This window comes from Lathamus discolor, chromosome 3, assembly GCF_037157495.1.
Source record: "Lathamus discolor isolate bLatDis1 chromosome 3, bLatDis1.hap1, whole genome shotgun sequence".
In the NCBI taxonomy this organism is placed as follows: Eukaryota; Metazoa; Chordata; class Aves; order Psittaciformes; family Psittacidae; genus Lathamus; species Lathamus discolor.
In genome coordinates, this window is record NC_088886.1 from 141,517,997 (window position 1) to 141,590,085 (window position 72,089).

A 72,089-nucleotide genomic window follows, 5' to 3' on the forward strand; every position below is an offset into this window, starting at 1 on the left:
GTTCAGAAGAAAAGGATTTTTAAAATGGATAGTTTTGCTTATTTATTTATACAATATTTCATAAACAGGAAGTGAAAGGAGGAGAGGCAACATTGTTCTCTTACTCCACTTGTTAGTCATTCATGATGAGCAAGAGCATGTTCCTTCAGCATTTCATGGGGAGAGGTCAGCCTCACTAGTGAAAGGAGTGGATGAAAACCTATATGACGCCCGCACTGTTTTTCAGCTGTTCTGAGTCAAACAAACTCCTGGAAATATGGAGGGGTTCTCAAAAATAACTGCGGCGACAGTAAAATATGTCTTATACCCAAACATTTAATTTAAAATGATCCTCATTTTGATATCTGAGAAAAAATACATACCTCTTCCTCTCTTTCCCCAGTTGTTTCTCCTCTTTCTGTCATACAATTTTTCATGGGAGAAAAAACAAAAACCCAACCCAATTCATGTGCCAAAATTAAAGCAAGATTGGACCTTGATTCTTCAATCACAGATGGTGATAATCCAAAATGAGTCACTTGAGACTGCAGAGTTTCTGTCACCTATGAGCAGCTGATAACACTTCCATAGGTAATTAGCACTTATCAGGGATAGATCAAAGTAGGAAGTTAGACTAGGGTTATGTAAAATGCCTAGATACGATGAGTGGTAAGAAGAGCTAGTATTTGGAGAGAAAAGTGTGAAAGGAAGCTGGGAGGCTGGTAAGCAGGGATGCAGCCAAGGGAGCACCCAGACTTCCACCACCAGGTCTCTGGGAATGAAATGGTGTGAATGACTTAATAAGTATAGCAATATAACACCATTTCCTAAATATGATTATAGGTACTGGCAGCAGCTTTGAAAGAGGTGTATTCTGCATGCAAGCATGATGAAAATTCACACTACTGATTGGAAAGTTGGGGCTTTCTACAAATATTTTCCCCATCTTACCTGTAACAAACATCTACTTTTCTGAGTGAAAAATTAAAATGAAAAAATATAGATTGATATACTTTCTAATGCTACTGTGCTAACAGATTCTGGCATGGATTTATGGTAGAAGATATGCTGTGATCATCCAGTTTAGTCCTATATAGCATAGTGTAAGATGTCTGAATTAATTTCTGTTTGAACTGGAACACCTTTATCAGTACATTTCAATCTTATCCATAGTTTACTTACAACACACCTCCCCTTTTTTCATACATGGGAATGTTCTAATATCATAGCAATTACTAAACTGCTAACAGATTAATAAACCTGTAAAGGGAATTGATATCATTCTCACACCTTTAAAACAACTAATTAAAAAAAAATATAATACAATACAGCACCTTCAATTTCTTTGTCAAGCTCCTATTGTGTGATTTGGGAAGGAAATTAGAAAGCAAAGCCAGAACTTACTCAATTACTCCTGCAACTATTAATTTACCTTCAGCAAGGAAAACCTGATCTTCCCAAGGGATTTGATGATAAAAAATTTGTGCATTAGAGCCAGATGGTGTAGGAGATTTATAATAACCGAAAGGTATGTTTAAATAACCTTTCTTGGATTCCCCCTCCCCCCCTTCATTTTCAAAGAGCATAGTCGTGCATTTATAATACTGAACAATTGCTTTCCTATTTCTGGAACAGCCTGACTGCCCTGACAGAATACTGTTTGACCTCTTTCCTGGCTTTCTTTCTGTAAGTAAATATTCCATAATATTTGACACTGATTCCAAAAACATTACTGCAGTACATTAGAAGAAATTATTCCTAGATGCAGGCTTTTACAGATCCTTTTATAGAAAGCCAAAGTTTACTTCATGTAAGTAGGTATGTGCCAATGACTTTGAGTAAGGGAGAAAAAAACCCTATTAATTGTACAGAAGTTCACTCCTGAAAATCAGCTGAAGAACTACTGCCTTTGAGTTGTCTATTGAGTTCTAAGTGATGGCTAAAGAAGAGCTAGTAATTAATTAAAATGCCAAGTTGATAGATAACATTTTCCAATTTGACTACAGTAGCATAAATGTCCAACTGTCTCTGGAGCCCTTCCTGGTTCTATGGAAAGAAGGATGAAAGCATTTCACCAGTATCCTCTTCTGTGAGATATTCTTTATTAGCATAATCTATTTCCTAAGACTGCAGTGATTTATATCAAAGGCCTATCTACCACAGAGCTCTTTATAAATCATCCTAATAATAAGAAGTCAAGTGACCTTATGGTTTCACTATCTGAAAAGAGGTTTAAACAGATTTGCTTTGTTAAGCAGTGAGCAGGAAAGATAATTCCCCCTGTCCATCCAATTGTTCATTTTCATTTCCCTATATGAGCTTACATTTCCCCGAAACTTGTCCTTCCATGTAATCAAGGAATTCAGGATGGCTTGATCTTCAATTATTGCCTAAGTGTTAAATTATTCTTAAAAAAGCACCTTATCAAATAATCCCTGCAGGGTTTGCACTCTGCAGATGAAGGGTGCTGTCAGAATACAATCCTGTCTTAGGTACTCTCATGGCACTTCATCTTGTTGCACGTCAGATTCTTAAGAGGCAAGGAACATGCTAGGCTGTTCATTTCAAGGAGAAATTATTTGGACAGAGGCAGGCAGAAAAGGACAAAAAGAACAAAGAGGAAAAAATAAAAACAGGGAAGCTTTCAGAATTGAGTGATAAAAAGAAAGGAATAAGTATAGCTTTTGCTTAAAAGCAAGCCCAGCTGTTGTGGTTTATAACTCTATGTGCAATGATGAATGAATACAGCAGATGCTGTCTATGTTAATGTAGTGTATACATTTACATTTTTCCCTACCTTTTTAGCACAAGCACAGCACATCTGTGCATTCTGAACTGGGTCAGAGCCCCCTTGAACCGTATACATGAAATTATGAAAACTCACAGGTGACAGGTAGCAAAGCTCTAGCAACGATTATTTCTCCCAAGGATGACTTGATTGAAAGTGATATAAATCATCTTTTGAAGTTTCTCTTTCATAGATACCTGACTTTAAATATCATAGAAATTTTCATTAAAAAAATAAATAAAATCTCTGCATGATGGCAAGTGTTTTCTGCTTTTTAAAATTTCAAATGTTACCTTGGTTCATTCTTGGTTTTTATGAATATTTAAGAAAAAAGACTAAGAAATATGACCACTAGAAAAAATGACCGCAGAAACCATGCCTATGGAATATTTTCAAAGAGAAAAAAATATTTCTCAACCAGTTTCACAAATGATCAGATAATCCAAAATCAAACCACATAAATCAACATCTTGTAATACCAAACTTCCCACTACATCTAGGAGTCTAGCTAAAAGGCTGCAGTTTCCTCCGTACTCCTCTAACACAAACACAATATCTCTTCAACAAACAAATATGTCTATATCCATGTTTATGTGCATAGTGCCTTTATAGCAAGATCAAAACATGGTGGTTTTGAATCATGAATTATGAAACCACCACAGCATAGCACTTGGCTCATTAAAAGATCTTGATTTCCAGACTAATGATAATTTATGGCTTTTGTTTTCTCATGTACTTAGAACAGTTAGGGATCCAGTTTTCTGGTGACTCCAAGAAGCCATTGCATAGGATCTCAGTCCAAAATTTGTGAACTATGTACAGGTTTTTTACCTAGTTGGAAGATTTCTTCAGAAAAATGTGTTGCTGGTCAGTGGAAAACATTTTTCTACCTTCCCACAGACATTTGTGCACAGCTTATTCCTACACATCACTTCCCCCACACTCATCTTGTGTTACAGTTATTCTTAGCTTTACTACCTCTTTTCCTTGGTATTCGCTTCAATTTCTAATGCACTTACTGGCAATAATCACCTAACTCTCCTCAGTCTCCACTTTGCTCAGCTGAACAAGCCAAACTTTTATAGTCCCCTAAGAAAAATTCCCTGTTTTCCTGATCTTTCTAGAAACAGCTCTATGTGCCTGTTTTACCCTGAATACACCCTTCTGAACCCAGATGTCTCGGTTGCAAGCTGCCTTGCATTTGGAGTTTTAATGTCAGCTCAATAAAGCAGAAGTAACAGAGAAGTCTCACCACACTGGTAGTTTACAAGCTATCTGACCATGCTAGTCTGTATTTAGCCTCTATAGGGAAGTTTCTGCCACAGAAAACACAACTGACATAATCTCTGGTTTTCTTAGCAAACAAGACCATTTATATAAAGGTCATTTATATAAAAACCCCAAAACTCAACGTCACTGTAAACTTGTCTTTTAATTCCTATCAAGTTTTTTCTTTTGCCATAGCTCAGTAGTACAGGAAAGTAGAGAATGTAGCTGATGTTATGTTACGTATGTATTTATGATCTAATGACAGTATTTCTTAAGGACACTGAATTATTACACTCCATGATCATTAAGGTACATTTCTGAAGTACATGTAGAGCTTTAGGTATGTACTTGCAATGCAGTGGCTTCCACTGGCTGCCCCTCCTGTTTAATTCAAAAACGATGACAATTCCACAATGAACAAGCAAAAACCACTGACCTGACTGCACTTGAAATGTGGTTGTTTTATTTAACCTACTTGGAAGGCTGGCACAGAGTCTGAGTATTGCAGCAGGCTGAATATCAATCATTCACTATTGTATTGTTCTGTACCTCTGGGGATGGATGTGAAGATTTTTATTGAAGTTCTAGGCTGCCACGAAGAATTGTACTCTGACATCTAGTTCAGGCATTTACCTGATTTCCCACCCATCAGGAAAAACAAATCTGCTGTCTGCTATCCACTGGTACATTTAAGCAAGGCATGCTCTAGTGAAGAGCATACAATGATGGGCAGTGCTTATTCAACTCTCAATCTTCTGAAACTCTGCTTTTTCCACTGGCTTTCCTTAAAAAAAGAAACTGCCCAGAGGGTAACCATGGTGAAGACAAGCCTTTCAGTGTGAGCTGAAGATAAAAGTTTTAATGTTTTTTGCCTGTCTACAGAGAGCTAGACAATAACTCTTGAGTGAACTGCCCAATTTGTTTCAGTGAGGTGTTAACTTGGATGCCCAGGGATAATAACACAATGTCACCACTGTGAACTATTTCATTCTCCATGAAAACACAGATTTAGAGAGTTTATTGTGACAATCTCGTTTTTCTCATAGATCAACATCTGTTTCATGCAGATTGTCTCATCTGTTCCTTCAGCTCTCTAATATCCAAGTGTCTTCCCACCTAGCAAGCAATGACTCCTTGCACAGTCCAGTCTCTCTCTGTTCCCGTCTTGTGGGATAGAGAGCATTTCCATACTGCCATGCCAGCAGTTAAGGCACTCCAGCTATGGCTGACTGAGTTAGACTACGTTCTTACATGACCCCTACCATCACATCAAATCTACATTCCCATTTGAGAAATGAGTGTATGCTTTTGAGCCAGATACAGCATTGCAGCAGAGAAGCAACGGCTTCTTAACCCATCTCCCACCTGCAATCAACCATGTGAATGCTCCTAACCTCTCTACCACAAAGTCAAATGAGTTGAAACCCTTTTCTAAAAGCAATGCTTTGTTGAACTCTGAGCACTGTGATGGGTGCACAGTCATTCTTCTGGTCTCACATAGAAGTCTGTCCTGAACACCTTGCAGACAGGTTAGGACAAAGTCCTAACCAGTTTCTCAGCTGTGTCTGTTGCCACAAGTGTTTTCACTGCAAACTCAGTGTAATTTAGGTTAATGTTAAAGATGATTTGTGCTGGGCTGGGTATCCAAGTACAAAGCAAAAGAGATCTGAGACAGAACTAACTGCTTGCTCTGACCAGCTGAGATGCAAATGGCCGTTTGTTGAGCACTGGACATTACAGAAAGATAGTGTGAAGCTCTATCAATGCTACATACAGAGATTTGTAACTGATATGAAACAAGCTCAGGTGTGGCCAGAAGTCGGATAATGACACTTGTACTGGGATAGTACCAGCATCATTCTGTAAATGTATTTTGTCTCCTTTACAGACATGCTGCATCCATGCAGTGTACTTAGGTAAGGAGCTGTCCCTTATCAGAGAAATTGAAGAGACTGTTTAAACAAACACACACCATGGAGTAACTTTAAAATATAGAGAAAGTCCTAGAAATGACAACCAAGCCTAAGGGAATTAATATGAACATGATCCTCCTCACTGAAGGGGAACCAAATGGAAGTCAAGAAGCCAGGAAAATTCTCCCTTGTAACTCTCCACGATATACACTGGGGAGTTTGGGGAAGTAATCGCTGTCAACAACTGGATCTTGGTGGGTTAAGGTCAGATGAGTTCCCTTAGTCTCTCCCACAGATTGTTGCCTAATAGCCTGTGCAGAGTACTACCTCTTTCTTTTCCTCATGACACTGTTTTATTTCTTTTCAGTGGTAAAAATTGGAATATGTATTTTCAATATACATTTTTTTCCTTCTTGGCAGCTACAGATTGAGAAAGAGAGGTCCATGCAGAAAAGAGAATAAGGTCTTACCCCTTAAAGACCTTTGAAGAAAGGGCTTTTAGAAAGGTCACTCCACTCACTGATTGTCAAATATTTTCTCAAGGTTTAGCACAGGGCTTGAATCAATAATAAGTTGCATACAAAAGCTAGACAGGTTAAGTAGACTTAGAACTCTTGTCAAAATACATGACATTAATATTATGAAAGTGAGTTATAATAATACCCATAAAAACTGCAGTAGAAGGGAAGTAGAATAATCCATGTTAATTTACTGTATAGAGGAAAACAACAGGTTTTTTGGTTGTGTTTTGTTTTTTTTTGTGGTTTTTTTTTTTTTTTGGTGAGAATTAGGAAGGAAATTCTGTAGCTCAGAGGCTATAAAGAGATCTCAATATCTTAGGCCAGAGGACTCGGGTGGTCCCACATATGCAAACTGGTGGACTCAAGTGAAGTTCTACTGAGAAACGGGGAGATAGAATCATAGCATAGAATCATAGAATAGTTAGGGTTGGAAAGGACCTTAAGATCATCCAGGTTCCAACCCCCCTGCCACGGGCAGGGACACCTCACACTAAACCATGTTACCCAAGACTCCATCTGACCTGGCCTTGAACAGGGCAAGGGATGGAGCATCCACTACTTCCTTGGGCAACCCATTCCAGAGTCTCACCACCTTCACAGTAAAGAACTTCTTCCTTACACCTCGCCTAAACTTCCCCTGTTTAAGTTTAAACAATGTTACATGGATCATAGGCTCAGTTGGGCTAAATCTGGTTGCAACGATTGGATTTTGATTCCTGCTTTGTTTTGGAAAAAGAAAGGGAGAGAGAGAACTAAGGAAAAGAAAGACAGGAAGAACAAAATAAATAAGGTAAAGAAGAAACAAAACAAGTGGAAGAGACACATTCATTCTAAGGCAACCTGTGCTTGCCTGCCTTTATTCCTACACCAGTAGTGGATGATGATGAGCCAGCTGGAACAAGGAGGGAAGGAGAAAGATGAAGATACCATACCTTCAAGGTGTACAGGGTTGCTGATGTTGGGTACAAATATGTCAGCACCACCGATACCCAAGTGTCCCATTCCATACCAAGAAAAGGTAGACAGAATTCAATCCTGTCTGTGCTGGAGTGACATATTTTGTGATCTATTGCGATGACCTTGCTGCTGACTTATGGTTACATTTATTTTTTTCTATTTCATTCCATACTGCTGCCATCAGTAGCTCCTTCTTGGATGTCTTCAAGCCTCTGAAATAAAACAAATCCCAAGCCTCTTGACCCTTATATTATTTTCTCTTCACTACCTTTTTGTGCCACATAGGAACCATAAAAGAATAAAAATCTGGTAAATTCTCCTATCAGTTTATGATGCACTCTAAGTACATTTTAATAGCAAATTTAATGCTAATGAGGTCAAATTACTCTTGGAAATCATCATAAAAGGCATAAAAAGGCTTATGCTGTACATTTGATACCCTCTGGAGGCCATCTCCAAGATGGAAGTGCAATTTTAAGAGAAGCATACACAAATCCCCCCTGTGAGAGCATGATAATTTCTGGGTACACACTGCTTTTGTGGTCTGGGTATGCATCACATTTACAGGAGTGCCAGGCCATTACTTATCTTTGAAAAGACAAAATTTGCACCCTTCTGTAACAAAAAAAAAAAAACAAAACAACACTTGATTGGGAAGGTGTCGTCAAGACTTACTGTAAAGTCATTCTTGATTGCTGAATATTGTCATTAAATGAATAAGGAGCTAATCAACCTTTCTTCATCTAGTGCTTAGTTGTGCAGACAAGGACTTCTCTCAGAAAGCAATTAGAAGGACATGAAGTGAATGAGCAAGGTTGTAGAAACTGTCACTAGTTCTGTGAAATGGTACTGCTACTACTAATGTCTCAGTGAGCATAATTTTACTGTGGTAATTTGCACCACAGTGAAGGTTTCAGAGGTATAAGAACCTGCTGAGCTGCTAATGTTTATGCGACAATCCCATAAACATACTGCAACATCTCCTGGCCAAGCCTTTACAGAAAATTTTAAGGAATATTTTGTTATTTAATTATGAGTCACAGTCCTAATAGGAGGCAGAAAAGTATTTAAACAACCAATAATGCTGATTTCTTACACTATGGTCCCTGGTATCCATGGCAGTCACTTAGAAGTCTGTATCTGACAACTTTATGCCCACTGGGTCCTTCCTGGAAAAGGACGATGTTTTCTATTAATCCATGTATCAGTCTAGTAGTTGAGTGCATTAATATGTTTAATATTCATTTATCATTACAATTCTCTGGCAAGTGAGAATTTTGACCCTATCTTACAGATGGCAGGTGAAGGTAAAAAAGCAACTGAGTATTAATACCTAGGCAGGTGTCATGCAGTATAGTACATGTACTGACATACTATTTTAATTCCCCTTGGTGTGCAAAGGTTTGTGGGTTTACAGTTTGCTCCACTTCCTTGTATCTATCAGGTGATATCTCAAGTGACTTATCGGTGCTTACAAAGTTTAAATTGGTTTGTTGGGATTTAGCTGAGAACCCGGTCTTCCATCAGTCAGACTCATGTCCTTTTTTGTGTGTGTTTCTCCAGATGCCCTCAGTCTTCAGGTACAGCAATCAAGGCAGGAGACCCAGGTTGCTCCTACCAACTTGTTTATACTTATTCTCCATTAACAGGATGTAAACAGTGGAATGGAGGGGGCTGGACAAGTTCACAGAATGAAAAATCCATGGAGGATCATTAAAAACATCAAACCCACATCTGACTCAGTAAGGCTCAGAGCTGGAAATAAACTAGGGACTGGAAGAATAACAGAGGGAACTTCTATATCTTTTCCAATCAATATTATTCGCCCAGCCTTACTGCTCCCTATGCAGCAGAGTTTCAGGCAGTTTTAAGATGGGCTACATGGATACTTGTTATCACATAGCTCAACAGAGTAAATATGTTTATAGGTTCTTGGGAAACAACCCATGGTTCATGAAGTGCTTCAGTTGGCTTTGTGTCTCACAAGAAGAACGAGGTAGGGGAAATTCTTGTTTGTGGCTATAAAGAACTTCTGTGATCAGAAAAGTGTAACTTTCAATATCGTTATGGCCAGACAACTGGTAAATACTCCTACCTTGAAGCTGCCGTGGACTGTAAGGTGATGAGGATGAAGAGCCTGAAGAGGTTTTGGTCGCTCTGGGAACACACAGATATTTCACTTATCTCATGTAGCCCTGCAGACTGCCTGGTGTCAGAAGAGATTTCAGAAGCAACAATTCTTTTTAAACAGGGATGAACAAGGATTAGTTCCTGAAGTATTTTTCTGTTCTACCTTAGAAAAACACAAATGAAATCAAATTATGGCCCCTCATTAAGATCTTAAAATATCATCCCTTTTTGATACGTCTGGCATAGAGTGTGAAACGCAGCATCCTTTCTTGTGTCAGCAAGTGGTGTGTGGGATTCTGAATGACAGCCAGCCCTCTATCTCCTCACCTCTATCCTAATTAGCAGTGGAAAGCCCCATCCCAGCCTTCCCTCACACACTGCTCTATTCGTAACACTCAGAGCAGGACTGCCATTTCAGACAACATGATAATATCTTAGTCAAGTTTCTCTGTAGTTCACTATCTTTAGATGTTTTATTGATACAGAAGTGAGATTTTTCAGAGGAGCTGGTGAACCACATTGAGAAACATGTTATTTACGGAGTGTTCTGCTGGGGCTTTTCTGATATTCACTGTTTCTTTTTTTTTCACAAGTAATTTTACTTGTTAATTATTAAGACCTGAACATGCAAAGATGATGAATGCTGCAGTTATGTAAAGTTTTCATTGTCTTCTACTTTCCCCCATATTTCCTTTCCCCCCAAGTATTCCTTGGGTGCTTTTTTGAACACATAATATGAATGTTGAAAATCCTAGCCCAAGTCCTTCCTAAAACATCTGTCACTGTGATCTGACTTCATTGTCATTTCTGAAATTTCAAGTCAGCCTGAACTATGGTTTGAATAATTCCTCTGCCAGTACTCTTGGCAGAGCTAATTTCTGTTGCTCTGGATCTTTCTCATCACAGTTTTAATTCCGTGGCAATCTGAACCTGTTTCTTCACTGACTCAATTTAATTTGTAGCCTGCTTATGTTAACATGTGCTGTCTCTCTGCTATTTGTTTCAAAAGAAGAACTTATTCAGGGCAAGAGGGAACAGGAGTTGTGTTTCTACGCAAAATCTTTTGGGTTCCTGGTGTTGTCCTGAACCACAGAAATAAAGGTAAATGGAAAGGGCCAAGGCTACACTGGCATGGCTGGAGCTTGAAAAACTGTATCTGAGCTATTTTTAAGTTGCTAATACTACTAGAGCCACAACAAGATTTAAAATGAGCTATAACACTCAACAGGGGATCAATATTGCAGCTATTCACTTGGGCTGAACTTTAAGATACCAGAATTCCCTTTCCTTGGTATACCTGGCTGTCCTAATGCCATTTTATCTATATAACACTCCTGTGAGTGTTGGCAGTGCTATTAGCCTTGACACTGTACTGTCTACTGGGACAACATTCCCATCTGCCTGGGCAGACAGCATATCATGGGTGCTATAGGCAAACCAGCTGGAGTGATTGCAGGAGGAATGGCTTCCTTTGCCCCCAAACACATTGTAATTTCCCATGAGTCATTTGGAAGATATTAACAGTCACTTATGCCATGCCAAACATAACATTTGTTTCTCCTGTTTCAGCTAGTGACATTTAATTATAAAGAAGAAATGTAAATAACTTTGAAATATATCCAGCTCCGAAAAGCTCCTTTAATATCCAGAATTGGCTGCCAGCTTTATCAAATAATATATCAAATAGTCACTCTCCAAAAAGGAAAGTGGGAACCAATAAATATCTGAATTAACCACTACCAGGCACAGGCACATTGCTTTTGGAAAGGATGGCCTTAAACAGAACACTTAACTGCATGGCCAGCAAAATCCAGCTCTACACTCTGCAAGAGGTTTCCTTGACACATTTCTGTATCGAGGCAGATCTTCCTGTGACTTTCCTGGTCCAGCCTCCATGCAACAGGAGACTTTTGTTAAGACAATACAGTTTTTCCTACTGCCTTCAGGAGCCGTCTCATGTTGTACACTGCTGGGTGTCTCTAACTGGCAGAGATACATTTGCACTTGCAGGTAATACGTAGGCATCAGAAGTTGTCAAAACTGTGTGGTTTCAAAACCTGCAGCCCAACTTCATGTCCTGTGTCCTGAGCAAATCTCTCAAATAGGAGGTAGAAATGTAAGAAGGGAATTGTACTCAGTATGCCATGTGGTTGTGCTAGTCAGGGTCTCCTTGGGAGCTGTACATCACACCATAACCTTGTACAGATACACTGTGTTTTACGCGTGCTTATTGCTTTAATATTGGGGTTACAAAACACACTAATTTAAGGTTTGTCATGGATAAAAAGTAGGTTTTGGCTGGTTGTTCTTTAAGGCTCTTCTTATTTTAATAGCAACTATTCAGACAGTGGTGCTTTGGGGGAAGACTGATCCCAGACACAGGAAATAACAAGCAGGGATTGCCAGCTCTCTAGATCTGGTGGTTTAGTGGGGAAAAGGAGCAAGGAGGTCCTCTGAACCAGCACAGGTTATATGCTGTACAACCCTTGCTATGAACTGTTCCCATTCCCAACACCTCTGTCTTGCCCTCTCCTCCTCCTACTACTATTCATTTTCCTTAGAGCATTCAAAAAAGGATGTCAAGTGCTTCTTTAGGATGTTATGTACTTCTTACACCAGGAGATATTGAAATAACCTCAAACGAGGTTTAAACACAGATCGTGGCTATAGAATTCAGTGCTTTATGGAAGGGAGAATTGAACTCCCAGTGAATCAGTGGGAGATAGGCACTGTCTACCGTGGACAGGAATCCAGCCTATGACTTTTTGTTATAATAATGTTGACAAATATTTTAATACTTTTATATATATAAGTCCACAGAAAAACAAAAATTTGAAATGATGCAATTAACTGCTTTTTCTAAGAAAAGACTTATTTATAGAGCACAAGCTCACAGTGATTCATGCTTTAGTTTCATCTTAATTTTTACTTCCATGAGATTCTATTCTGCAAAATGAATTAGACTGTGATCTGTCTGGATTTGTGTCAAATCTAACCCCTCTTCATATATTTCATGTTCATTGCTCACCGTAATGCCACAACCATGGCAATGATTGTATTAACAAGATGAGGAGATTCTGTCTGTTCCATAATGAATGAATGGCAGGAAGGTAGCATAATACCCAGTGAGTAAGAATTAATCTTTTAAATCCAAATATATTGCTGATAGCTGGGCTTTCTGTTGAATGCTTGGAGGCTCTGTGGGAGGTTGAATTCTTCAGGTTTAGTGTTAGCCCCCTTACAGTCTCTCATGTGGCGCTGGGAATATCTCTTTCTTTACAGTCAGATTAATATATTTTGTAATTATTTAAATAAAATTATAGGTATTATATTCTAGGCAATAGAATTTTCCATCTGTGATTAGGGTTTGTAAGAAAACTGATTTCATAAAAGAAAAAATTCTGCTGATGTCAGGTAAGAAATTTGCATTGATGCGATGAGCTTTACGTTTTACATCCATTAAGGAAAACAGATGTACTTATCAGATTTCTCTCCCCTTTACAGTTTTTCTGTAAGAAATCTTGAATGCTGTCTTTTATACACAACTGTTTTGGATATTCTATCAGTTACTCACACAATCTACAAGAAACAACAGCATTCTGGAAATGTTTTATGTGTTGGGGTTTTTACTGGTTTACTCCTTTTCCACTAACAGCATACAAAAATGGAGCTTAGAAGCCATTTGGGGATGGGGGAAGCAGGTGCTGGAATTAGTATTCTTTCTGAAAATGGAGTTGGTGCACAGTGTGTATGCACAGTATCTATGAAACAGCAACAGCTTTGTGCCTGCAGTTGAAATATGACAATGAAAAGTGAAACTGGTACAGATTTATGGGAAGGACAAGTTTTAAGTCACTTCTACTTTACAACAATCACACAGAAGGCTATTTTGGCTGCACTGCAGCTTTAATAAAACACATCTGCTCCTCCCAATTTTGCTTTTAGTGGCCAAAGGCTCACATCAGTGAAACCACCACCAAGACTGGCAAAAATTGTCTGCATAAGTAAGATAATGACTGTGAGATTCATGGACCTTATGGACAGAGCTCAGTTTGCCAGAATCAGTGGCTTTTGGCACATTGGGTGAAAAGTTAAGTGCCTATAAGGGAGCAAAGAACCTGTGAAAGTCACACTCCAGTTAGGCAGAAACTGAGCTGGATAGCCCTTTCAGGAGCATTGAAACTCACCATTGCTGTCAGCACTGGACATGTTCAGCAGGTAATCAGTGCATTCTGGCACTGAGGTTGTCAAATCAGCACCCCTTATGAGCTCTGAAGTAACATACATAGGTAAAAAAGCAGGTAGAGATATATGCACCCACAGAAACCTTTCTTGTTCCTGACATGTTTTATCAACACTGTCAAGCTTAAGAAAAACTGCCATTCACTTCTTGCTGTCCAAACAATGACGGCTTACAGCATTCTGCTAAGCTGTACAACTCACAGAACTAAGTACTTTTATTATGGATTTGACAGTTGTAAGCTCATGGAACTTAGCTCCTCACTTCTCAACTCCAGATGCCCTCTCCCCTTTGTCAAGACTCTTGTAAGTGTGCTGATATACTCTGTTTCTGCCATGGATAAACAAGATCTGGTCTGCCTTTTCAGAAGGAGGAATTTTACCAAATATATATATACATATTTATTTTTTTTTAAAAAGGAAATTGTGCCTGGCTTGAGATACATTGCTGATTCTTGCATTTCCTGATTTATGCATAACTCCGCACGTTACTTTTTTGTTATTTACTATCCTATCTAAACATGGTTAGGCCAGGATTGTTGAGATGACAAATAACGTAAGCTTGTCTTTCTAAAGCACTGGTTTAGGTCTGGTACTACTTAATCACTTTAAAATGTTCCCAAGAACTTGCTTTTTCAGAAACAACCTGTTAAGGACAGTAATATTAGACTGAAGGAACACAGAATGAGAGTACATTACATATGGGACAAAGAAGTCCTTCTTTGAGAATTAAGGTGAAATAAGGTAACGTGAAAGAACACACTACAGATTAGCTGTGCTGAACAGTCAGAAAAATAATGGCTTACAGAGCCCTCCAGTTCTTGGCAGGCTGACCATCCAGAGCTAGGGATTCAGCCCAGGAAACAGAAGACAGAGGTACTCATCTCATGTTTCCCTTCATGAAAGATCAATCAATTGAAAGGATCACATTCTTATCACAACCATGGGAGTAGAGGGTTGATGAAAACAGCTTGAGTACCTGATCTGAAGCTAGTGTCAGGCAACAGAGATTCAAAATTTGTCAAAATCAGTAGATTGGGCTTTCAAGGTTATTCATAGAATCATAGAATAGTTAGGGTTGGAAAGGACCTCAAGATCATCTAGTTCCAACCCCCTGCCATGGACAGGGACACCTCACACTAAACCATCCCACACAAGGCTTCGTCCAGCCTGGCCTTGAACACTGCCAGGGATGGAGCACTCACAACCTCCTTGGGCAACCAATTCCAGCGCCTCACCACCCTAACAGGAAAGAATTTCCTCCTTATATCCAATCTAAACTTCCCCTGTTTAAGTTTGAACCCATTACCCCTTGTCCTGCCACTACAGTCCCTGATGAAGAGTCCCTCCCCAGCATCCCTATAGGCCCCTTTCAGATACTGGAAGGCTGCTATTAGGTCCCCACGCAGCCTTCTCTTCTCCAGGCTGAACAGACCCAACTTTCTCAGCCTGTCTTCATACGGGAGGTGCTCCAGTCCCCTGATCATCCTCGTGGCCTCCTCTGGACTTGTTCCAGCAGTTCCATGTCCTTTTTATGTTGAGGACACCAGAACTGCACACAATACTCCAGGTGAGGTCTCACAAGAGCAGAGTAGAGGGGCAGGATCACCTCCTTCGACCTGCTGGTCACGCTCCTTTTGATGCAGCCCAGGATACGGTTGGCTTTCTGGGCTGCGAGCGCACACTGCAGCCAGCTCATGTTCATTTTCTCATCAACCAGCACCCCCAAGTCCTTCTCTGGAGGGCCGCTCTGAATCTCTTCTTTGCCCAGTCTGTAGCTGTGCCTACTGATTGATGTTGTTTCAGATATCACCAAATGGCATAAATACTGATAAATTCCCAGGAAAAACACAGGTTGAACGTATGGCATAGCAGGTTCTTGCACATCCTCATCAGCCTCCCCCCACGTCACATAACTGGCTATACATATTGTTTATCTTCTCCTCTAAACTGCACGGGTATTTTCTCTTTTGTTTCATAGGTCATATCTAAGATGCCCTTCTGAAGTAGTGCGATATTACCGTTACAGCCTTTGTATAAAACATTTGTCTCAAATAGAGCAAACACAGCCAAGACAGTAACAAAAACACTCCCTAAGTTGCACCTTGAATACTAACTTTATAATCTGTGTCAATCAGGGGCAAAAACAGACACTGGAATGAACTAGTGCCATATTTCGACACCTGGCATCCAAATAACTATCATGCAGCAAAGCCTTCCAGTTGTTGCTGACCTGAAATTAATATAAAGCCATGATTAAGAGAGAGACAGGTTCTGTTCTTATATGGTTCTCATGATGTTTCTAACCAGCACCGTTTACATCTGCTTTTGTTTTCCATTTGCTATTTCTGTTCTTGAAGTACAGAGCAAGCATCAAGTATCCTGAAAGCCAAAGGCAAAACTTACTGATTTTTTTCTGATAATAAACAATCAACAGAGAAAATGAAGACAACACATTTAGATGGGTAGATATTCAAATTTATCTTTATAGGCTTAAAGTTTAAAAGACTATTTCAAGAAAAATCAAAGTATGAGCTGTGATAACTTTTGTAGAGGTGGTGACAGGAAGATAAGCACTTCATTTAATAATAATCATGTCATTGAGATTGGCTAATATTTTTGATTCAGGACATAAGCAGCCATAAAAACCACCTCAGGAAGAGAAAAATCTCAGTACTTCTTCTACTGAGGTTGAATGGAAGACAACTGAAAGGTTGTCTGACAAAAAGAGTTCAGATTTCTTTAGGGCTATGCAAATAGAACCCAAAAAGTTAGATTGGCTCAACAGCTAAAATTGTTTTTGGAATATGGAGGCTCGAATGCAGAAGTAGTAGTCAGAAATACTTGACTTTGAAATAGTAGTATGAAATTTGAAACATTTTTAAAATCAGAATAATACACTGTAAAGAAAACCTACTAAGGCTAGAGTGTTCGCTTCTGAAATCTTCCCCCAAGGGCCATGTATGCCTTAAGACTTCTTTGCCTCCGTCTTCACTGGCAAAGGCTCTGACCACACCACAAAAGTCTTGGAAGGTAGACATAGGGACTGTGAGAATGAAGACCTTGGGCCCACTGTAGGAGAGGATCTGGTTCGAGACCATCTTAAAAATCTGAACATGCACAAGTCCATGGGACCTGATGGAATCCATCCGCGGGTCCTGAAGGAGCTGGCAAATGAAGTTGCTAAGCCACTGGCCATCGTATTTGAAAAATCATGGCAGTCAGGTGAAGTTCCCGACGACTGGAAACAGGGAAATATAACCCCCATTTTCAAGAAGGGCAAAATGGAAGACCCGGGGAATTACAGACCAGTCAGTCTCACCTCTGTGCCTGGCAAAATCTTGGAGCACATTCTCCTGGAAGGCATGCTAAGGCACATGAAAAACAACAAGGTGCTTGCTGACAGCCAGCATGGCTTCACTAAGGGGAAATCCTGCCTGACCAATTTGGTGGCCTTCTATGATGGGGCTACAGAACTGATGGACAGGGGTAGAGCAGTTGGTGTCATCTACCTGGACTTGTGCAAAGCCTTTGACACTGTCCCACATGGCATCCTTGTCTCTAAATTGCAGAGACATCAATTTGATGGATGGACCACTCGGTGGATAAAGAACTGACTGGATGGCTGCACACAAAGAGTTGTGGTCAATGGCTCAATGTCTGGCTGGAAACCAGTAATGAGTGATGAGCTCTGCTCTTATGAGACCTCACCTGGAGTATTTGTGTGCAGTTCTGGTGTCATCAACATAAAAAGGACATGGAACTGTTGGAACAAGTCTAGAGGACGGCCACAAGGATGATCAGGGGACTGGAGCACCTCCCGTACGAAGACAGGCTGAGAAAGTTGGGGCTGTTCAGCCTGGAGAAGAAAAGGCTGCGTGGAGACCTCAGAGCAGCCTTCCAGTATCTGAAAAGGGCCTATAGGGATGCTGGGGAGGGACTATTGATCAGGGACTGTAGCGACAGGACAACTTAAACAGGGGAAGTTTAGACTGGATATAAGGAAGAAGTTCTTTCTTGTTAGGGTGGTGAGGCACTGGAATTGGCTGCCCAGGGAGGTTGTGAGTGCTCCATCCCTGGCAGTGTTCAAGGCCAGGTTGGATGAAGCCTTGAGTGAGATGGTTTAGTGTGAGGTGTCCCTGCCCATGGCAGCTGGGTTGGAACTGCATGATCTTCAGGTCCTTTCCAACCCTAGCTATTGTATGATTCTATGATTCTGTAAGACAACCCTTTGCCAAATTGAGTCTGCTGGTCTCAGTAAAGGAGAAACAGGACAAAAATTGATGGACCTTGTATTTTTAGATTTATAGACTAAATATCCTGCTGTTTCTTTTAACCTATGATCTATGCCATTATCTGTTGTCCAGATGTAGGACTGCATAAGAGGAGGCTTGTTAGTTGTTGGGGTTTTTCCCATCCACCACACCTCCCCCTTTGCAAAAGCGATTACAAGCTGCAAGGATATTGTTATGGATTTTACTAGCATCCATAAACTGGTGCTTTATTTCTGTAGCAATGCTCACAGATTCTTCATAGGTAAAGCTGCTTTTGACCCAGTCCTCTCATTTCTCTTGTCTGCTGCAGAAGGACAGATTTAGACAAGCGACATCTGCCACTGTGCATTTATTGGAAGCTAAGCAAACAAGGTGGTATGAGCTGCAATGTCACTGGCTATAATTGGGTAACCTGTAAAACTGAGAATCAAAAGGAACCTCGCAAGGAGGTACAACTGTTTTGCTGCACAGGCCAGCAGCCCACCAGACTTTATGTCTTTCCATTCTGTGTCACACCCTTCTGGACAGACTGTACCACCCATTTTTGCCTTCAGCTGTCCATTCTCTGGCTAGGAAATACTTTGTGTTATTTTGACAAGCACTTTGATTTCTATTGAATGATAATAATAAAAAAAGACAAAAAAAAAAAACAAGTTACACAACAAACCAAAACCCCAAAGCAACATCAAAGGCCTCTCCTTAAGAGTTTGCTATGATTCATTGTCTGACCTCCAAGATGTGAAGCACCAGACACAGGAAATAAATGCTACAATAGTACATTCAGTGTACTATGAAGAATTTTAGAAAACTTGATTTACTGACTGAAAACAGAAATTAAAGATTCTAATCACTGATCATAAGAATGCATAGTTTTGAAAAGAAAAGGCTCTGCATGTATTAACAATCCCTGCTAGCATCCATTACCGAAAAGGGAGTATTTATTTTGCCTTGTTTTTCTGCTGTTTGTGAATGATGCAGCTAGGGTCAAAGTTACTCCATGGAGCAAACTCCAGCCAGAAAACTGACAAAGACGTGAATGAGGCTTTCTATATGACAGTCCCTTCTCTCTGTGTAATCACTAGACAAGTCTATTCATAAATGGCCACTGGATTCCATTTAGAAGCCTATCAACCCAGTAGGAAAGGCCTTCTAAAATCCTTCTGACTTACGGAGAAAAAATCTCTGCTAGCTGGCCTGAGGGCAATTTCTTCCCTCTGTTTACCTCTCTTTGAGAGGCAGCAGCCCAAATGAATTACTGTCTAGAAAGCCCTGTTGATAAAAATGGATGGGGAAAAAAAAAAAAAAAGAGTGAGAAAAAGAGAAAAGAAAAGGCAAAGAGCTTCATAGCTGAGGCAGAGAGAGATGGTCAGAGTATCGCAGTCTGTGGTGCAAGCAGCATGTGTCTCAAGGAGTGCATGAATTAGGAACTAATCTGGGATCCACCAAATTTCAGTCTCTCTTCTGATTTTTGTGGGTTCAGACCTATGTAATTTTCCCTGACAGTGCTATTTACTTTACGAAAGCCTTTTGTCAGAGAGCAGGCATTGCAAGGACTACATGAAAGCTGGTGATGGGATCAGAAAGACAGTATGCCTGCTTCATCTGACTCTTGCCAAACCCTTGAAGTAAGCATAACCCATTAAAATGAAACTTGGCCCCTGCCTGGCCCAGATATATATCATGCACTAGACCATCACGTGTGCTTTCTGTCAAGGCATTCTGTTCCCTTCACAAACATAGGCATTACTTTTCCTCTGCAAAATGAGCCCTCACACCAGCTGTAGCCAGCACCTGCAACATCTCCACAGAGTGACTGAGATTCTCAATTGATGCAAGTTACATAGATCCTATCATGAGGTATCAACAGGTCTCAGTGAAAAAGATTCCCTTTCCATTGACAGCAAAGATGCTGAATTCAGCTCAGGTCAGGCCCATGGACAGCTTTCTTCCCTGAGCATCTCAGAAAAATAAGATTTTTCTCTTTTTGAGTCCCTAGTGCTTATAAAGCTTCAGAGAACTCGTTGCAGAGTAGGAAAGGTGCAGCAGCCATTGCCATGGTTGCAGTCTCCTTCAGCAGCCTCTCATAGTGGGACAGAGTTACTATCAGCCAGGTTCACGTTGCTGCTACCAATTGACTTCACCATTGAGCTGCTAAAGACTTCCCTTTAGAAGAGTCCTCATCTGTCAAAATGGACAGAACAATGCTGAGGGAACAAGTTCCACACTTCCCTGGATATCCAGCCTGCGGGCATCAAACCAAAGTGTCTCCTCCATCCCACATGCCTTTATTATCCCACTGTATCCCTTCACAAACTCACATAAATCCTTTTGCTCCCTACCACTGCACCTCCTCTTTCTGGCCTCCTGGTGGGAGAAGGTTCAGCTGGGAGCCCCTCTTCTTCAAAGCATCAAACCTTCCTCCAGCAGATTTTTACACCTCTGGTAGCGCCCCAGCTATTCAGAGAAACAACCAGACCAAACCCTAGTGCAGCTCCTTCCTCCCTAAATGCCACACTCCATGCCTTGTGGGGCTGCTGTTGCATTTCTAGGAAACTGAAGGTTTCCTTAGGGGTGCCAACAGCCCAGTTACTGCTTTCTTCCTTCCTTTTATTACTACCAAAATGGCTTATCTGAAGATAAGTGATTTTATAGATCTGCACTCTGGTTGATCAGTGACAGAAAAGCAAGCGGTGAAATGTTTTCTGGGCTGCCACACCTGTGCTGGAAAACACATGGGTTTGTGTTTCTAGGTCTTTCTAGAGACATGCCTGAGCCCAAAGTCTCTCACACTCAGCACTCAAAAACTCAAATAAAGCTTAGTGGAGAACTGAGGCTTGAGAGACAAAGTCACTTAGCAAAGACAGATGCAACTCAGTGGCAGTTTGGAGCAACTCATATAATTTATAGTAATATTTAGGTGGCCCATGTGGAGTCACAAGCAGAAAAGGCCTCCCTTGGGTCAGCTTGTACTTAATACAGATTTCCTCCAAGAAGATATTTGGCTTTGTATGGTGATTTGGTTTGGTTTTTTGATTATTTTTTTTCCTCACATCAGAGCCAAAAAGGAATTAAAAAAGCTTTTAATCACTGTAAGAATCCTATTTAATCAGACTACTGTCTGGTTTCATTTCTTCAGTGGCAAATTAACATAATCACTGCTTGATTTAACTAGGATACCATCATATTAAGTTTCACAGTTAGTTGCCTATGTCTGTCTGTTACGAAACCTGCTCATAGAAAAGGGTTGAAAAGAAGTCCCAAATACAAAACCTGTGACCAAATTTTATGAATACTCATACTCAGACTTTGCTATCCTGATTTTCTGAATGTGCATGTTTAAATAATTACTATTATCCTACGAAGCACAAAGCGATTCTGATGATGCAAACTTCAACCTAACTGGACCAGATACTAGAGAGGAAAGGAAGATGAAAAGATGAGAATCTGAAGGAGTTGGGGCCTTTTTCTAGAGTGGCATGATTTACATAATGATATTTTCTACCTTTTTTTTTTGCCAGGGAATTCATTCAGACATTGGATTCACACCTTTTTGGCTAGCTACTTTGAAATTCACAAGCTAATTAAAATCAACCCACTGTTGAATTTAGAAAGACAAACTAATCTCATTGAATGGTTTGAGTTAGAAGGGACCTCAAAGATCATCTTGTTCCAACCCCCTTACCATGGGCAGGGACATCTTCCACTAGACCAGGTTGCTGAAAGCCCCAAATCACAGATAAGACACAAACTGGTAAATGTGAAATTGGTTGTAACAATAATATTAGTGTAAGCTTAAACTCACAGCCCAGTGGAGTCATGGCCAGAGGATTTTTCTGAAACCATATGGTATCTGCCATGAGAATGTGGAGAAATATTGTTCTGAGACACATAGCTGTCTGAAGCATGGCAGATGGAGGAAAGAGTACATGTGCCAGCATGTCTAATAAGCAAAGAGACTCTTAATTCCTCTGCTGTTTTTTTAGATGGCACTTGTTTAAAGGCTGATCCAATGTCCATGGAAGTGAAGCGGAGTTTTTCTGCTGACTTCTAGGCACTGGCCTCAAACCCATGACACAGAAAAAAAAAAATCTATATTGGTTTGCTGCAGAGCTGAGTTGTTTGTAAAACACAGGCAAGAGAAAGGAATGGACTGAGAGCAAGGTGGAGACTGGGCTACTTCTGACCATTAACTGCTCAGGGTCTAAAATGAAGGGGATGTTTCTTATTCAGGCTAGGGATGCTCCTGGGTGTTCTGTTGATATAACATGCACACTGGAAGCTGGTTTAATTTTCTCTCTCTTCCTTTCAGAAAATATTTCTTTTCCTCTCCCAGTTAAAGCTCTGCCTCACCTCCTGTTCCTGTGTTGTCATCTCTTCTCCACCTCCTGCTCCTGCACATTGACGCGCTGCAAAACATCAGCCTGTACCAGGGATCTCAGTTCCCCAAGGATGGCTTACTCTCACACATCAGCTGCCTCAGTGGGTTCAGTAGCTGAGTTCCATCCTCTGCCAGCTCTCCTGCTCCCAGAGAAAACACAGGCGTATAGCTGAGGGACAGTCGCCCACTTGCCCTGAGCACTGCAACACTCAGGAGCAGTTTCTTCTGCACAGGGGAGAGCTTGCTAAAAGGATATACAGTGCTGCATAGGGATGCGGGCTCAGCTGAGCTGCAAAGAAAAGAATTAGTTTTCCTTTACTTTGGGAAGGAGACAGCAGACTGTGTAGGAAACCTCTGTCCCAGGTCAGCACTGATCTTGTTAATTGCGCCTGGTCATGCTGGACACTATCTGTCAAGCTGACAGCTGCCAAGACAGCCCTCTCACAGCCCAGTGTAACCAGTCACACATGTTCAACACTGCCAGTCTGTACCCACGGCTGGCCTAAGCTAATCCTTGGATTGTGGTTAGCAACAGACTAACGATGTGTGATTTTCTGAGGAAATGCTATCAGACCAGGGGTTGAAGAAAGAAAGCATTGTTACCTCTTACATATGGAGGTACAAATACACGGGTGACGACATGACGGGCGAAAGGGAGAATTTGGGGCAAGACTCAGAATGCAATCCTAAACGTTGTCAGCATCATAGGGCATCTAACTCAAACTGGAAAGGCACTCAAAATCAGATCCTATGGCTGTCAGCCAGCCAGTTCTAGAGCTGAGTGGTTTGGATAACTCCTCCTTTTCACTGCTGTGTGCTTGGGCATATCCAAGTATTAGAAAAAGAAGGAACATTTCCAGAAAAGCTGAAAAGACCAGAGTGGACATGGTCTGAGCTCATCTTTCACTCAAGGAGAAAGAAAGATGCAGCGAAAACCCTAAAAATGTAGCTTTTATAAGCAAAACCAGAAATAGAATCCCTACACAGCATAGTTAGAACTGCATAAAGGGCAGAGGACTCACACAGATGTGCATTGCTGCTTGGTCCTGTGATGGGCACACAACTAAGCTTGTAAAGGCTTGAAAACAACAGCTTGAAAAAAACAAGAATATGGTGAGAAGTTTTATTGTTTGGGGTTGGTTGTTTTTTTTTTTTTTTTTTTTTTTATTTGTTTCATTTTTGGTTTTGTTTTGGGTGTTTTTTAGGAAATTTTACTTTTGGAGACATTTCCATATTCTAAGAGCACACAGGCATATTCACACACTATCTGGTTGTTCCCCTGACCCACTGGCTTCAGCTCAATAGCTTCACTTTTAGAATTATTAGCTAATGGAAAGTTAGATCTTTAAACCCTCTTTGCCCTCAAAGATTTCAATTTGCATCCATGTTCTTGATTTAAATTTAGGTTTTGAGGACTCTGCCTTGGAAAATCATAGGACACTTCCTACTATCAGAAGATATTTGGACAGAGCAGACAGTGCAGGACCACACATAAAGTTTTGAGCACATGTTCAAGGCAAGGGTGTAATTCAGCTTTTAAAATCCTTTGTAACAGCTCTCACAAGATGCTTTCTAAAAGAGTTAAAAACCTAAGCAACCAAAAATGATATTCAGAATTTTCTACTTTGATTTTTTTTAATACTTTTGTATGAAAAAAAAAAAAAAGCGCCATTTCCCGACATTGGTTTACTTTGTAAGTTTCTTTTAAATTGAATTGCTGGCTTTGCTTGATATTTTCTACTTCCCACTTTTAACCACATTCATAAGCCACTAACATTTGTAACATCTGAGAAAATTCACAGTCAGAGAACCATTAGAGTAAGCCGAATGAGACACATTGCCTGTTTAGCCTTATATATTGCCTGCAGGAATAGCTTTTGCTTCCAGGGAAAGAAACTCTACTTAGCATGTAGATGTTCAATTATTAAATGTAATGACGCAGAAGAAAAACTTGTTCTTTTCTGTCCCCTGGAGATAAGGAGCTTATGACTTCAAGAACAATGGTAAATACCCCAAAGCTTGAATTCTAGATCATAGCATTATATCTACAGCTTTGCAAGTCAATACAGAATTCCAGCTTGCTTAGCAAACCCCAGCATTTTGTCTGTTGAGATGTGAAGTGACTGGCAAACACACTCAAATTTAAAAGGAAAAAGTATATTGAAGGACATAAGCACCTCACTAAAGGACTTCAGGGTGTGGTTGATGAGAAATTTCACATGAGCTGGCAGTGTGTGCTCGCAGCCCAGGAACCAACCGAAGACAAACCGGCTGCATCAAAAGGAGGTGATTCTGCCCCTCTAGTCTGCTCTTATGAGACTCCACATGGAGCACTGTATGCAGTTCTCAACATAAGGACGTGGAACTGCGGGAACAAGTCCAGAGGAGGGCCACGAGGATGATCAGGGGACTGGAGCACCTCCCGTATGAGACAGGCTGAGAAAGTTGGGGCTGTTCAGCCTGGAGAAGAGAAGGCTGAGTGGAAACCTCATAGCAGCCTCCCAGTATCTGAAGGGGGCCTGTAAGGATGCTGGGGAGGGACTCTTCATTAGGGATTGTAGTGGTAGGACAAGGGGTAATGGGTTAAAACTTAAACAGGGGAAGTTTAGATTGGATATAAGGAAGAAGTTCTTTACTGTGAGAGTGCTGAGGCACTGGAGCAGGCTGCCCAAAGAAGTGGTGAATGCTCCATCTCTGGCAGTGTTCAAGGCCAGGCTGGACAGAGCCTTGGGTGGCATGGTTTAGTGTGAGGTGTCCCTGCCCATGGCAGGCAGGTCAGAACTGGATGATCTTAAGGCCTTTTCTAACCCAAATCGTTCTATGATTCTAAGAATGAGAAGACATTTTTCTTTGATTGCCAGCTTGAAGGCAGGTCAGTCATCGCTAACAGACAGAATGCAGATGTTATTTCTGAAGTGCTTAACTCAGATATGATGTATAATTCTGAGGGATTTTGTCAGTCCTGGGGTTGAGTTCCTTGCATTTGTTTTCATTGTATCTTAGATTAGATCCTGCTGCATGCAGGTCCACCAAAAGTCCACTTGGGAGCACTCCATGTTACCAGCCACCAAGCCACAATGCTATAGTCCTCCTAATAGCCCTTCTGAAAACAACATGCATTGTTGAACCATGGAGCAGACGGGCAAGATCAGCTTCCTACTTGAACTGAAAAATACCTGTACTCTTGAGGCTGAAAGCATCAGCACCTGCATTAAAATTTATCATTCATTTTCCCTAAATAAGATAGCAAAAGACTGTCTTAGAAAATTTCTGTCATATAAAATACAAGCTGCCCTGCAGAGAAAAAAAGTATTACTTCAAAAATCAGGAGAGCTTTATCACTGTGCGCTTGACCACATTATCAAGAACTGATCTGTGCATACATATACTTTAGCTAATTTGTTTCATCTAGAATTTTAAGAGGATATGTAGAACTTCTTACATAAGGATGACTTTTGCATTTCAGGTAGTACACTACAAGCTCTCCAAGAAATAGAATGAAGCTGATAACACAACAGAACTCTTGAAGAGACTTTCAATCTCAAAAGGAAGAAACACACTCTTTTACTGGCAGAGTTCATTGAAAACCAGCAAAGCAAAGGAAATAAATTATCCATTGGTTGGGAATACTCTTTAAAAGTATTCCTGAAGCATCAGCTCCAGGGAGATAATTTCCCTTGGCAGTGCTATTTCATTCACAGAAAGAAATATATTATGGAATTGATCAATGTGATTTGGTCCTGAAGTGGCAGGGGTCCAGAACATCAAGATCTATGTACAAAGCATACATGAGCTCAGTGGGCCATGGGGCAAACATTTTCATTATTTTACTCAGAAGAGAGGCTGGTAATAAGCTTATCATAGAATGGTTTGGGTTGGAAAAATACTTAAGATCATCTAGGTCCAAGCCCCCTGCCCTAGCCCGGGACACCTCACCCTAGACCATGTTGCCCAAGGCTCTGTCCAGCCTGGCCTCGAACATTGCCAGTGATTTACCCTTTCCAGTGCCTCACCACTCTCACAGTAAAGAGCTTCTTCCTTATATCTAGCCTGAACTTCCCCTGTTTCAGTTTAAACCATTAGCCCTTGTCCTGTGACTACATCCCCTCGAAGAGTCTGTCTTCAGAATCCTTGTAATCCCCCTTCAGATACTGGAAGACTACTCTGAGGTCTCCACACAGCTTCTCTTCTACAGGCTGAACTGCCCCAGCTTTCTTAGCCTGTCTTCATACAGGTGGTACATACTTTTATATCAGGAATGTTAGATACCTTTCATGCTACTTTGTAAAGATTATTTTATATTTATGAAGTTTTTATTTATTAATCACATAGCAAACAGATTCCACCTACTCCAGAGTCAAAACAATAAGCAATAAATCACAGCAACAGTCAGGATAGCAAAGTTGTTGAGGAAAGATTGTATTTGTGCTGAGGAGAGACATATTTCCAGATGCCATTCCCAGGATGGGTTCTGAACCATGCAATGAATGATGAATGATGAATGGCATTACTGCTTATCAGCTTGGGTTGAATAATGGGCGATCACGGACAGAAGCAGGTTTCAGGAAATGCTGTAATATTTGGAGAAGGGGTTGTGGAAATGCCACCATACTCCAAGGTCTCAGCACAGGGAACGTGGCTGCCAACGCAGTGTATCAAACCTGACACTACAGATTTGCACTCTCCCTGTATAATTGCATGTCTTGGACAATAACCCACAACTCTTTCAATATGGGGAGCCTGGGCTATCACATCAAACTTAAAGCCAGAGATTTGGGTGATACTAGCCCAAGCATACCAGTGTAGTAACAAATAAAAGCATCTAAACACGTCTGCCCAGAGAGCTGTATATGAAGATATGTCAACATCTGCCATAAAAGTATTGTGGTAGAGTATTGACTAGACAGCTCCTACTGTTGGCTTAGGGAAAAAACAGGGCCACTCACAGGCGACAGGCATGTGCTGGAAGATATGCAGATACAGGTATTACAGGCTTCCAGCAAGAGAGGATAGAGAGGATACCCTGTTTCACACTAACCATGAAAGACTCACTGAGAGCAGATGGGGCATACAGAGAGATGGACATACTCACCACATGGTGCTGTTAGTGCAGAAGCATATCTCAATCTAGGCTTAAAGAAAAATGTCAGACTGAACAGGTACTTCAGATATGAATAAGAACTACTATTCAGGACTGATGAGTCTGGATCATATCAAGCTCAGGAAAAGAGCATATGGTGACAGATGTTTATCATGACCACCACTCGATCATACTCTAAAGGAATACTTTTAGATATCTATGTCTGTTGTCCTAAAAAACAAAACAAAATACCTGAAAGGCCTGAATATCTTCATAGAGATCTGAAAAAAAAAAAAAAAATCTCTGCTCAGGATACAAGGTACATATCAGATAGTAACAGTAAAGGGCGAAAAATGATGGCTACCGCTGAACGGAGGACAGTATCCACCCTTAACATAACATTGTAATATATTAAAAATATAAACAAAAGAAAATGTCAGTCTTGAGATCTTCAAATTTTTCCTATTGTAGGAGGAAATAAATGTTTTCTTAACAGTGTGCAGTGGGGTGCAGCAGAAATTGGTTTCAGTGCAGAAAACCTTCTTCAAGGAACAAATTGCTTTGAATTATCAAGGGAAAAAAAAGAAAAGAAGAAAAAAACCAATAAAAAAAAAAAAGAAATCCTGAATAGAGCCTTAATTATACATCTTGAATAAGTCAGTTCTCTGGCTGTTTTTGTTTTAATGTAATTTTAAAGCAAACTCCTTCGAGCGCTGTGGGGAGAATGTAGATGATAAATCAGACTGCTCCTTAACTGCTGTAATTCTAAGGTATTTCGCATTTTTTTCTCAGATCATGTTTTAGGTCCTTTTTGTTTGTGCATTGGGGATTGACCCCTTCAGGTGAAGTGGAAGGTACTAAATCTCAATTAAATACAACAAAAGCATGTATCAGTCCAACAGTCCATCTTTTCTCTCCCTTTCCTTAGGCAGTACATAGCTGATTTTGCAGGAGGGAACCCTCCAGAAATTTGTCTCGGTAGCAACATTTTTTTTTTATCCACTTTTTGATTATCAAAGACTTGTACAGCTGCATAACAGTTGTGCCAGCTTGCCTGCTGTCTTTACACTTGGGCTGCGAATTATGTGTCAGAGTTCTGAAGGATCTCCTGCAGACCTTGACTTCCTTAATTCAAAATAGTTCATACACCAGACTCCTACATACACAAAGCACTATGATGGTTGTCCTTCTGTGAAACATCCCATTGCCTGGGATAAAGCATATAAGATTTTGAGAAGTGGGTTTTGATGCTTTATCTGAACACAGTGTCTGGCCATTGTTTGGAAGTGTGGCATACCTTCCTCTCCAAAAAGCATTCCTTTGATCCTAGCATTATTTTTTTCCCTGACTAAAAGACAGCCATGAAAGAGAAAAGAACAAAATCAAAACAATTCCTATCCATGCAAAGATTAGCACTAAAAGCGTATTCAGATTCTGCAAAATTCCTAAAGTTTCACTACTGGCTTCACAGTGAAGAATATGGACTAAATCTCAAGACAGAGGAGAACAGTGGGTTACAGTGAAGATTAAAGTTTCCTGGTACATGAAACAAGAGAGAACTAAGTAATGTGCCCAAGTGTTAAATCCACTTAAATGCCAGTGTTCAAGAAATCTTACAGTAGCTGGTGGAACTGCTTGTACATCTTCAGCTAAGTGTACGTGTAGCCTAAAAAGTTATTAAACAAAAATGTATGTCAGTGTCATATATCCCAGTTCAGATCAAAAGCTAAAGTTGAAAGCAACTTATTAAACCTTATCTAGATATGTTCAGTACAATATCTTTTATTTTCAAATCATGCTGAAAATTTTAAAATTATTGTTAGGATCTCTAGGATCCAGTAGTTTCACGAGCAAAACACTTTGTCCAGTTTTGTGTGTTTTGGAATAGAACTTGAACACATGGAAGTACAAAAGCCCCTTTATTTTAAACTTATTTGGAGGCTAGTATCTATTATGTCTGATAGGAAAAGAGAAAATGGCCTCAAATTACACCAGAGAAGGTTTAAATTGGATACTAGGAAAAATGTCTTTACCAAAAGTGTTATTAGGCATTGGAACAGGCTGCCAAGGGCAGTGGTTGGGTCATCAACCCTCGAGGTATAGATGTGGTGCTTAGGGACACAGTTTAGTGGTGAATTTGGCAGTCTTGGGTCTCTAAGAGAGGATCAGGATGTAAGTTAACTCATCAGAATGAAATTCAAGTCACTATTTGTTGTTCAGAACAACCCTATCAGGGAACAAAAAGCCAAATGGACTCTTGACATTTACAGCTTACTACATAGACATCTTCCTGCCTAATTATAAAGAAAAGATATTTGTAGGAATTGAATTTCTTTCTAGTTTCAATCTCTTTTGGGTTCATATGCAGGAAACTTAGAGTTAGAACTTAATATTTGGGATGGAAAACAAAATGCTTGTAATTGTACTTGTTTTTTTACCGTCTGTTCTTAAATGACATTGTTCCCGTGTTCCTCTGATGTACTTCACTTCTGCAAGCTTGTTCAAGGGCACTAGGGCAAACTCTGATCTGAACATTGAAGTGATGTTTATGACTACGTGCAGATTAAAGCTAAAATGTCAAAATACAGAAGGAGACATGCTAAAGGGTAAGTATTAAAAAGCAGTAACAGAGAAAAAAAATTGCTTGGAGCAGGTCAATAGTTCCATTGAATTTCTTTATGCCAAAATGTAGACATTTGCTCTTTGTTCCAGGAAAGCAAAAAATAAAATCAGAAAATAGTTGAGAAAAAAGAAAGAGCAGAGATCTCAATTCTACCAATATTATCAGTAATTATTGTTTATCTCAATATTTTATCCCAACAACCAGCACATTCTCATCTTAGAGTCTTCCCACTCAGAGCTACTAGTAAATATAGCAAGCAAGAAATTATTTCTATGTGTATCACAGAAAACGTAAGTAATAATGTTGGGGATTTTTTTCCAGACTACAATGTTTTAAGTAATATTTTGTGGGGCAATCCATTAATTTGGGCACAAAGAAACAGAAAATGAGTTCCAATGAGGATTCATTTAATCTGTAGTATAGAAAAGCTAATAAACACAGACAGAGAGAAATGAAAGTGGTAAATTACTTGAGAGATAAGCAGGAGTTTAAATAAGAGGGGTAGATGCAGACAAAACAGCAGAGAAAGTTGTACTCTAATAATCAAACCACAACCAGAATGTGAAAACTTATATCCAATGAAACCAAAAGTTTCAAAGACTTCTCAGAATTACTGATTGAAAAATGCTTGGGCAGCCTCTTAAACCTCAAATATTCCCAAACACTTCCCATTATAATTTTCCTGTTGAAAAGAAGCATTTCAGAAGTTAAGCCTAGACTTCCATACAACATAAGCCAAACAGCTCTGCAATGGAAGTTACAAAAGCAGGTAAATTGCCTCCAGCCAGCACTGAAAGAGCCAAAAGAAGTGGCTGTTAAAGCAGTAGGGTGCTGGGGTTGTCTCTGTACCTGCTCTCAATATGTGATGCAAGGAAACCCTACAGTGAAGAAACTTGCACTGCTTCAAATCTCTACTCAAGTCACTGATGCAGGATTTCTGTAAGGATTCCAGCAAGAAACAATCTCATTTTATTTTTCTTCATCTGGAAAACTGGGTCAGTAATTTGTTTTATTTATCTTTACCATTCTGACTAAAATTCTCCAAGACAAAGACATTCTTTCCTCCACTGTAGTTAACTTAAACCTTCTTTCAATCAGGTGCTCTTCAGAATAGAGTTGTAAAGCCACACCATTAAACATCACAGCCAGATTCAAAGACAGAATTTGTTTTGTGGCAAGCTCTATACAAAAACGAAGATTTCTAAACAGCGGTACATTTTATGACATATATGTCAAGCTAGGAGAAATTTAAATGATCATTTCCATGTGTCCATCTATTTCCACCCTCCCTTCAAACACAGATGTAAGACAAACTGTTACAACTTACTTCCCAAATGCAAGATGAACTGAATTGAATCCCAAGCTTTGTTCTCTCCGTCACTTAATATACCTTACTCATCTTTCAGGTGAATTCACTGAATGTTATTCAGATGCCTGGAGTCATAATAATGTTTCCTATAATAAGTTACAAACTATAAAAGCAATACATTGCCTGACCAAATCCATTATTCCTTCTTGCAGATGATATATTTTCTTTTGAAATATTATGTAGTACTAGGGTTGTGACGTTGAAACCCTTCCAAGTAACAAGCTGTAGATGGTTTTTGCTATGAATGGTTAAGTGCTTTACCCCCATCTAAGTCCACACTAGGATGAAATGGAGACAATCAGAAATGGCTTTTGACAAGACAAACTAGGCCAGCAGACGAATAATGTATAGGCTGAATATTAAAACTATCACCTGAGGGAAAGCCTTTTTACATTCATTGTTTATTGTGATTTAAAAAATGGAACATTCCAATGAGAAAAGACAGACAAAATTTATGTTCACAACTCAGCTGTAAGGGCAACGCTTCTCTAGGATGCAGAAAACAAGTTCATATTCCTGGTCTGAATCATGGATTTTCAATTCCTTTTCTTAAAGAAGTACTCTAATCTTGAAGTTGGATTTTTTTGCATTTTTGTTATCATTTGCTTTCTGACAGAGTTAGGGTTGTTTAACCTGGAGAAGACTCTAGGGAGATCCAAGTACCTAATGTGGGCTTACAAGAAAGCTGAAGAAGAATTTTTTACTAGGACTTGTGGGGACAGGACAAAGGGTAATGGCTTTAAACTGAAAGAATATGGATTTGGATAAAATGTTAGGAAGAAATATTTTACTGTGATGGTGGAGAGGCACAGGAACAGGTTGCCCAAGGAAGCTGTGGCTGCCTCACCCATGGCAGTGTTCAAGGCCAGGCTGGAGGAGCTTGGAGCAACCTGAACTAGTGGAACGTATTGCTTCCCATGGCAGGGGGTTAGAACTAGGTGATCTTTAACATCCCTTCCAACCCAAACCATTCTATGCTCTTGTGTTTCAGTGAAATTCCATCTAAGGTCCTAAGGTCAAGTTGAAGGAAAAATTAAAAAAATTAAAAACCAACAAACCAAACATTTTCCTCCAAGACCTCCAGCACATCAAGACATTCCTAACCAATTCCAGCTCTAATAGCATCTCTTGACCTCTTGTATCAATTGACTGGCTTGTTGTGACTCTTCAGCTGTCTATAAGGTCTTTAGGATTTAACTAGGTCACCAAGCTCAGAATACCCCATGTGGAGAGGAAACTTACAATAATACAAAGACATTCCTGCAAAATTAATCACCAGTCCCTTTGCTCATATTCCCACCAACAGCAGTAGTTTTAGTAGCAGCTTTTGGTGGAAAGAATATTTGCCCATTGATCTCCTGAGTTAGCTCAATTTATAAACAGTAATGAGTAGCAGCAATTGATGCTCACTTCAGCACTAGAGCAAGGAATTTGACCTTGTCACCAAGTAAACAGGAGTTCATAGTCAATGTGTTGACTTTTCATATAATACGAGTCAGAACTGTGAACAAAGATAGTTTGGATGACCTGACTAAGAACCTTTGTGAGATACAGCAGAGTAAATTTACAGCACAGCTTCTGCTTTCAAAGGTGCATTGTCTGTTTTCATGATGGGCATGCACAGAGACCAAAAACTCTGTAAGTTCAAATATTACCTTATTTTTTTAATGCAGTGTCCTAATGATAAAATGAAAGTCAATTTTACCTACTTGGGAGGAAGGTCAAGTTGTCAGTTGCAACATTGCTACTTGTACATTTCAAAGATGGGGGGAAAAAAAAAACCAACTCCAGCCAAAACAACAAAATCAAAAACCCTCCACTTTGGAACTGTTTGAAAGCTCTGTGAAAACAATTATTTTTTTTTCCCTTTTCTGTTTTTGTTTGTTTGTGGGTTGTTTTTTGGTGTTTTTTTTTTTTTTTTTAAAGTGGTTTGCCAAGGGTTGCTCACAATTTTCTCCTCCCAGCCTGGATTGCTCAACAATAAACCTCTCTTCAAAGTGGTTTTGAGAACCAAAGGAAGCTTTTGCTGCTCTTACTTTGAGATTCAGAAAAATGACACCTTACACACCTACAGTTCCCACAGTGCTTTGTTATAGTGTGTTGTATCCACCAAGACAGCATTGCATGCCCCTGAGATTGGCTGTTTGAGGAGAAGAATCACCACCATGGAGTGCCTTTCACCGAGCTGACTGAACATACAATTTGTTTCAGCCTGGACACCTTGCTAGGGATGGGAAAACCCAGTAACTTCCCCAGACAAGCCACAGCAACTTTCAGTACTTAACAGACAGACAAAAACACAAGAATGGCCACAAAATGAGACCATGGGTTCACATAACACAATATCCTGGCTTTCTCATGAAATTCAAGTACTTCGTATGGTGAATTCAATAACAGATTGAAAACTGTGAAAGCAACTGGATTTCTGTCCTTAAAGGGAATACTTCTTGTGTCTTTATCTGACCCTGCTACAAAGCCTTAATTTGGCTGGAATGTCTCTCTGAAATAAGAACATTTGGTTTGTTTATGTGTTCCCCTGATGCCACCCCTGGGACTCACTGTCGCTTTGCTTTGTGCAGCAACCACAAAGTGCAGGACTGGTTGAAAGTGTTGTATGCTATCTTGCTCTAGAAACTGAAGATCCACTCACATTTTACTTGTTCCCATTGTGCTGCAGAGCTGATCTTCCTTATAATTTCCAAACAGATAAGGGATCATCATGTTGTCTTTTCAAATCAGACTGAGCAAGAAAAGTCATGCCTAATCAGTGATGTGACACAATTTCTAATGAATAGCACATTTTCAACTTAGGTTGCCCATCAGCAAGGTACAGTGTGAGCTAAAAGAGCCCGAGTGCTCATGAGGAGGTTTTGATAGGTGAGCCTGTGCTGCAGAGCCAAGAGTAGATAATAATCCTGGAAGATCTACCATGGCTGAGAGAGCAATTTAAGCAAGAAACAATGTACTTGACTATCTCCCCATGAATCTAAGCAGCAGAGAGGCCCACACAGCCTGCAATAAGCAATGTACAATCCTGGACACAGCAGGAATACCATGTGGATGTTCCAAGAGTAACAGGGAGAATCAGGCTTTTTCAGTTAACTGTATCCAGCAACTAAACTCTGCATGAACACAAGAAACAGGAGACAGAAAGGGAATAGGAAAGAGTCAGGAGACTGAAGCCTATGCCAGCTTGGCAGCTGACTTATTCCCTGTCCAAATTGCTTTACATTTTTATACTTAATTTCCCTTTATCTCTTCCTGGTCTTGACCTATCCTGTTGAAGAGTAAGAGCTGGAAGAGAAACTGATTTGTCTTTCATATGTTTATATAGTAATTAACAAGCCATTACCCTTTGATTAGGCATATAACAATAGTAATAAAGGGTCCAGTTTTATTCTGATTAATCTTGTCTAAAAGTAATTTCATACACTTCTTATTTTGACTCTCTCTAATAAGGGAGTATATGGGCATAAGCATTAAAGGAATCTTTGCCTGTTTATTTCAACTGAACCTGCATTCCAAAGGGTAGTGCCAGAAGCTGAGGTTCAAAGCCAGCACCACTGTTATGCCTAAGCCTACCATTCTTCATAAATAGCTTGATACAAAGTTACATGTTTATATTCCTGTATTAATTTAAAGGCTGATGTATCAAAATATTTGACTTTCTTTTTTTATAGATTTAGTAATGAAAAGTGGTCTAAAAATAACATGCCCTATGAGATTTGTATTATTAAGCCATTTTTATCAGTGAAATGTTCTGCTTCTCGCATTGCTAAAATGATGGGAAGATAAAATAATAATAAAATATATCTCCAACAACTTGCCAAGTTTGTAATTACAAGATTATAGGGCTGGAATCCTTCAATTTATTTTCTGCTACATTTAGCAAATAAGTGGCTATTTATGCTTCCTTTCCCAAGCTCTGTTCCACTCTGTAACACTCAGAAAACACACTGTTGTTTCTTCTTATTTCCAAGCTCATGCCAATAGTCAGAAATATATGGAAACCAAGAGATATAGAAAAATTTGTCCTGACTTCTGGAAGAAAGTATGTAAATGGGGGACTCCAGACCCAAGTCCCGACATTAAAGACTATCAGAATTTCCAAATCTGAGCTTTTGTTAGGAAATGCTGAAATAAAGATTGCCTCTTGTTTGCATTAAGCAGTATACACTATCTGGTACTGTCTTTGAATGCATAACTTGGGTTCCAAGCAACTAATCACAATCCAGTTACTCTCTGTAGCTGTTCGAGTGCACATTACCCACAGAGAAGTGCCCATAAACTGTAGCACTGGTACTGTCGTTCAAAGGACACAGGATTAAATCCTTTCAAGAACATCTAGTGTGCTATTTAATGTTTTAAGGAAAAGCTTCCATTAAACAATTTCACAGCCTATTATAAAGCTTCTTCATAGCACTTACCTTTACTTGTTGAAGCAGAGGTGATTGGTGCTCAATACTCATCCATAAGAGATTAGCTCCCAAGCACTCACCACTGATCACTACACAACACCTAAAAACAATGGCTCAACTACAGCAAGATTAAACCTACAAGACTTTGTACTGATTTGAATTCTGTGCAGATGGTTGCAGGGAGTAGGTAATTGATTTGGGTTTACATTCACCTGCAGGACTGGGGATGAAATTCACCTGTAGCAGAAACAATCTCTTTAAGATACAACAATTCCTAAGTAGCATTTTGACTGGATCCTAGTGTTTTTTTGTACCAAAAGCAATATGAAGATAAGATTGAAAGAAGGCAAACAGTGGTTATGCGCAGCCAGTTCGAAAGATAAAAATAAACAGTTTGCTCAGCTGGGTTGTACAGTGATAGGGAAAAATCGGCAGGAAGAGGAAGAGATTTTGCAACAAAATATCTGAGCCAAATCCTGCTTTTAGGTACAGTTGTATAAAACCCTCACCACTCTGTAATGCTATAAACGTAGGACAGGAGCTTGGTTTTCTCGCTTCATCCCATTTGAACTCAGATAACACAAAAGATCTGAACAGGCTCAGTAGAAAGCTCTCTAATATTAAGTCAAAAGAAAATGCTGTTTGGCTTTATTTTCAAAGGAGCTTACATGTGTGTATTCATATTTCAAAACTGTTGGTGAACACTATCTTTGTAAGTCTAAGGTATCTGACTGGCTTCTTACAGTTGTGTGGATTTTCCTGGAAATCACGGCAGAGCACCATCAATTCAGGGATGTTTTGGGAAGCTTAGAAGTGTTCTGCAAACACTTGGTGGGTAAATGTCAATATTCAAGACGGCTACACTTGATTACTGAAACATTTTAACAAGAAAGTTTCTTCCTAATAAAAAGAAAGGCTTTTGAATGAGAAGGAAGATTGCAAGAGGGCACCATGCTGAACCCTCCACTGTGTACCAGGTCAGTGCCTCTAACTGACTGTAAAGAAAAACTGCTTCATCACAAAGTGATACTGCGCTGTGCTATGATCTCAGATGATTTTCTTCAATAGCTTTAGCCATGTCTGCTGGATGCTTCATAATATTCAAGGTAGAAGTAAGGGAAAAAATCTAACACAGAAACAGATGTGGGAAACAGCTTTGTTGTTGAGTCAACCTTATCTCCCTATTGCTGAAATTCAAGAAGTTATAAAAAATATTGAATAACTAAACATATGTTTTCAGTTATCCTCCTTCTTGAAAAGGAAGTTGGTCAGATGACCTTCTGAGGTGAAATAAATAGAAAGTACATTTTGGACATAAAGCTTTTCCTGTGAATTTTTTATGGGAAATTGATTTCTATTTTCCATACAGAAGTTGCTTAAAAAGTAAAGGTCTTGTTTATAGATTGCAAAATATTCATGCAAACAGAATAATCTCAGTTACATTCTCAAAGTTTTGATCCATTTACAACATGGGGGAAAAAGAGTGTGTGAAAGGTTTTGATTTGTCTTAGAATCCTCTTAATTCTCAGAGCACAGCAACACATTAGTCCTGGGGTTTTTTTTAGTTCACTCTGCATTAAATCCTGTAACATATTTCTATTATTTCTTCATAAGACAAGCTACAGTATTGATTTCTAACCACCATTCTGTTCTTATGCATATATTGCACATTAACACTTCCATAATTCTAATTCAATATTTTGAGATATGTAAATGTCCTCCGAGCCTGGCATAAATCCCATTGAAGACAGTGCAAAAAAATGTCTGCTTATTTCAGTGGGCTTTGGAGCAGCATTCCCTGAAGAAATTTAAGCTTACACGCCACCCTGTGTTAGACCTACTCTTTTTATGCATCTTCTCAAATGCAGGAATTGAGCCTGGAAGATCCTATAAATCATGCAATTGAGAAACTAATGCACGTAGAAAGAACTATGGCAAAATCAATTCTTTTTTGTAATATCCTGATCCAGGGTCCAGGATGGCCAGCATTCAGAGCTCTCTTGGGGATCTTTATGGTTCAAGAAATGTTTGGGGAAAAGAAATAGTCTTCCAGAGACAATAAACAAGTATTGAGTAGAGCCATTGAAGTGGTTTATGCTTCAACCACAACAGAAAATCACTCAGGAGACAGAAATTGTTACCTAAACCCATGACCAGAATTCAGAATTGCAGACTGCTTCACTTCAGTACCACCAGGATATGTCTGGAAATGAGCCACTGACTCCAGAAGAGTCCCCCCAAATGGCAATGGCTTCTTGAAAGACTATTTGAAGCAGTAAGTGGTATTTAACTGTTCAGGGTTTGGACCAGTTTATTTCAGTAGAGCTGCTATTGATTCACCCCAGTAAATCTAACACTTCAGTTGAAGCTACACAATTTTTGATGACTTTTTTAAACTTTATTACTATGGGTTGAGCCTCTCTTTAGTCCATAATCAAGAATATTTCTTTTGACTTGAACTGTGTTTGATTTCATAACTAGTTGACAAGTATAACATAAAAAGAATACAAGTTTCTGTGTGCCTTCTTTGTTATGGATGCGCATCCCATAGCGAATAGATTACAAGTGAATAAAACTTAGATTTTCTGCTCTCTCCATATCTAATTGTAAAATTCTCCTGCTGTTTTTCTCTGGTTTTGCCTTTAGAGCACAAAAAATGGTGCTGGTGACATATGAGCTGCTGGTTTTGACTAAACTGACAAAAATATGTAGGAACTAAATTATATGTGGATTCTCCCTCTCTGGAAATATTCAAACCCCCCCGGGACACCTTCCTGTGTAACCTGCTCCAGGTGGCCCTGTCTTGGCAGGGGAGTTGGACTGGGTGATCTGCAAAGGTCCCTTCAACCCTAATGATTCTGTGATTCTGTGACTTTGGGAACTCAGTTCCTTTACTATGATGGGAGAGATTGGCTAACAGGGTCCAGAAGTCATTAGGTGACATGCAGAGTAATGTGTAACCCTTGCTTTCGTAAGGAGCCAGGCTAAAAACCAAACTCAGTCTTCATGATTGGCATGAACTGGTGTCTGTGGTCACAAAAGGACTGAGTGAGCTGTCTATACCTATCACTTGATAAAGTGATTTTTAAGAAGACTGCAGAATTCACGCAGCTCCTGTACCACAGTGTCCTCCCAGTGACAATTTGTTCTACAAACTGGAAACCCACCCATACGTGTTAATGTCCTAAAAGGAGGAACCTGCGAATGGACTCTGTGTGTGTGCCTTCCCTCAATAGTAGTACTGACATGGTTTGCTAAGTATCAGCATACTGAAGCCCAGCCCACTGGTGGCACTGTTCTCTGCACTACTGTCACTGAAATACTGGGAGATTTCTCAGTCTGACAAAAACTGGAGCTCCCTGTGGCCTGGGGACCAGCATTAGCAACCTGGCAGTGATGTGAAGCACTTGTCTAAAGCAGTGGTGAGGTGAGCTGGTACCCTGAGCAATGCTCCCTTCTTCCAGCAGATTCTGTTCATTCATCAGAAAGAAAATTAAGACCCAAAAGGTGCCTTCAAAAACTTTTTAGTTGGCTGTGATGAATGTTGCACAATCATATCTTCGGAGTGACGACAATGATCACAACAACACCGCGTCCCTGTGTGCCCAAGACATAGTACCGCAAGCTAAGTCAACAGGAGCTGAGCCCAAAGAGGCAAAATGATTCTGAGTTACTGGCTGTGCTTAAACCATGACATTAATGACTCCTGTGACAAGAGAAATCTCAGCCCTTCCCAACCCATTCTCCACGATGAAACCAGTTGAAACAGTGGGTGTACTTCAAAGGATACTCCAGACAGCAAGCACATTATGGCTTGCATTTCATGGATAACAGACCAGGAATGACTCTGCTCAAAAGTTATAGAGGATTACTGGAATGAAAAATAACAAAGCCTTGGGTGGGATGCTGTGGTATTTAGCTGCAGTTTTGTCTAAATAATGCATTAAATAAAACCAACAACAAAACACTGAGATAGTCAAAGCAACAGAAAGCTACACGTACCACTGCTGTAGAAAGAATGCTGGTTTGCTTTGCTTCCAGAGACTCTAGAAACAGTGTCAGTTTCCTCTGTCATAACACTCTGTGTCTCTGGAAACATTTGTTATTTGCTGAATTCTCTGTACCTTCTTGTTTTAGCTGCTTTGTGTGCATTGCACCGCATGCTGATTGCTCACGTAATCATAGAAGCACAGTGGCAACTTCTGTTTGCCATTTCTGTTGTCAATGACTGAAATTTCTCCTGCTACTTATGAGCTAGAAGTAATTAAGGAAACCACTGTTTTCTACAGAAGAAAAAAAAAAAGAGAGAGGAAAGAAAACCCTACAACCAGGATAAGAAAACCCAAACCAACTTCCACCATGATGCCGGCATATACTGCCTGTACACATCATTGGGAATCCTGATACTCCATCAATGAGAGATCAGATGCAACAGTGGCCCTACTATACAGATATGTCCTGTGTATAAATAAATAATAAAAGTAATGCTGTACAGACACAGGTCTGGAATAAGTGTTTCCTAAAATCTGGGATCATTCAGACCTGGGTCGGACATTGCCTGTGACAGTCACAAAGCCCAGATCCAGAACTCCTAGCTCTAACTTGCTTAGATTCTGGTTTTCACCCTGTCACTATTGTAGAAGTGTACTTTGCTGCTCTGGTTTTCCTCCTGTGCTTTCTTATTTTTTATGGTGGTTATGAAATGACTCCTGCTCATGGGAAAATTGTGACTGGTTTTGTTTATCCTACTTATAATAAGAGAACAATTTGCAGGCTGTCATTTCATTATTAAATTTCAAAACAAAGCAACTACAAATCACTACAAGTCTGGATGAAATGAAAATAAACCCATTTCTGCTTTACTTGTTTAAGCAAAACTTTGTAGAACTGACAGTAGGTGAAGCTTGTATCCTCAAATACCGAAACCATTAAATGTTTAATTCTTGTCGTCAACAAGATCTGCTTTCAAAGTTAACTCTACCTTGTCTACCTTCCAAAAATTACTAGGAAACCTATGATTCAACAATGAACTCTTAATTGCTTCCTCTTTACGTTGATCTGTTTTCCTGGAAATAAAATTAATTCTCTATGCTGAGCCTTTAAGAATAAAACAAATTGTAGCCCTTGCTCACTTCGGCAATGCAATCACTTTTAATCAGTGCATAATTAGGATCTAAACAGTATCAACCTGTCCCTGTTGGAAGAAGGTAACTGCGCTTAAACTTCAATTACTCCTAAATTTAAAAATCAATGGCAAATAAAATGTCCTGCTGCTGATGCTAAAGAGATTAGAAAGACCAGAATACATTCATGGGAGAAGCTAGCCATGTCAACACAATTGCAACAAACAGCTGCCATAATGTAGGTAATTCAGCTGTAATGCAATATTAAGGCCTTTATCTAATCAAAGGCTGTGGGCTAAAGCTGTCAAAAAATACAAGATGCTTCAAAAGGCTATTGTTTTGTATATGGCTTTATCCTGTGTGGGATAAATGAGCTGGTTTGTTTTAAGAAATATTTTTTAGTGTGAATGTTTGAAAATCCAGTTTTCTTCCTCACAATATATCTACAGCAACATGACAGAAGAGTTGAAAAGCAGCCATAGTTTGTGATGACTCTAAGGTTTGAAATAACAAGCTTCTTGCATATGTTTATCACAATGCTTTCTGGAGGCACTGGGGACGGTGGGCCTCCAGCATGCTAAACACTGCATGAAGACATGGTAAGGCAGTGATCTTGCATGGAGGCATGACACACAGCTGGGAGGACTTGTGAGGAAACTTGGGATCTAACTCAGATTTCTGGGCCTTGGTTTTATATGCTCACCTCTCTTAAGTGTGCAAGGAAAAGAGCTCACAACTGCACAGTATGTGGCTGAAGAAGCAACACTATCAGTAGGCAATAGAAAGAAGCATGCTCCTCCAGGGACCTTCTCTGTCCCAGTAAGATAGCCAGAGCACAGAATTATTCAACAACCCATCTGGACTGAAAACTTGTAGTGCTGTGTGCAAGGAGGGAAGGAACACGAGGTCTTCCTGCCTTAGGCACTGCAATAGCGAAGGAAAACTTAAAAGGTTTATTCATGTCCTTGGGTGGAAACTGCCAGAAGAAAAAAATAAAGTTTCATCATGATCACTTGCAGACTGTCACTTTTTAAAACATTTGTCCAAACCATCCTTCTGGGGATGTGACTTTCATGTCACCATGGTAGGAAACAGTAGTGGATTAATGGCAGCTAAACTGAAGTGTGCTGAAAGAGGTGTCCAGACTCTAAATGTGTGAGCAGATACCATTCTGTAAGCCTGGCTGTCATGCCCTTGCCTCTAAACTACGTTAATAGCTAATAACTACATTATCATGTGGCTCCTATAAAAATGATTTTGTGAGAAGAAAACAAAAGCACTGAAGTACCTGTCAAGAAAGTGCTCAGGTGTACTGTTCTGATCATTCTTTAGTGTTTACTTTTCTGCAAATTAGGCAAAGTAGACACTAATGATAGCATATATGTCAATAAATGGCGCTGCAAACCCCACATGAAGATTTCCTGCCTCCTCCACTTTTTAGGGCTGAGGACAAAATTATTTTCTATCTGAAACATGCCTTTGGAGTTTCTTATTTTCACAAACCTGTTCACTTTCTTCCAGTGTTGAAGAAATGGGCACCTGGCAGCTGCATCGATACCATTCAATAAAGTAATGCAGTGGATGTCTCTCATGACACAAGAAGAAACTTATTTATTTGGTGCATCCTAGGATATCCCATGGCTCCAATGCTCCCGAAGGAAAGGCAGGGCCTCTTTTTGCCTCCATTTTAATTTCTGCTTCTTTCCTTTTATTTACTGATGAGTATTACCAGCTTCTGTCTTCTTCAACTTCCCTCTTCTTTTTTGAAACAGATCACAATAGCGCTCTGTCAGAGCTAATAAAGGTGTGACTGAAGGAAGCAAGGTGCTGCAGAAATTCCTTAGAATACTTCTAATGGTCCCAGAAAGAAGGGGATATAATCTCACTGTTAAAAAGATTTTAAGTCTTGGACCTATATGCAGGTGGAGGCACTGCTTCATGTACCTTCTGGGTCCTCCATTGTTTCTTGTTCCTCCTGCAGGTGGGATTTCACTGACAACTGCTGTGGGGCTAAATGCTAGGACACACTGCATAAAATAAATCTGGGAACATAAGAAAGTCCTCATCCCCTTCCTCATCTCTGCACATCTACATCTGCAGCCTGGGCTCTCTCTGACATACACCTTGGTGTCTGAGTCAGCTTTTATTCAGCCTTCACTAAGGCACATCTCCCACTGAGGCACCATTATCTCTGCACTCAATTCTCTCTGAATGTCCTAAAATGAAGCACAGCCTGGCATCAGACAGTGTACAAAAGTGAAATAAAAATGTTGTTTCCTTTACTCCTGTGTGACACAGGTGCAAAAATCCTTCCCTCTGCCTGTAGCTTGGTCATTCTAACCGGACTAAGTGGTCAAGTGCCACTCAGTACCATATCATCTAAATAAATGTGTTAGAAGCTGCAGCCCAAATGAAGCAAAAACCCATTAAGAAAAGAGATGACAAATGGCTTAAAAATAATTAAAGTCAGGTTTTCGATTTTTCCTTATCCAACCTTTGTGCAATTTCCTTCCTCTTAAAACTATCAATGGCAAGAGACATAAATTTTCCTTAGAAACCAGGCAGCTAAGTGCATATCTACACAACACAGCTGATGGTCTCTCTAAAGACGTGTTAATTGCATCCTGGTCCTATAGAGAAGAGGAATCTTGGTATGCGTGCAGGGGCCTGTGGTGTCAAACCTAAGAGTTTGCAGAATGTGGTCACTGACACAGCAAGAACAGAATGCATCTGCATTTGTATCCATCCTAGCATGAGTGGAAACGAGCATGGAAACAACCAGACAGCAGCTTGAAGCTGTGTTGCAAGAATCCAGCCTGGCTCGATGCCTGTTCTTGCTGAGTCACAAGATTAGGGCACAGAAAAAAGCAATGCTTTGTATTAGAGGAGTCAAAGGTGGAGGTAAGGGAGGAGCAATAGAGTTATTTGATCACCCACCAGGCTTGTAGCAGCAGAGCATAATAATTTTTAGATTACACACCTGATCAGTTACCACATAAATGCTCTTTGTGGGAGCAATGCCAGAATGGATGTTGCTTTCATGAGGATTCCCATGCTCAGATGTACTCCTTCCTCTCTGCAGCTGAACAACCAATTGTTACTCCTTTTGCTATAAGATAATTTTCTGGCAAATACAATCAAATGAGTTCTTATATCACCTATGCATTTTGACATACACAGTCATTAAAAATAATAATGTAATCACTGAACTCCTACATGTTATCCAATCAGACAGATTTTAACTTATTGCTAATGTTCTTCGGCAGGACTGGAAGTCCTTCTTTGTTTTTCCCTTATTCAGCATGATGGCCCTTGATCAGGCTCAAGCTCAGTACTGCTGACACGGAGACAATATCACTGTTAGGAAATGGTAAGTGCTTTCTCCCAGAATCTTGGAAATCAGTTTTGCTACAATCGTTGCCTTGCCATCTCATGCTGCCACAAGCCTCTCTACTGTCGAGCGCCTTTCACGTTAAACCAACGCCCAGCTATACAAATAAGAATAGAAATAGAACCATGGAATCATAGAATAGCTAGGGTTGGAAAAGACCTTAAGATCATCTAGTAATAGAAATAGAAACAGGCTAGGCTAGACTAGAATATATTTCATTTGTAAGGGACCCACAACAGTCACCTAGTCCAACTGCAACTAAGAAAGGCAATATTTTTAACAGAGTCAAAATTATGGAAAATACTGATTTTTTTTTCTGCATTTCCTAAAATTGGAAACAGAATGTGATTTTTTTTAAATGTTGGCAATATTCAGAGTTCTTTTATGACCCATTTCTGCAGATGTGAAGAACCATTAGAGAGCTCTTAATAATGCATTTCTAAAAGCATGCAGCTTTGCTTTTTTTGCAATATAATCTTCTGAATGATCCTGGATTAACTGAAGTACCAAAAATCACTAGCCATAAACACACATAGTTTATCCCTAATTTTCTATGATAGTAAGAAAATGGCTTTGCCATGAGAATATAGGCTGGTTTGGGGTTCTTTTAAATCTTCTTGTATTTTAATCTTGACCAAAAGAAGCTGAGTTCTGATCAGTGATGGTCAAAGTTTTTATCAAAGTTCAAGCACTCTACAAAAGCTGTAGGTAAACATTTTCCAAACATTTTGATTATTTAATATAATTTTTCAGCCAGCTCTTCTTGTAATGGCTTCTGCTGAATTTTCAGACCAAACAAATTTCAGTACAAAGGGAATAGGCATCCTGAGGAAAGCTGGGAATAAAAGTGTTGTGCTGCAATTTCTATTGAAGCCATTAGAAAAACTTTAACTCACTTCATCAGGCTTCAGATAAGTTTTTGCCCAATTCTCCTTTTTCCTTCCTGTGGCTCTGACCCTCACACTCTAAACCCATCACACTGGGAATGAGATGATTATTTATTTCACAATGATATTTCTTGATAGTTCAGCTGCTTTTACTGGCTCCCATGTTCAGAACAGTTTGGATTTTCTGGTACCTCTGGAAAAGTGATATTTCTCCCTCAATTTCTCAGGGTAGCTCTGGCTGTTTTCTCATTAGGCTCACAGCAAGAAATAAATGAAGCAGGTGACTGGCACTGAGATTTCAGTTCTGATGGGATCTCTGCTACACAGTGAGCTATAGCTGTAACGTTAAGTCTGTGCATTTAGGTGAGAAATAAAGATACAAAATGAGTATAAAGACTCAACTGACTTAACTGGGGAAAGTCATGGTTCAGTTATGTCTGTATAGAAAGCAAGAAGTTACATGGTTTAGTGGGTTCCTCTTTTGTTCATAACGACCTTTAACAGGTTTGACTCATAAAATCTTACGATGTCCAAACCCCAGTCCTTTCACCAACAAGCCATCATAATTTGAAATAGCAAGAGTCTACATGCTTAGAAGGCCAAATCTGATTATCCTGTAGTCAATATATGCTTTACTGCTATCTCTAGTGGAAAGTTGATTGGAAAATGGAATTGAATGGATGTCATGTTCATGCAGAGACAAGAAGCTTCCTTACCACTACCTCTTGTTGATCAGATTTGGAGCCACTTTTTTTTTTTTTGTGCATTGTGGAGAGCTACCTGTTTCACTGTGTTTTAAAATACATGCTAAGCATACATATATTCTTTCATTAAGATTATGTTTATAATTAAATTGCAATTGCTGACAGTGGTTTTGCTGTCCATTCTGGTTCTGACGCATCTGAGCCTTGGATAACGGTGAGAATAAGAACACTGGAAACTTTGACAAAGTTCTCAAGATTTGAGGCCTTTGTTTCAGTGTCCAGGGAGAAATATGACTCTGGAGATTATTATGTGCCATAAAAGAAATAGAAAAGTCCTTCTCTATATTAACTATAAATTCTTTCTAATATACCAAGTGAGGCTAAATTGAGCATATCTAAAATTAACAGTAAAAAGATCAGAATGCCTACAAGAAGACCCCATCAAAGTCTGGTTAGACAGCTGTCCTTGCCAACTGAAAGACATTTCCATGTTGTTGAAAGTTAAGACAATTAAGGGTCATTTGGGCTCTCTGAATCTGAGCTGTCACAGCACATACAACTTGCAGTACTTGCTTTTCCACATTACTTACATTTGTAAGCTTGTTTGAATATTTTCTTTTTTCATCTTAGTACAAAAGATAACACTTGTGGTGACTTTATTATTTATGACCTTCATTCATACTCATTTTCTACTCTGTTCTGTTCAGGCACATTATTCATTAAGATAGTTCATTCCTTCGTTGTGAGATCTTCTGGTACGTGCAAGTGTTTTACAATTTGCATGGGTTGCACAATGTTATTTTTCTCCACTCCATTTATCTGAAAATACAGAGTTCCCTATCCCACTTTAATTCATGTTTAAATCCTGCCAGTAATGCACCCGAATCCATTTAATCGATTTAGAGTACTGTGAGACGGCAAGATCTGATTCTTTCTTTGGTTAACTACTTCTGTGTCAATGAAATTTCCTTATCTTGAAAAGAGCTGCTCCTTCTTTAGTTTAAATGAGAACGGAATCAGGCCTAATTGAGAGACAATTCTTAATTTATCACAAGTCCTTTTTGTTAAAAGTACCTGAAAGTCAACAACATCTGCTCAACATCATGGAGCTGTAACCCTCTCTTCTAGGAAACAGCCGTCTAAAGAGCATTTCCTCACTAGTTTTCACGTTCTTCAGTACCAGGGATATTAGATTTCACAGACGACAAAGCCTAGAAAAAAATTACTCTGAGCATCGAGTTTAGTACTCACATCTGGAGAGAAATCTGTGATTCAGGGTTCAAAATGGAAATTCTCGCTCCTACCTCCAAGATTCCCATATTTGTGGGTTATTTATTCAAGCTGGCTTTTAAGCCCAACAGGAACTTGGGCTCATCAATTTGTGGTTTTGCTTATATTTGACATTAACAAAAATTATTCTGAAACCAAGGTCACAACTTAAAAACATTTGTAAACTAAGTCTTTTCTTTTCCCTTCCACAGGGAAAGCTGAATGGACTTGATACACTGCAAGCTCTCTGTATTTACTTGTCTTTCTATCCTTTTCTCTCTCTTCAAAGAATCACCTGAAAGTAGAATTCAATGAAGAAATAGCCTCAGACTAGAAGATGATGTAAACCTCCAGTGGGACACTGTGCTGAATGCTGTGGTTAAGGATCATATATATCATATATTCTTCAATCATAGAAGAGTTAGGGTTGGAAAGGACCTCAAGATCATCTAGTTCCAACTCCCCTGCCATGGGCAGGGACACCTCACACTAAACCAGCCCACATAAGGCTTCATCCAACCTGGCCTTAAACACTGCCAGGGATAGAGCACTCACAACCTCCCTGGGCAACCGATTCCAGTGTCTCACCACCCTAACAGGAAAGAATTTCCTCCTTATATCCAATCTAAACTTCCCCTGTTTAAGTTTTAACCCGTTACCCCTTGTCCTGTCACTACAGTCCCTGATGAAGAGTCCCTCCCCAGCATCCCTATAGCACCCCTTCAGATACTGGAAGGCTGCTATTAGGTCCCCATGCAGCCTTCTCTTCTCCAGGCTGAACAGACCCAACTTTCTCAGCCTGTCTTCATATGGGAGGTGCTCCAGTCCCCTGATCATCCTCGTGGCCTCCTCTGGACTTGTTCCAACAGTTCCATGTCCTTTTTATGTTGAGGACACCAGAACTGAACACAATGCTCCAGGTGAGGTCTCACAAGAGCAGAGTAGAGGGGCAGGATCACCTCCTTCGCCCTGCTGGTCACGCTCCTTTTGATGCAGCCCAGGATACGGTTGGCTTTCTGGGCTGCGAGCGCACACTGCAGCCAGCTCATGTTCATTTTCTCATTGACCAGCACCCCCAAGTCCTTCTCTGCAGGATGTCTATGCCTGATACACTAAGCACTAGTAAACAGGCAATTAAGGTTCCCAGTGAAGGCCTGCAAACAGTATAATGCAACTATACCTTTTATTTCATTGATCAAATGCAATCAGGCTGCTACAGTTCCAGGAGAAAGAAAAATCTATCCTGTTTGTTGACATGAAATCTTTGCATGCCATAATAGACATTAATTACACTGTGTTCATTGAATTAGTCACTTCTAATTAAGCTGATATACAAGGAGTGTCTTTTATGTTCAGCTATTGTCTCGGCTAGGAATTACACTAAGCAAACTGAAGCGATTAGTTCCTTAACAAGAACAAACTGATACAGCGTTACTAACATTCAATGCAACTTTGCAAACTCACTGGGGGGAGACACCATTCAACCACAGATTTCCTTATTTGCAATCTCACGCACAATGAATCTTTCACAAAGTTGCCTGCAAAGTGGAATTTACATAAAGCTTTTCTGCTGCTAACACAGGAATCCTGGGTGCTTGAATTATATATATTGTTAGTATGGGAAGCGTGGGCTGAGCTGCGTGGAGACAGGCAGTGTCCTTTGGGAATATGACAGGTTCTCCCCAAGCGGTCTGGCTGTCAGCTTCTTTTCTCCTAGATTTCTATCAGAGAAAGCCAACTTTTACTGCCTGCTCTTCAGAACTGAAGGGTAAAAAGGAGACTGCAAATTCGTTACTACTAAGGACTACAGTAATGTCCATGGGTACTTTTCTCGAGCTGTCTCAGGAGCTATGCACTCTTGGTCTTCCTGTGGGTCATAAAACAGAGCCGTGGAAAGCCAGCATGACACATCATTAACCAGCCTCTTGAGCATATTCTAATACTACATTAAATAGGTTGGTGGGTGCAAGACCCACAGTGCCAGTCTGGACCAGGAATTAGGTTCCCTGTATGGGCAGAGGGGCACTTATATCTTGTGTGGAGCTCCTGCAAATAATACCCTGCACAGAAATAAGGAGTATCCTAAGTCCCTTTGCAGCAAAAACACCTTCCTTTGTTCAGGTAATTCTGATTTTTGCTGTTGTTATAAATATCATTTTCTTTCAATGGAAGCCTTTCTGTCAGCAATGCTCCCGAATCTTAACCTTACAGCACTTAGGATAAAAAAAAGCCAGGAAATCAAGAGTGTGTCCTCATACTTTCTATGACTGCACTGGACAAGACACATTTTCTATATATTTCCAGTTGTCTTCACCCCTTGCAGCATTCCTCTCTGGTTATGTAGACTGAAATGTTTTCTGTGTACTAGGTTCATCTCTGTCTTGACAATGATTGAAATTTCAGAATGTTTCTTTAATATAAATAAATTCTGGAGTCGGACTCTACAACTTTGTGCTGAATTATGTGTTTCTGAACAAAGTCCTGCACAGTATGAAACGGTATAAAAAGATACTGTAATAATAAGGAAAGTTCTTAACAGACATTTTATTTAACTGAAAATGTCAATATTTTTCAGTTTCTCCTTTTCCAATGAATCAGCTAGTCAGTACTGGTAAATAAGATAATCACACAATAGCTGGGCTAATATAATTTAGGCATCTTCAAAGAGATAAACAGTGCATATTACTGAAAAGGAGCTAATAAATTGCTAACTGCACCATGACAGAGTCATGCATTAGTCACAAAAACAAAAAGGCACTGACTTGGACAGGGTTCAACCCTAGACACGGTTTATGGCAGAAAATGCAAACCCATTTGAAATACAAGAGGGTGATAACAGAAATACCCTCAAAACATTGTCCAAAGCAACAAAAAACAGTGACACTGGAGTATTGATTGAAGCCTGACAAAGGTGAAATACCATGGTGGATGCTACAAGACTGTAAGGTTGCTGTAAGCTTGGGGCTCGTTAGCAATGAACTGGTACTATACAAGTTTAACAGGTGTTATTCTGAGCCTGCTGCAAGGAATACAGCAGGGAAAATCTTACTTTCAAACAGCAAGTTAGCCTGCGTAAGGTGAAATACACAGAGATGTACTGTGCAGGCCACGCTCCAGGTAGGTCTTTGGCTAAACGCATAAGTATCAGAAGAAAAAGCTACCATAAGAAGCCTGGTCCCTCTTTTTCTATAATTTCTAGCACCTCATTACATGCTGAGGTGTGAAAATCAGGAGCATTGCAAGTCCATCCTTTCACATGAACATACCAATCGGGAGGTCAGATAACAGAGGAAAGGCCAGCAAATTGGTTATGTAGATAAAAATGTAACATTAACCACCAGATCTACAAAATTATTTGGATCTTTTGTCCCATCAGTTTAAATGCTAGAGATCATAATTTATGTTTGTACAAGTCCCTAAAATGATCACCAGAATGTCTTTCTTCAACTACATGCTGGATGCAATGTGGAATCAATAATCCAATGGATGTCTGCTGAAATGATGAGCCTTTCCATGGGTGAAGCTACATGTACATTCCGCACATACATCATTACTAAGAACCTAGCATATCCCTTTCCTAAACAGATAGACCCTTCAAGCAACTTACAGTCCCTCTGCCTTGCTTCAAGTTTTAAGACAGTTCCTGTCAAGCACATAAGCAAAACATACTGATTTATACTACATGTGATGGCAGTCCGTTTTGATCTCAGCGCCGTATTTTTTGTCCTATTTTTTCTCTTATTAACAAACCTGCCAAGTGCCTTTTTTCTTTCCCCAGAAATAATATACAAGGAATCTTATTATCACAGTTGTTCAACCATCTACACAACCTACTAGTGATAAAAGCTTTAACTGTCAGGGAAGGACGATCTGAACCTCTTGTATTAATGCATCAAATCTCACATTTTAAGTAATGATTTTCACCTTGGAAAACCTCAAGAAAGGAACTGCTGCAGTTGTCAGCTTCACTCAGCTGAGGATGATAAGAGACAGTGTCTATTTCCACATAAACTGAGAAAAATGAATCTCATTATTTTTGATGATGAAGCAAAGAAGTAATGACCCTATGGGATCTTATTACATGGCTGAAAAGTGAATTAACTTGGGCATAACCATATCGAGTGAATTACTCTAATGATCTGTTTCCTAACTCTTCTGGGTGATCTCATAACAGTGCTCTCATAGTCCAGGAGTATACACGAGAGCATAAATTGATTTCGCTTTTCAGAATCCAAACTTTGTTCTCAAAGCAAGTCACTGAGACACTTTGTCATGTACATTGCAGAGGGAATAATGACACCTTCTGTGACAGTGATGAAACTGTTCCAAAGCAAAGGCACTTATATCTCACCATATAGATGAAAACTTGAAGGTGGAACACATGAAAGAGCAGGAGGAACTACTGGCTTACTCAGACTGGTCACCTCTATTCACAGGACAGGCTGAGAGAACTACAAAACCACTTTGCATGGACACTCGTAGACAGGAAAAGAAAATTAGGTGGAAGCTAAAAGGGGAAACTTCACTTTTGCAGAAACGCTGGATTTTTTCAGCAGTGAAATCCTCAGTACCTTTCTGTAAAAGGAAGAGACTTGAGACTGTGGACCCTAAAATTCATTAGTTATTTACAGGTTAGAAGGTTAAGGTCTGCATCTTGCATCTTTGTTGGATGACAAATATTTATCAGAATTTGAAATAATGTTATCTAGAATTTTGCATTTGGCAACAATCATAGCAAGGTGTAGCATGGAATTAGCTCCCCTTTGTTCTGCCTGGGGTAAAATAAGTGTCCATGTTGTATCTAAAGATGTGTGCAATGTGGACGACTTGAGTTTCTGCAAGGTGCTAGAATTCCTTGGAGACAGGTCCTGTGCTTCATTCTGTTCAGTGCTTCCATGTCCTAGAGTCTTAATGTTACCTGCTAAATTTGTGTAACACTAATCAATGATGTGATCAAACAAAGTAATCAGCTGTCGTTCTGCTGTGCACAGTGATTATTTCAAGCTAAGTTGTTGGTAAATATGCAATTTCAACATGGGGATTTTAATTCTGCAGCAGCAGGATTAATGATTTTGCTTTAATTTGGTCACCACTGATGTGTAAAGCAACAGAAAGAAGAAGCTGGCTGTGTAGCAGAGGTGAGCACTGAACATGTGTGCATGCCCATGCTCTTCCCCTTCCAGGTCTTGTTGCTTTAAACAGTTGTATATTACAAAATCCTTCATGGAGATGAGGATCCTTCTGGAGGTTAATTTTCTGGCACCTGTGAAAAGACCAGCTGCTGGGTGACAGCCTGTCAGACTTTTTTAAGCAATCTAACACTACAGGGCAAAAATACTGTGTCTGACAGCAGTTGCAGCAGCAGTTTTGCCAGGCAGCTAGTACAGCAAGTGGGTTGTGAGGTACTACAGCACCATATGCCGTCTGTCACAGAAACTCTGCAGAGGAGATGAAATCCAAACCCAAGCATAACAAAAATATGGAGGAAGTAGTGCCTCTGTGTGTTCTTAGCTGCCCATCCTATGCACAGTCCCAGAAAAGGCAAAAGAGGTGTCATCCAGCTATAGTTAGCACACACTTCACTTGTTACAGAGCAAAGCAATTTTTACCCTTCTATCATCGAGAACCAGAGCAGAAAGCAAGAAAATGGCAAAGCCAAGAGGAGCCTATCGCTGAGATGGATACAGAACCTCTTTCTTCCACATCCCTGGGCATCCCTCACAGTCACCAAGGTGGTATGATTTACCAAGTATATACTCTGTGTTGAAACTTTAACAGAATCAGGCACACGGAGAAATGGTGCCCTCATGTGCTTGGCTTTATGGTGCTGAACTCTAGAGGGTAGCTTGGAGCATGACCCTTGTTGCCTCATGCCCTGGGTTCAGCAGTAGCAGTTATTTTTCTCCTTCTTAGTAGCTAGTGCAGTGCTGTGTTTTGAGTTTTTGGCCTGGGAAGAGAGCTGATAATGCCGATGTTTTCAGTTGCTGCTCAAATATTTGGTCTGGCCAAGGACTTTCTGAGCCTCATGCTCTGCCAGGGAGGAGGGGAGGCCAGGAGGAAGCAGAGACAGGACACCTGACCAAAGAGGTATTCCATACCACAGCACGTCATGCCCAGGATGTAACTGGGAGTTACCCGGAAGGGCTGGGGAACTGCAGGGTTGGAAGAGGTATCGGTCGGTGCTTGGCGGGGGGGAGTGGGGCGAGTTGCTGAGGTGAGTAGCTTGAGAGAGGACGCCTGCAACACCGGAGCGGAGAGGGGAGAGATCAGCGTCCAGGAGCCTCACCTCAGAGCGACAAGAGCCACTGAGGAGGGAGCCTCAAGTCCTCAACAGGACTTGCCCAGGACTCGGAAGCTCAGCTCCCGCGAGGGGCTGACTCACAGGGGGCGGAGCCAGGAGGAGTGGCACCAGCTGGGAGTGGCTAAAAAACCTTCCCAGGGAGCGCGGCGACCAGAGCCGGCAAACAGAGAGCGTCGAGGCAGAGGGTCGAGGCAGTTTGCGCGGCAGTTCGCGCGGGCAGGCGAGCGGGCAGGGAAGCGTTCCAACCGCCTCATCGAGAGGACTCGCCTGGAGTACAGGAGGGGGAAGGAGTGCTGAGGGACGTAGACGGATTGATTGACCAGATAGATCATGGTTACAACACGATCGAAAGCTGTACTGAGTACTAATGTGGGTATCCAGACTGAGCCTTCCTGCAGACATGCAGCTGTGCAGGTCTCTGGCTGCAGCGAATGCCTGAGCCTGGCACTTGTATTGGAGGGAGCCAGTGATACTGCTTGTGTTCGCTGTGAGCAAATAAATGACCTGCTCAGGCAGGTGGCTGAACTGAGGGAGGAGGTAGAAAGGTTGAGAGCCATTAGAGAGTGTGAAAGTGAAATAGATTGGTGGAACCGCACCCTAAGGCAAGGGCAGAGGGAAGTGGTTCAACAAGCGATGGATCCCCTTCCCTCCTACCATCAGACAGAAGGAGAGAGCTTAATGGACAAGGATGGATGGAGGGAGGTTCCTCCTCGGAGAGGTAAGCGAAAACCCTCACAATCCCTTCCTCCCTCCCAGTTGCCCTTTAATAACAGGTACGAGGTCTTGGAAATTCAGGGCCAGGTGAATGGAGATGGTGAGGCAAATCTATCTAGTGAGTCACCCGGGGCTAGTCACTCACCCCCATGCCTCAGAACTTCCCCAACCAAGAAGAAAAGAAGAGTAATTGTGGTGGGTGACTCCCTTCTGAGGGGAACAGAAGGGCCCATTTGTCGACCGGATCCACCCCACAGGGAGGTCTGCTGCCTGCCTGGGGCTCGGATTAGAGATGTTAAAAAGAAGCTCTCTGAACTGGTGCAGCCGTCTGACTACTACCCGCTGCTGGTTTTTCAGGTTGGCAGTGACGAAATTATTACGAGGAACGTAAGGGCAATGAAGAGAGACTACAGGGCCCTGGGACGGCTGGTTAAAGGGTCTGGAGCGCAAGTGGTGTTTGCCTCCATACCTGTTGCAAGCGAGGGTGAAGGGATATATAAGAAGACTCTGCAGGTTAATGTATGGCTACGTGACTGGTGCCAAAGGCAGGGGTTTGGGTTTTTCAGTCACGGGCTGCTGTATGGGACACCAGGCGGGATACACCAGTCCCAGAGAAAAAAAAGGGTTTTGGGGCAGGAGTTAGCAGGGCTTATTGACAGGGCTTTAAACTAGTTAGGAAGGGGGGAGGGGATTTAACTGGGCCTGTTGGGGACAAGCCCAAGAGGAACATGCTAGGGATTGACGGATGGCGGGCTAAGGAGGACTATCAATCTCTTGTTTCACTTGTGGGAAAGGATAGCTCTTTAGACCCTGTCCCCCAGGGGAAAAAGGGTACTAGGACTGGCTCCCTGAAATGCCTGTACACCAATGCACGCAGCATGGGGAATAAACAGGAGGAGTTAGAAGTCTGTGTGCGGGCTAAAGGTTATGATCTAGTGGCGATTACAGAGACATGGTGGGACAGTTCACATGACTGGAATGTGGTCACGGATGGCTATGTCCTTTTTAGGAAAGATAGGTCAGCGAAGCGAGGTGGTGGAGTGGCTCTTTACGTGAGAGAGCAACTAGAATGTATTGAGTTCTGTCCGGGGTCGGATGAGGAGCAAGTGGAATGTCTGTGGGTACGAATCAAGGGGCTGACTGGCACGGGTGATACAGTTGTGGGGGTCTATTACAGACCTCCTGATCAGGACGAAGGAGTTGATGAGGCTTTCTACAGGCAACTGGAAGTAGCCTCGCGACTACATGCCTTAGTCGTCGTGGGGGACTTTAACTACCCCGATATTTGCTGGAAGACTCACACAGCCAGTCATTCACAGTCTAGGAGGTTCCTCGAGTGCATTGATGATAATTTCTTAATGCAAATGGTGGACGTACCAACTAGGGGAGCAGCGCTGCTAGATTTAGTACTCGCCAACAAGGAGGGTTTGGTCGAAGTGGTGACGGTCAATGGCAGCCTTGGCTGCAGTGACCATGAGATGGTGGAGTTTAGGATCCTGTGTGGGAGGAATAGAATACCTAGCAAAGCCACAGTTCTGGATTTCCGAAGGGCCAACTTTGGCCTCTTCAGTCAACTGCTAAGGGAAGTCTCATGGGAAAGTGTACTAGGCGGTAAAGGGGCTCAAGATAGTTGGTTAGCATTCAAGGACCGCTTCTTCCAAGCTCAGGATCGGAGCGTCCCAATGAGTAGGAAGTCAAGTAAGGGATCTAGGAGACCGGCGTGGTTAAACAAGGAGCTGCTGGGCAAACTCAAGTGGAAAAGGAGAATCTATGGATTATGGAAGGAGGGGCTGGCCGCTTGGGAGGAATATAGGACAGTTGTTAGAGGATGTAGGGAGGCAATTAGGACAGCTAAGGCCTCCTTGGAACTCAATCTTGCTAGTCGGGTTAAAGACAATAGAAAGGGCTTCTTCAAATACATAGCAAATAAAACTAAAACAAGAGGCAATATAGGCCCACTGCTGAACGAAGTGGGTACCCTGGAGACAGAGGATATAAAGAAGGCAGAGGTGCTGAATGCCTTCTTTGCCTCTGTCTTTACTCCTGCAGACTCTCCCCGAGGGCCCCGGATTTCTATAGCCCCAGAAGGAGTCAGGACAAAGGAGGAGTTTGCTTTGGTAGATGAGGATTGGGTTAGGGATCAGCTATGCAAACTGGACATCTGTAAATCGATGGGTCCGGATGGAATGCACCCACGGGTGCTGAGGGAGCTGGCGGAGGTCATTGCTAGGCCACTCTCCATCATCTTTGGTAAGTCGTGGGAAACGGGCGAGGTGCCTGAGGATTGGCGGATGGCAAAGGTCACACCAATCTATAAGAAGGGCAAGAAGGAGGACCCGGGTAATTATAGACCGGTCAGCCTTACCTCCATCCCTGGAAAGATGATGGAACAACTTATTCTTGACTCCATCACTAGGCATATCAAGGATGAGGGGGTCATTAAGAACAGCCAACATGGTTTTATGAGGGGGAAGTCATGTATGACCAACCTTATAGCCTTCTATGAGGAAGTGACTAGGTGGAGGGATGATGGTAGAGCGGTAGATGTAGTTTTTCTTGATTTCAGTAAGGTATTTGATACTGTCTCCCACAGCATCCTCATAGATAAGCTAAGGAAGTGTGGGCTTGACGATCAAGTAGTGAGGTGGATCGAGAACTGGTTGAAAGGAAGAAGGCAGAGAGTTGTGGTCAATGGCGCAGAATCTAGCTGGAGGTCTGTGACTAGTGGAGTTCCTCAGGGGTCGGTGCTGGGACCGGTGCTGTTTAATATTTTCATCAATGACCTGGATGAGGGAACTAAGTGCACCCTCAGCAAGTTTGCTGATGACACAAAACTGGGAGGAGTGGCTGACACACCAGAGGACTGTGCTGCCATTCAGCGAGACCTGGACAGGCTGGAGAGTTGGGCGGGGAGAAACTTGATGAAATTTAACAAGGGCAAGTGTAGAGTCTTGCATCTGGGGAAGAACAACCCCATGTACCAGTACAGGTTGGGGGTTGACCTGCTGGAAAGTAGCGAAGGGGAAAGGGACCTGGGGGTCCTGGTGGATAGGAGGATGACCATGAGCCAGCAATGTGCTCTTGTGGCCAAGAAGGCAAATGGCATCTTAGGGTGCATTAGAAAGGGAGTGGTTAGTAGGTCAAGAGAGGTTCTCCTCCCCCTCTACTCAGCCTTGGTGAGGCCGCATCTGGAATATTGCGTCCAGTTCTGGGCCCCTCTGTTCAAGAAGGACAGGGAATTGCTTGAAGGAGTCCAGCGCAGAGCCACAAAGATGATTAAGGGAGTGGAACATCTCCCTTATGAGGAGAGGCTGAGGGAGCTGGGTCTCTTTAGCTTGGAGAAGAGGAGACTGAGGGGTGATCTCATCAATGTTTACAAATATGTGAAGGGTAGGTGTCAGGATGATGGAGCTAGGCTTTTTTCAGTGATATCCAGTGATAGGACAAGGGGCAATGGGTGTAAACTGGAGCATAGGAAGTTCCACGTTAACATCAGGAAGAACTTCTTTACTGTAAGAGTGACAGAGCACTGGAACAGGTTGCCCAGGGGGGTTGTGGAGTCTCCTACACTGGAGATATTCAAGGCCCGCCTGGACAAGTTCCTGTGTGATGTACTGTAGGTTACCCTGCTCTTGCAGGGGGGTTGGACTAGATGATCTTTTTAGGTCCCTTCCAACCCTTGGGATTCTGTGATTCTGTGATTCTGTGATTCTGTGAGTTAGTGGGGTCTGCTGGTGTTGAGGCGTTGTATTCTTTCCTCTTGTTATTTCCTTTAGCATTATTAATATTGGTGGTAGCAGTAGTGATTTGTGTTATACCTTAGTTACTAAACTGTTCTTATCTCAACCCGTGGGAGTTGCATTCTTTTCGATTCTTCTCTCCATCCCTCCAGGAGTAGAGGGAGGGAAAGAAGTGGGGGGAGTGAGTGAATGAGATTTGTGGTTGGGTTTAAACCACGACACCTCAGGACCTCCCAGCTAGGAGTAATGACTGACACAGGCTGACTAGTGCTGTTTTGTGACTACATAGGAATAAATCACAGTGAGTAATACTTGAAAATACAAAGAGTCCACCTGGCTCAGAATCTTATCTAGCACAGAGGCCCCAAGAAGATGCCAAAGGAGTATATTCGCACTGGGCAAACCTGCTAGTTATATTTCTTTTTCACCAAAATTTAGCAGTTCCTATTCTCAAGGTGCCCCTTGTTACATACCTTGCTATGAGATGCTGCTTAAAGAAACCCATGGGTTGGGCAAATTAATGCCAATGAACAGTGCAGCAGTGCAACATTGACCCACAGTGCTTGATCAAGATACAGAACCTCATGCTTGTACAATTCACCCATAGTGCAGATGAATTTACCAAAACTGAGGCATATTGGGTCAAGCTCTTGAACCGAGCTGTCAGGAATTGCCATGAAAACAACAGCAGCAGCAGCAGCAAGCACAAGGTGGCAAAACCAGCATGGTGTGATTGCTGAATTGCTCACTACACATGCCCCCTGCTTTTTATGGGGGGGAAGAAGGGCTGTTAGCCATCTGTTTGCAAAGGTAGACAATAAGAAGACTCTGAAACAGTAATGCGCATTATCTAAACAGTCCAGGTTTGAAGCACTAGTATTTTTCACAGTACTGTTCCTACCTGCCTGGGAACAATAAAACTAGTAGCAGCCATTTGAAATAGCCAGCAGCTGCTGTTCACGCTGTTGGCTTGCTTAAATCTCAAGCCTTTTATAATAGCAGCAAACAACCTGAGCTACAGCTGATCTCTAGTGTTATCTGCTTTCTTTTTTGGTCAGTCTCACTGCTCCTGGAATATTTCCAACAATGTCTCCTTCTTAAGGAAAACAGTGAGACACAATGTCAGAAATTCACTGAAGCAGATTCTCCTAAAGATGGTGAAACATAATTTGTCACCTCGAGAGCCACAAAGGATGGAAAACCACTCAGCAGAGACTTTTGCCTGAACTGTGTGTTGGTCTTACACAATAACAATACCCTCGCAAGTGCCATAAACTATGGTAAAGTATGTTCATGTCTGTTGCAGTGCCCCAGTGGGGACAGCATCTGAATTTCTTTCGGAGAAATCAGTCACCAAGACTGATGTTTCAGAAGCAATCCACTCCAGTCTCATTAAGTGGACTCGGACTATGAAAAGTGGGCAATTCATCTTATTCTTTTCTCAGCATCTAACACTAAGGAGCTCTATCACTTTAACCCATTCCTGAAGCCTCCCTTTGAGGTTTTTTTGGCTCTGTATCTGATAATTTTCCTCATACTTTTATCTCTTTGCCCACTGTTCTCTACCATACATGTATCTCTTTCTCTTCATGTCCCATCAGCTGGTATTTTAGAATAGAAGTACACTAGAACAGAAACCTCGCTGTCTACTGTTGTCTAAAGCTGAGCAGGCCCAGCTATAACCTTTGAGGGTTACCACACTATAAATTATAAAAATGAAACCATTATTTGACATTCAAGAGACACAGGGGAGCACAGATTAAACCACTGAGATAGACACAGATGTTTTTTTAAGGGCAGAAAGTCTCTGCTGATTTTGTTTGACCTCCTCTAAATACAAGCTGTAGAATACCACCCAGTCAGCTCCACAGTCAGACCAGAATTGTGGGAGAACCTTTAGAAAGGTTTCCTTTAGAAAGCTAGGCACCAGATTACCTCTGGGAAAGCAACTACCACATAGCTACGTAGGTATAAATTTTTCAGCAGTCAGGAATATATTAAACACACTGCCCTGGGTGCAGCCTTCCTATTTTCCCCTTAATGCCTCTGCTGCACCAGGATTTGAATGGGGAGGAGAGGTATTCATTAACCTCCATGTTTAATTCTTCTAGTAGGAAACAACAGCATGATCCAAAGGCACAGGGACAGAGTATACCATGTTGGCCTAGCATTTAGGAACTTCTCAGGTTTGTTATTTCCTCAAAGTACAGCTGTGTTTTACATACGCATGGGAGAGATGACTGCGAGGAGAATCACTGATTTAGGACAGCAATGCAAATGGTTGTGACATTTCAACGTTATCCAATAAAAGTGCATAACCCTTTGATTTGACAGAGAAGTGAATATTAATGAGAACCCACATGTTAAAACCCTTCTGGGGTAAAGAGAGGATAGAACATTTCTATGGTTTTACATTTTGCGTGTTTAACAAATTAATTCATTTTTATGCTTCAGAGACTGTTTGATTAAATCCTCTCAGTGCTGCTGTGGCCATTCATTTTTTGCTGACACCCAAGTGGCCACTGTGAAGGTGATGCTGATTAAAAACACTTAGCATTGAAAATGGAAAAAATACCAGAGATGATGTACCTTCTGCCATTCAAAACCCTTTTGCCATCCAGCTCAATTTATCTTCTTCCTCTCCTCACTCCTTCTTCATCCACAAATTTCTTTGGCATGTTTTCACTCCAGTTTATGTTTTCTGTTGCTCTGAGTGTCATGTGTTCTCCATCTAAAGAATCCTGGTGATATGGCAGAATGAATGGAAAGCCTGACTGGCTTTCTCATCTATAAAGTGAAGATATACATTACCAAAGTGCATTACAAGTGATAGAAAGGCATATTGACACTGAGGAACCTAAATTATCCCTACCTCAACTATGTGAAGGTGACTTATGTGGCTCTACCCAGAGCATGCTGACATGAGCACACTCAGGATGTTGGTTCCTATGGGCCTCTGAGGCTGACCATTGACTATGTCATGTTTCTGTGTAAAAGCTAGTGAGTATAGTGGAACTTGATTTTGGTGGTGACCCTGCCAGACTGATCAGGGCCAAGATTTCTGTATTTTGCTCACCTTTGTTTAGCTAGGATGTGATTTCTTGCAATATTCCTCTTCTGTACAACACCTTGCATATGAGGGTGGTGATGTCAGTTGACACCCTCACTGTCCCTGTAATACAGGCAACAAAATTATATAAACAGGAGAGACATTAAAGAAGGAACAAAAAAGGTTTAAAAATGTAGCAGTGTTCACTTGACAGATAAAGCTCATGTAGCACTGTGAGATACATCATTTATTTCTACGTCTTTTAACAGCTTAGGCATGGCTGTAGAAATGTCATTTAAATGGTCTCAGAAATCGAAATGCTGAAAAAGGCTGTTTCATGTCAATTATCAAGCTATTGTTGATCACTGATACTATAGTACCTTCTCTCATTTACTCCTGCTGAAGATCCTTCTGTAACAAATACTGCCTCTACCAGTGTTTTCTTCCTTGTAATGCTAGCTCAATCTGCACTCATGCACCAAAGCTTCTAATTTACCAGTTTGCTGTCAGCTCCCCATGACAAGCCAGAGGTAACCTTCACTCACAATTTTATGGACTGTCAGTGAAGTTTACATAGCTTGAGTACCCTTTAGCCACTCCTTGATAAAACCTGTTCACAAAGTTAATATATTCTTCCAAAGAGTAACAACTAGGTCGGGATTAGGCTCCACAAACTTTCTTTGTGATGTTTGGACATCAAGTCTACTGTGCAAGAACTGAACATTGAGAAAACAGAACATTTTGCAAAGGAAAGTGCTTCAGAAGACTGGTGAGACTCAGTCTCCTGAATCATTTAGACATCTAGAAAACAATCATCCAAGGATCTTCAGTGCTTTATGCAAAGAGACAAATTCAGTTCACGTATTTGGCTACAAATAAACAGAAGCACGGGGAAATCTAGATGAGGGGCACCACACAAGAGACCACGTTTTTTTGTCCCCAGCTCTTCCACTGCCTTTAGGGGTCTTTTAAAGAACTTAAAATACTGCATGAACAATCTTTGTGCAAACTAGACAGAATAATGTGAACAATCTTTTCCCCCCAGAAAATTGTCAAGTTAGATGATAATTTGCACTAAAATATCAACATGTTATTTTGGTTGTAGTTATGCAGCTTATTTAGCCTTGTCCTGGGTTTACCAGGAGCCGTTTTGCTCCTTCTTAGTAGCTGGTGCAAGCTCTGTGTTTTGACTTCCAGCCTGGGCAGAGAGCTGATAACACCGATTGTTTTTAATTGTTGCTAAGTAATGTTTATTCTGGCCAAGGACTCTGTGAGCCTCATGCTCTGCTGGGGATGAGGGAGGCTGGGAGGAAGCAGCGACAGGACACCTGACCCAAACTAGCCAAAGAGGTATTCCATACCACAGCACGTCATGCCTGGAGAGGTAAATGGGAGTTACCTGGAAGGGCACGATCTCTCTTCGGGGGGGTCGAACTCGTTCGGCGGTGGTATCGTATTCTCTTGTTATTTTTTCTTATCAATATTATCATTGGCGGTAGCAGCAGTGGTTTGTGTTATACCTTAGTTACTGGGCTGTTCTTATCTCAACCCGTGGGAGTTACATTCTCCTGATTCTCCTCCCCATCCCTCCGGGACTGGGGAGGGTCCGGGGGGGGGTGTGGGGGTGTGTGTGAGTGGACGAGCTGTGTGGATTGGTTTAAACCACAACAAGCCTTCTAGTCTCTATTAATTATTCTTCTTTGTCTAGCCTCATAAAATATCCAGATGATGCTACTATTCTCAGTAGCCTGAGGAGGCTAATTTAATGTCAAATGCTGTACTGTCAGGAATGTTTAAAGACTTGGCCTGCATTTCTTTTTTTTTAGTTTTATTTGTTTCAAGCTGCCTCCTGGTAACACTTCACAAACCCCTTCCCATCTTCCTTTGAGCTTATGGTTTTCAAAGGCCTAGATCTCTTTAAATATTTTCTCTTATCTTTCATCGTGAATCACCTCACAAGTTCAGCTGGCCCATTTTTAACTCCCTCCTATTTATTTGCCTCGTGTAGTCTTGCTGCTTATCTGACCAGGACAGAATTTGCCTAAACTGCAATAATGATACTGGTTTTCTGCTCCGTTTGTACCTTATTTTTAGCCATTTCAGTGACCTGTGAAGCAATCATTTGCTAATCCACTTCTTCAACAGTAATCAGTCCTGCTTGTCTTAATCACCCAGCATGCAGACTGTGCCTGAGGATTTGCTCCAAGTGATAAAAATGATTTCCCAAGGATGTCCCAAATGTTCCTCATTTGTTTTACAACTCTCTTCATTTTCAGAATTGTCTTAATGCTTCTGAAGCTCAAGGATGTTGGCAATTTGTATGCATATAATTACAAAATTCTGGCTCAACTCAGAGTTTTTTTCCTGTTATTTGTCCTATATAAATCATTAACAGTAGCAGAGCCACTAATGCACTTCATGATATTTCTGATACTTTACTGAACTGAAGATCAAACCTAATAGCAAGCCCATTCCTTTGTCACAAAGCAAATTTTCCTCTAGAGAGATGACGAACAAGGTTTCTGGTGTGCCATCCAGTAACTCAGCTGGTCAAAAGGCTTCTGTAAGGCCATAAACCTGAAGCAGGAAAATCATCTGATTTACCCTAAAGGACTAGTAAAACAATGAGATATGAAAATGTCATGGCAGAGATAAAAGGATTGGATAGGTGCAGTTATAATAGCTGGGATAAAATTAAAAGTGTTATCAAATTTCCTGTTTAACGATATGAAGTGAACACCAGCTGAGTTCAAGAATAACTCCTTCCTCTGAACAACTTATACCCTAGAGCACAAATACTGACAGACCTTTAATTTTATTCTGATTGAAATAATTGCTGACATGGCTGCAATTTTTCATCTTCCATTGCTGCAAATGGCATTGATTGTTCTCAGAGATTAAATGAGCTAGTGTTATCTTGTGGTTTAGAAATTCCTCTGTTCTGATAGACTCAGCATTCCTGTGTGAAGACAGAACTCATTTCAGCCTGGTTCTGCTTAGAGAAAAGCCTGGTGAGAATTCTCAGCAGCAAGGACACTTCCATATCAGTTTGCCAAATAGAGCAGTACTCAAATTTCAGAATTCATTAGCACAGGGTCAAATATCTGGTCAGATTCTGGGGGTTTTAGATATGTGGGCATTTTAGAAGTTACTTGATCTCTCCTTTTCATCTCTTTTCAAGTGTACACTTTGAAACATGAAAGATTTAGAAATCTTTAAATTCCGTTGGAGTAAGCAGTTTTACAAAAGCAGGATCATATATTTGGCAAATGCCAACCAGCATAGATTCACAGAGCTAATGTGACTTTGTCAGAGCCACTCTAGTTTATGCCACCTGAAGTTTTGACTCTGCACAGAACAGACGGATAAAGAAGGTCCTTAACTTGCTTGGACGTCAGATCCCATTTGTTTGCTGACTAATGCAGAGTGCATCACAGAGGCACATAAAGGTGTCTATAGGATCTTGCCAAAGTCCAGCACTCTGCCTGTTTTACTCAATGGGTGGTACAATTTGAAGACCTGGGTTGGTAAAGAGGTTTTTTCTTAAAGTGTTTGGAAAAAGGCTTCAAAATATGAGAAAACCAACTACCTTTAAAACAAACAGCCAAGATAATTAGAGGGAAACACAAAGATTAATACTTACACATTTGCTTTGGTGTTTTAGCAATCAAAACAGTATGAGGCTGAAAGTTCAGACAATATGACTGAGTTGTTGAGACTTTCTCCACACCATCATGACTGCTTTCCCTGTACTGAAATTCAATCCTTTACAACTTAAAACTCCTAACTAATCAGATATCAATGGTGGATGACCTCCCCAGTTTCCAAACTGTAAATGTCATGCCCGAGTGAAAACTGAATATCAGACAGAAGAGGAAGAGAAGGTTGGCTTCCTGGCTGGTGTCCTCAGCCCTTTCAGGTTCACTTCATGGTGATCCATGGTTTGAGATTAGGTCTCTCAGCCACCACCGTGCTGAGAAATTCCACTAAGGAATCTCTCTGGCATTTGATATAACCCTAAAAAGCAGCCACAGCTGACCATGATGATCCAAGCTCACAAGTCACTGTTTGGCTACCTAGGGTCTAAATAGAAAAGACATACCAAAAGGCATGTAGAAACATTATTATTACTATCCCCTTATCCAAATAGGAAACTGGATACAGAAAAGTCCTAGTTCTCGGGAATGACAAGATTGTATCCTTTTGTGCCTATATTGAAACTCATTAGTCTGGGCAGAGACCAACACAGCTGAGCTGACACATCTGTGGAGCTCCTGGTCCTGTAGTATTATTTCAGCACATCTACTACTATAGGATGGATGTCACAAATTGAAAGACAAACTCCTCTAAGAATAATGATTTGGGGTTTTACTACAATGGTAGGATATCACCTGCAGATCAAGTGTTCCTAATAAAAAATCTGGGGCTCCGTCACTTCTTTTGAGCTACCAGTTTCAGTAATGGAAAGCAGCATGGGAATGTCCAATGTAAAAGTTAAAAAGAAATAAGAATCTTACCACACGTGAACTTCCATGTGCCTATTGTCTATATGTGGGAGCCATTCAGTCTCCTTCATGTTCAGCTTTGTGTTATGAACATTTTCTTGTGAATAGCAAAGAGAACTAAGCCTGAAAGAGCCAAGAAAACACAACAAAACCAATTTATTTGAGAGTTAAATAAAATGTAGACCCCAAAGTGAATCTTTTCAACTACCTCTATTTGTTTCTTATCTACCTCAAGTAATAATGAATAATTAAAAAACATTAAGCAGGAATCACACCCTTTCTCAGAAAAAAAAAAAAAAAGAATCAAAGTCATTCATTGTGTTGACATAACTAAGAAACATAAAACTGATGTAAAGGAACAGCAGCCGCTGTTTATTTTCTTCTAGAGAGAGATTTTCTTCTTATAGAAGCCAATTAGTGTTGTTCTCTAAAGAAACATGAAAACATCAGAGAGAACAATTTTTGTCTGAAAGGAAACAAAACAGGGTGGAAATATTTTTGATCTAGAAAGACATCTTAATGTGCCTTCAAGAAATGGAGAGAGGGAAACAGAAAAAGAGACTGCAGTGGTTTTCCAGACAAATGTAGTGTAACTTTTCTCTCGGAAATATTGGAGTTCTGATTTTTCCCATTAATATAATCTGCTGAAAATATTCTGCTTTAGACCCAGTCTCAGCCAAACTTTTGCAACTTATTTATTTCCTTTAAACAGTAAAGAAAATATGCTTCATTACTGCTGCCTGCTGAGATCATGAGTTCATGTAGGAAGAAGTATTTATTTTCCTCAAATATTTTTCTAGTTCTTGCAGGAAGATTGTTGATCCTCTTCTGGGAATTACTTTCCTCTGTCCTCAGAAGATTACAGTTTGTATCACAGTGCCTTTGAAGATAAATGTGACACTGCTCTGGGACAACCTTTAGGACTTGCCTAGGGAAATGGAAAAAGCACCATGACTCTACTGAGCTATGTGCCTGTCCCTGTGCAAGCATTTATTATGGCCTAATACAGTCAGATACTGATGTTACGATATCAGCCCACAAGTGTCTAAATGAATATTAGAATAATGAGGTAAAGAGCACATTTGTGCATTGAACTGACTTTTGAACATGCAAAAAGCTGAAACCAGGTTTTGCAAAGTAAGCCAGAAGGACCATTGTGGACGTGTGGCATTTGGCTCCTTTGAAGACCTCTGTACCAGTAGCAAGGGAGATGGCAAATGGAGACTGGTGACATGAAAGAAGGCACCACATTTTCACAATTTCCACAGACATCAAGGAGTCATTCTTAGTGTCCAGGGACAAATTCCAGCTTGGACAACTTGCCAAATGCTGTTAAAGAGGAAGAAACACCAAGGAAACCATGTAAGCAAGCTTGTCCTGCCAGCAGACCAGGCGAGTGTCCTAATTGTCATGAAATGTTGCAGTTTGGTACAGCAGGTGACAGACAGTAAAGTACAGAAAAGGCACTAAATCATCCAGGTACATAGGTGTAGAAGAGGATGGACAGAAATCTCCAGAAGGCTTCAAGTGATGAAGTTGACATGTCTTAGTGAATTAGCGTGTGGCACCTAGAAATCGTAAATACACTACTGAAACACAGGAGCTGGCTGCATGTATTTCTTCTTCTACTATCCTGCTAAGACAGAATAAAAACGTAATTAATCTTCTTGTTCCTGGCTGATTTTGACTTTTTTTTTTTAATGATGGTTTTGTTTACTCATCTAGATATTTAAACAGTATTAATCACCCTCATTTTTTGCCAGTAGGGAGGTTGTCCTGATTTATTTGCACAGATATCTAGCCCACTGCTGAAACCTTTTACTTTGGGAGGTCTTAGTTTAAAAACCAGACTGTGTTAATAGGAGAAATCTTGTATTGTTTCTTCTTGAACCATGTGTGTTGAATTTAGCACTAGAGTACTTATGTGATCTTTTTGAGATTCCCTCCCTCCTGAAAGCCTTTGGCTTTTAAAAATTAATATAAATACATGTTAATATACTTGCAGCATAGGAGTCAGATCGATGGCAGTACTGTTTGATCAATGCACCTGAATAAAATCAGCATAAAAATAGCTAGAGCTAAACAAGACCTTGCTGCTACACAGAAGTCTTGACATTGGTGACACTGGTAACTTTATTCCACAGACCATTTGTTCTCACAGTTTTAGCTGTGACGAAATAGCTTCTGAGCATCTCTAAATGGGAGGTCTGAAGTCCTCTGTAGGCTGAGATGCCTTTACATTTAACATTTCCATTTCCATTTTTTAGCTTTTGAGCAAATGTTAAATATTAGTACGCTAGTATTTTAGTTCCATCTTTTTGATGACACCAACGCACATGTAGTTAATCTAAAGTGAACATACAGTGAATACATGAAAAATCTTCACATCTAATCCAATTTGATAATACTATATTTGTATGTTGGGGTTTCCTGTTTGCTTGGCCAACATAGACTATTATTCTGCGACCTCTCATCTGCAGTTATGGTCCCTTTTCTGGCTTGATTTGGTAACAGTATTTTAGAAATGCTGAGGTCTTTCCAATGCCTTAATTCCAAAACAAAGGTCGTGAGAAAAGCTTTTATGCTGGAGTGTAATCGCACTGGGCCAGAGATATCCTCGAATGATAGAGGAGGCAGATTAAACACATGGGACTGTCCAGAGACATTTACACATAGGACAGGCCATTAATGGGCAATGAGTTAATGATACATCTTCAGAAAATGTTTTTTCTGTGCCCAGAACCACTAACAAGATGTGCAAGAGAAAAACACTTAGCCACATTTTAGGCACTCAACTTGGGTGACTAATGTCCCAAGATACCCAATTTACTTGATATAGCAGGACAAGCTTTTCCAGACAGCAAGTCAGAGCAGGTGCTGGAGAGATGATAGAAAGCATTTCTCATCACGTTAAGGTAGAATTGGATCATAGCAGTTTAATGTGCTACAACTGACTATAAAATCTGTATCTGCTTGTTGCAATCAAGGAGTGAATGCATATATTTGTACTATGAGATGCTGAACATATTAGGGAACCCAAGCCTTAATCCCATCTCTGGGACTAAAGAAAATGAGAACACAGTAAAAGCAAATGAAAGGAGAAACAGAAACAGTAAGGCAAGAGAAAACAAGCCAAGACTCTACAAATGTAAACTTCTCAGTCCTTCTGCAATATTCTTCATGTGTAGCCTGCACTGATTCAACTGCATTGTTCTGTTCATTAAAACCACATGGATTTTACAAACAGTTTAAATAAGTCCAGCAGAAATCCCATCATTATTCTAAATTGTGGTATACAGTACATTAGAGAAATGCAGACAGTTAAGAATAGCTTGTGCAGTACATGTTAGTAGCAATAAAAGCCTATACAACAATTAGAAAAACAACTAGTATGGTATTCTAATAAAGACTGTACCAGAGATATACGTTACAAATCTATACCTAATTTGCCTTCAATTTACTGCACTTCTGTAAACGAATCTGCAAGGATACTGTTCTAACCTGTGTGTGAATGGTTTTAACATCCTTGTGGATGTTATATGATGGAGATTATATCCTGATTTTATATTGCTTATGTACTTCTGGGCATCAACCAGAATTAGAACCAAAACCTACTTTAACTATGAAGATATTTCTGCTTGGGAACACAGAAGACATGGGAAACCTCTCATGTTAATGCATGTTGTGAAACTGCTGGACCGGTTTTAGGAACTTAAAAAATGAGGGTAGAACACTGGTTGCTATTTTTGCAAATTGAACATAAATAATAAATCTTTCTAATTTGAATAGTGCTTGTGCCTACACTCACTCCAGTGGGAATGGATCTGTAGTGCACAATGGCAGGTACTGAGGACCTGACAGCTTCACTCAGCTTATTTTGGGGCAAATTTACTTCAGATGGGCTCCCAAAGAGTTTACATTTTCTGAAATTCTCTGCAATGTGAACTAAATTATGGTAAGTGGAATTTGCTTCAAAAGCACACCTCTGATGCAGGAAGAGTTGGTAATATACACATGTCTAAAGGTAGTTGGCAATGAAATTTCACATCTAAATAATGCTTTATGTTTTGAAGGGTGTTTTATAGCTTGCCATGATTGACAATTAGAAAATTGAATTATATCAGGAAATAAACTAAGATCTAAAGAGCATTTATCTGAGCTTTCAAATGAAAAATGTTGCTGAAAATTTAGACAACTATATTTTTCAAGCAGAATATACTAGGTTATTTTGATTCCACTTTTATTAGCTCTTTGCATCATGCCCAACTGATTCACTTAGCCAGGTTCCCAAAACTTAGCTCTGTGAAGACTGTGCTTTGGAAAAACAAGATCCATCTGGTACATGCAGACAACACTACCACAAAAAGGATTAACTCACATGTTATTTTTCTCATTTTCACTCCTGATCTTAGGAAGAGCCCAGGATTTCAGTCACAATAAGAAAAAAGGTTTCCATTTTCATGGAAGAAGTGAGTTGCCCATTGACAGGTAGCCCTAGAGTTCTCCAGAGCTTGTAGCCACTGTTTGTAGCCAGAATAGGGAGGCAAACTCAATAGCTTGGTGTCGTACCAGACTCCTGAGTTCAACTGAACAGAAGCCAAGTGAGGACAAAACACTGATTATTACATTGACCAAGAACCAAGCAAACAACCCAAGGGTTTCTTCATTATTAGTTCAAATACAGACTGGACTTGTATTTAACAGTGGATGAAAAATAAGTCAGACATGTGGATTTGGTAGCCGTGAAACCTCTAACTCCCTGTACCTCCTGCTGCATTGTCTTTTCGCATACAAAGAACAGCTTGACCAAAAAACAGTTCATATCTGCTGCCAAAGGAGAGTCATCATTACCATCAGAAGTATTGTTAAGCTGACAGACCTAAGATGCTAAGATGCTAAGATGCACATTTTATACAGTAGAAATAGGGATGGCACAAGCAGCCAGTACAGAAATACAAAATGTTGTTCAAAATGACTGGCAGCTTCCAGCTGAGCACCCAGAGATAACTACATCTGAATTCAGTGGTCATTGACCATCTGAAGCATCCCTAGGACAGATAAAAGGCTTGATTTCTCTGAGCCTGTGTGCCTGAGTGATAAATACAAGCTGGGAGAGCATTACTTTGCCATATAGTTTGCTATTCAAATGTGATGAATGTAATTAAGGCCATTTATGTCAGACTTCCACATCCTCAAGATTCAGCTTAGAAACATACACGTCTGTCACAACCTGACACGTTTAATGAAGGAAGAAATACAGGGTTGAAATCTTTGCATAGTGGTTATTTTTAAGTAGAGAATAAATCAAAATACAAAGGAAGGAGACAAGAACAAAAGCATGCAGGGACTGTCAAGAGCATGTCAAAGCTACAATGTCAGTGATGAAAAAATCAGCATAAAGCTTTTTAATTTTATATCCTTCGTCTTCAAGTCTCAACAGCTTTGATAATTCTTAAATTAGCTAAAGATTAATGATAATTTTTTATAACAATTCAGTGAAAAACAACTTATAATTTTTGCATGGATGGCAACAGATCCTACAATAGTGGTGTGAATTATTGGGAAGGCTTAACAAATATTAACCTATTTTGCAGCTATTGGCTGCAAATTTCAGGGGCCAGATGATGTCCTGTTGCAAGTAATCTTCAGAATTTGTTGGCGTTTTGTTAAACTGGAGATAAAGAACACTTTTGGTTAATGGTATCATATAGCTCGATGACCATTTTTCTCTGAAAATTCCTTCAATTTGAGGGTAATTTTGGTTAAGCAACAGTTACTCAGTATTCTGGTTTCAGATGGAATAGAGTTAATTTTCTTTCAATAACTGGTATAGTGCTGTGTTTTGGATTTAGGATGAGAATTATGCTGATAACACACTGATGTTTTAGTAGTTGCTGAGAATCACCTACATTAAATCAAGGGCTTTTCAGCTCATTGAGGAGGCTGGGGGAACACAAGAAGTTGGGAGGGGATACAACTGAAGCAGATGACCCAAACTGGCTCAAGGGATATTCTGTGCCATACAGCATCATGCTCAGCATATAAACTAGGAGGAAATCTGTCTGCGGGCATGCTTCTCAGGAGCAGCCTGGGCATCGATCAGTTGGTGGTGAGCAATTGTTTTTCATTGACATAACTTTTTTTTCTTGGGGTTTATTTCTCTCTTTGTTATTTACTTTTTAATTATACATTGTTGTTGTTATTATTATTGCACTACTAAACTGTTCTTATCTCAAACCACAAGTTTTCTTACTTTCACCCTTCCAATTTTCTCCCTCATTCCACTGGGAAGGGAATGAGCAAGCGGCTGTGTGGTGATTAGTTGCCAGTTGCAGTTAAACCACAACACCTCATCCAGGTTGCTCCTTATAGCTGTTTGAGATGCCGTATTGGTACTACTTTAAGGTACTGCCAGTAGTTACAAGAGCAAATTTACTTTTCTGAAGGTAACATTCTGCTTTTGGTTAG

The 72,089-nt window shown here is 40.6% G+C and overlaps 1 long non-coding RNA gene across 1 annotated transcript; it reads right to left on the reverse strand.

Annotated features, from left to right (window-relative positions):
* Positions 1–7,353: 7,353 nt before the first annotated feature.
* Positions 7,354–36,033, reverse strand: LOC136011303 (uncharacterized). Its single transcript, XR_010611320.1, has 4 exons — positions 35,948–36,033; positions 9,523–9,633; positions 8,524–8,596; positions 7,354–7,639 (listed from the first exon to the last, which is right to left on the reverse strand). It is a non-coding gene; the product is annotated as an uncharacterized LOC136011303 (long non-coding RNA).
* Between the last annotated feature and the right edge of the window lie 36,056 nt (positions 36,034–72,089).